The sequence below is a fragment of the Vicia villosa genome, linkage group LG3 (assembly GCF_029867415.1).
Source record: "Vicia villosa cultivar HV-30 ecotype Madison, WI linkage group LG3, Vvil1.0, whole genome shotgun sequence".
Classification (NCBI taxonomy): Eukaryota; Viridiplantae; Streptophyta; class Magnoliopsida; order Fabales; family Fabaceae; genus Vicia; species Vicia villosa.
The window spans coordinates 96,217,384-96,289,472 of NC_081182.1; the positions used below are offsets into that span (position 1 = coordinate 96,217,384).

At 37.1% G+C, this 72,089-nt stretch overlaps 3 protein-coding genes and 1 non-coding gene across 4 annotated transcripts; 2 read left to right on the forward strand and 2 right to left on the reverse strand.

Moving 5' to 3' along the window:
- Positions 1–31,577: 31,577 nt before the first annotated feature.
- On the reverse strand, positions 31,578–31,684 carry LOC131593727 (small nucleolar RNA R71). The gene has a single exon (XR_009281110.1). It is a non-coding gene; the product is annotated as a small nucleolar RNA R71 (small nucleolar RNA).
- Positions 31,685–51,793: 20,109 nt separating this feature from the next.
- Positions 51,794–53,965, forward strand: LOC131656379 (zinc finger CCCH domain-containing protein 66-like). The gene has a single exon (XM_058926112.1). The coding sequence runs from the start codon at positions 51,935–51,937 to the stop codon at positions 53,789–53,791; it is 1,857 nt and encodes a 618-aa protein (XP_058782095.1). The 5' UTR covers positions 51,794–51,934; the 3' UTR covers positions 53,792–53,965.
- A 209-nt stretch (positions 53,966–54,174) lies between these two features.
- On the reverse strand, positions 54,175–55,777 carry LOC131656380 (uncharacterized). Its single transcript, XM_058926113.1, has 2 exons — positions 54,842–55,777; positions 54,175–54,652 (listed from the first exon to the last, which is right to left on the reverse strand). Exons 1-2 carry the CDS (start codon positions 55,764–55,766, stop codon positions 54,315–54,317), a joined length of 1,263 nt encoding a protein of 420 aa, XP_058782096.1. The 5' UTR covers positions 55,767–55,777; the 3' UTR covers positions 54,175–54,314.
- Positions 55,778–58,672: 2,895 nt separating this feature from the next.
- On the forward strand, positions 58,673–59,278 carry LOC131658612 (uncharacterized). Its single transcript, XM_058927886.1, has one exon. It carries the CDS (start codon positions 58,673–58,675, stop codon positions 59,276–59,278), a length of 606 nt encoding a protein of 201 aa, XP_058783869.1.
- Positions 59,279–72,089: the final 12,811 nt, after the last annotated feature.

Here is a 72,089-nt window from a genome sequence, read left to right on the forward strand (position 1 = left end):
AAGGCACTCTTAACATCCATCTGATACAGAGTGATGTTATGTTGAGTGGAAAAAGAAATTAATAAGCGAATAGATTCTAACCTGGCCACTGGTGCAAAGGTTTCCATATAGTCAATACCTTCTTGCTGACTATAGCCCTGAGCAACCAGTCTGGCTTTGTTTCTTACAACTTCTCCTTTTTCGCTTAGCTTGTTTCTGAAGACCCACTTAGTTTCAATGATGTTAAATCCTTTTGGTCTTGGAACCAGATCCCGAACATCATTCCTTATAAACTGATTTAGTTCTTCTTGCATGGCAATTATCTAGTCAGCATCCTCCAGAGCTTGATCAACAGAAGTTGGCTCAATCAGAGATACTAGACCAAATTGACATTCTGCATTGTTCTTAAGGAAAGCTATTGTTCTGATAGGATCTTCTTTCTTCCCAATGATAACATCTTCTAAGTGAGCAGAGTTGAGTCTAGAAGATCTTCTGATAGTTGGCTCTTCAGAAATTCTGAGATTCTCTAGTGAAGCAGCAACTTGATCTTCTGACACTTTGCTTCTGGGATCTTCAGCTTTTGAGTTAGAGATTTCAATATCTGCAAAATTCTCAAACTACTTTGGCTTTTCAAGACCAAGCTTATCATCAAATCTGATATTGATTGATTCTTCAACAACCAATGTTTCAGTATTGTATACTCTGTAGCCTTTTGAGCATTCAGAATATCCAAGAAGGAAACACTTCTGAGCCTTAGAATCAAACTTATTCAGATGATCTTTAGTGTTCAGAATATAACATATACATCCAAATGGATGAAAATAAGAAATGTTAGGCTTTAGTCTTCACATCTTTAGTGTTCAGAATATAACATATACATCCAAGCTTATCATCAACTAGCATGGCCTAATCTTCTGTGCCAGACCCATTGCTCTTTGCTAACAGACATAAGACAAGTTACCTTCTGATTCTTAAGATCTTGAAGATCAATCTTGTAAATGTTTTTCTTTCTATTGCTTGTAAATAGGATTGAGCCATCCTTCTGACTTACAGCTTTGCAAGACTTTTGATTGAATATTATGTTATAACCATAGTCATTTAATTGACTTATAGACAATAAGTTATGAGCTAATCCATCTACAAGAAGTACATTAGTTATGGAAGGAGAGTTACCAATACTTATGGTTCCTGAGCCAATTATCTCGCCATTCTGATCTCCTCCAAACTTGACTTCACAAGCAGACTTAAGCACCAGGTCTTGGAACATAGACCTTTTTCCCGTCATGTGCCGCGAGCACCCAGAGTCCAGGTACCATGACATGTTTTGCTTTGTCTTCTTTGCTGCCAAGGATATCTGCAACAGAAATTATCTTCTCCTTAGGTACCCACATTTTCTTGGGTCCTTTCTTGTTAGTTCTCCTCATGTTCTAATTGAACTTGAGTTTAGCATGATAAACAACAGGAGGTACAACATGATATTCCTTAGTTTGAGCAAAATGATATTTTCTATTTTGTGTCACATGCTTCTTAGTGTGTGTAATGTGAAAACTCTTAGCATGTGATGTGAGCCTAATATCATGGGAGTGGACATACTTGAACTGATCATACAAGGGCTTGTATGTGATTTTTATATCATCTACAGGTTCAAGTTTGTATGGGGTATCACCCTCATAGCCTATGCCAACTCTCTTGTTTCCACTAACAGCATATATCATAGAGGCAAGTTGACTTCTTCCAATACCTCTAGATAAGAACTTTCTGAAACTCAAATCATATTCCTTGAGAAAATTGTTCAAGCTTGGAATAGACTTTTCTGAACCAGAAGATGACCCAGCATCTTTGGAGAGTTTTAAAACTTTTTCTTTGAGTTCAGAATTTTCTAATTCAAGCTTCTTAGTTTCATATGCAAAGAGCTTGAAGGATAGAAAAACACTTAGAAAGGGGGGTTTGAATAAGTGTACTTTAAAAACTCTTAAGATAAAAACAATTGCACAATGATTTTTATCCTGGTTCGATGTTAACGAAACTGCTCCAGTCCACCCCCTTAGAGTGATTTACCTCACCTGAGGATTTAATCCACTAATCAATCTTGATTACAATGGTTTTCCACTTAGATACCCTCTAAGTCTTCTAGAGTATTCTGATCACAACCGGATCACTCTAGGAACACAATGCTTATATACCCTCTAAGACTTTCTAGAGAATCCGATCACAACTTGATCTCCTCTAGTTCTTTACAAATGAATGTAAACAAATTCTTACAAGAGTTATAAAATGCTTCTTAAAAAGCTATAATCACAACTGTGATATTTCTCTTAAGTTTAAGCTTAATCTCACTAAGATATTACAACAGTAATGAAGTGAGGTTGAAGATGAAGTTAGAGAGCTTTTGAATTTGACAGCAATTCTGTATGTTTGCGCAAAGTGTTGTATTTAGCTTCTCATCAGAACTTCTATTTATAGGCGTTTGAGAAGATGACCGTTGGGAGCATTTAATGCGTTGCGTGATCCGTACAACACTGCATTTAATGTTTCACTCTTTTGTCAACTACCTCGAGTCTTGCTTTTCCTGCTTTAACTGACTTTGCCTTTAATAGCTTCTAACGTTCCTTTTGTCAGTCATCGTAGCCTGCCATCTTGTACTTGCTTCTGATCTGATCTTTGTAGATACAACGTTTGAATATATCAGAGTTATAACAGCTTGGTGCAGAGCATCTTCTTGTCTTCTGACCTTGAAGTGCTTCTAGCGTGATACCATGAGAACTTCAGTGCTTCTGCTTCGATCTCAAGTTCTTCTGATGCTTCAATAGACCATGTTCTGATTCTGCTTGACCATCTTCTGATGTCTTGCCAGAGCATGTTCTGATGTTGCATGCTGAACCTTCTGAGTCAGTGCTTCTTGCGCTGATTTTGTCCATACTCTTTATATATTTCCTGAAATGGAAATTGCATAGGATTAGAGTACCACATTGTCTCAAGCAAAATTCATATACATTGTTATCATCAAAACTAAGAATATTGATCAGAACAATTCTTGTTCTTATAATCTCCCCTTTTTTGATGATGACAAAAACATATATAAATGATATGAATTTGCAATCAGAATATCAGACGGCTAAAGACAATTACACACTTATAGCATAAGCATATAAACATAGTGTGTGAATATGTCTCCCCCTGAGATTAACAATCTCCCCCTGATATGAATAATCTCCCCCTAAAATAAATACTGGAAGAAATTTATAAACAAAGGACTTCCCTGAGTATTTTCCATTTCAATTGAGACGTTCACATATGCCTAGAACTTCAGAACATTCAGAGCTTCTGTTTCTTGCTTCCATAGGACAGCTTCAGAGCTTTGAATTTCTTCTAGGATCATTGCATGCTTGATTGTATCAGAACATTCTTGAATGTACCAGAGCATCATCAGAGCATCTTTACATCCTGAAATGTTTAAGAACAAACTAGACAATAAAAGTCAGAACATGAACGAATCAGAACATAAGATATGTATCAGAACATATAGTATGTATCAGAACACATAAAATGCATCAGAACGTATAAGGGATAAGAATGTGTTAGAGCATATTCTGCCATGAGAATATCAAAACATTCTTCCTTCTTGCTTCTAATCTTGAAGCTTCACAGTGCTAAGCTTGCTTCAAATTCCATGAGCATGTTTCTATATAGAATTACTTTTCCCCATGTCTTTGCTTCTCATGTTGAGCTTTTTTAGAATGTACTCAATCCTGCAAAAATCTCAAAGACATAGAACTTGCAAAATTTTTTAGAAATGTGGAGACTTACTCCCAGCAACTGATATAGTTAATCAAATCATTTATCACATTTTCTCCCCCTTTTTGTCATAACATCAAAAAGCATAAAAGATTCAGATGAAAAACAAACAAAATGAGAGAAGATAAAGATTCATTGATTGATCAAAACATATCAGAAGATACAGAAGATGCAAGAAAAACAGATGCAAAAACAAAATAAACAACAAAGACCAAAGGACTACGACTAGCCTAACTTAGAAATTAATCTGGCCAGAAGGTCTTGAATCTTAGAGATACTTTCAGACTGCTTCTTTATGAAGGATCTGAATTCCTCATGTGCTTCATCATGCTTATCCAGGTGAGAAGCTATAACATCTTGATTGTGTTGAAGGGCCTTGATAGCGTTCACCAGAACTGAGGGTTCAACAGAAGAAGATGCACAATTATCGTTCAGAGGGATAGCATGTCCAGCAGCAGCATCCAATGTGAGAACATCTTATTGATTTTCCTGAAAATGACTTTTCTCAGAAGGATGATTCTCAGCATCTTCCATCTCAACATCAGCTTCTGACACAAAAGCATCTTCAGCATATTCTGGATCAGGGATCTCAGAATCTTCATTCTCTAGAGCTTGAAGAATCTCAGCCAGATTCTTTGGAGGAATGGGAGAAGCAACTTCTGAAGGGTAGACAACTTCGGGAATGACCATGTTAGGGGCCTTCTTAGAAGGATTCTCCCTTAGCCAGTTGAATAACCACTGGAAATATCTAGTCAGAACAGGATACTTTGGCTTCTAAACAACCATAGTCAGGCATGGTTCATCTTCCAACTCATCCACAAACTTCTTCTCCTAAAGAGATCTCCAATTTCTGATAGGATGATAGTACTTACCATCATCAAGATCCAAGCAGTAACCAGAAGATCCAAATGCTTCAGCAACACATCTCTTCTGGATGTTCAGTGCATCATTCTGAAAATCCTTTCTAAAGCAATTCCATAAGCCTCGAGTAGCTACATGATCCAGCTTGGAGTCATGAGCAGCTCTCAAAATTTCCATCATGTTTCTGAACTTTATATTGAACAAAGCAAGGTCAATAGGAATGGTGGGTTCAGGAGGGTTAAAGGTGAAGCGATAGTCAGGGTACAGAAGGGAGTAAGGGTTGGATTTTCTGGATGGTAAAGAATGGTTTAAAGAAGGTGGAGATTCTATGGTGAGGGTAGATGAAGATGGAATATCAGAAGTTGTTGGGGGAAAGGCATTTAGTGGTTGGGGATTGAGGATAAGAGTAGAGGGAGGTGGATGGAAGGTGTTTGGGATAGAGAAAGAGTTATGGGGTTCAGAAGGAGGAGGCTTTTTCTGAGAGGAACTAGCAGCTCTTAAAGCACGGAAAGATTCCCTGATGCGCTTCCCTTGAAATTCTTTGGAATTTACCTTGAAAGGATCATAAGTGAAATTCTGCTTCTTAGCTTGCATAGCTTCTTCTTCTGAAGCTTTTATCTTCAATCTTGCTTCTTTCTTCTTCTGTTCTTTTCAACATCCTTCTCACCATCTGCTTTCTTAGACTTTCTCTTCTTCTTCTTTTTCTCAGAAGCTTCTTGTTCTATATTTTCAACTAAAACATCTTGATTATCTTCAGCAACAACTTCTTGATCTTCTTCAACTTCAGCTTCTTCCAAAACAACATTCTCATCACCTTCTACTACTTCTTCTTCTTGAATTTCCTTCTCCTTGATGACAGAAGGACGATCAAACTTGCGCCTTGTCATTCTTTCTTTGTTGACAACAACTTCTTGAGCAGCTTCTGAAACATCTTTTGAGACTGCAGGCCTGGAGGTAAAGACTTTCTTACGACTGACTCCAACAGGAGTATCATTGGCACCATCTTTCTTGAGAGTGTTAAGATATTGAACCTTAACTTCTGGCAGCTCACTTCTGAAAAACGTTTCGAACTCAGCAAGAACAGGACTTCTTCTGCTTCTTTCCCCAGGGAGAGGTTGAGGAACGTTTCTAACAGCTTGAATGAGATTCATCTTTCTCAAGGTGTTGGCGTTCAAGAAACTTCCTGTAGCAATAACAGGATCCTTGACAATTCCTTGGGTTTCCAAGTCTTCAATAGTCTTGGTATGAACCAGAAGATTGCTAATAATTCTTCCAAAAGGAATAATATTTCTTTTCTTCATTCTGAACACATTTCTGGAGTCCTTTACAGCACGCCACATATGATTGAAAATGATGTAAATGATATCAACCTTCTTCTGAGTACCAATGCAATACAGAATGTATTGTTGCTCTTTGTTGACAAAGTTAGGAGAATGGGTTGCTTTTCTGTGATAGAAACCCCCTTGAAGAATCTTGGTCCAGACTTTGTAAATGACCTTCATATCTTTGACATCTTTTGTTTTCTTCACATCTGTGTATAGTTCAGTCAGAACAGTATCCCAATCCGTTCTTTGATCAGATTCAAAGACACCAACAGGGTTTCTCAAATCGAACATCATTCTCAGTATATTCTCAGCGATGACAACCATTCTTCCATGAAAAAAAGATATAATTGCTTTAGGAGAAACAACAGCATGAACCCAAAATTCTTTTACCAGTTCTGGATAAACTAGTCCACAAAACTCAGAAAACAATGAAGTCCATCCTTGAAAGAGCATGTTATTCTTGAGACGGAACTCATGTTCTTCCAGACTGTTGAAATCAACAATTAACTCACAAATCACTTCTAACTCATTCCTCGGAATCGAGGAAGTGATTACCGAAACAATCTGTTGTTCTTCTCCTTGATGATGTTGCTTAGAAGAGGAACCAACGACTTGCAATGAGGAAGCAGCCATTTGAGCACAACTGAGATTATTGGATTTCTTCCTGGGTTTGTGTTTAGGGTTAGAAAAAGGGAGAACAAGTTACATAAATGCATGCAAGAAGAGAGAGAATGAGAGCGAAAACAAATAAATGTTATGATTTGAAATGAATATATAGAGGTGAATATGAAAAAGAATGTAATTAATTTAAGAGAATGAACAGTTACAGAATTAATTGAAATCAAATGCATTAAATGATGAGTGACGTGAGGTGAGAGAACGTGATATTTGAAATGATTCGCACAGTTACCTAGGGCGGCGTCCCATCAGTTTCACGTATGCTTTTACCTATCGTGTGAACACGTGTTCACCATCAGAAAGCGCTTGGTGAGAGCTGTTTTACATTGAATTTGCTTCTGATGAAAGGTAGAACTTCTCATCTTCTGATTCTGATCAAATATTTTGACTACCATTCTTTATAAAATATCTAGTTCTGATAGGATCATCCTTCTTTCCAAGAATGACATCTTCTGAGTGAGCATATGTGAGTCTAGAAGATCTTCTGACTTTTGGCTCTTCAGAAATTCTGAGATTCTCTAAAGATGCAACAACTTGATCTTTTGATCCTTTGCTTCTGAGATCTTCAGCTTTTGATACTTTGCTTCTTGGTTCTTCAGCTTCTGAGATTGAGATATCTATATCTGCAAAATTCTCAAACTGCTTTGGCTTTTCAAGACCAAGCTTATCATCAAATCTGATATTGATTGATTCTTTTACAACCAATGTTTCAGTATTGTATACTCTGTAGCCTTTAGAGCGTTCAGAATATCCAAGAAGGAAACACTTATGTGCCTTAGGATCAAACTTACCAAGATGATCTTTAGTATTTAGAATGAAACAGACACATCCAAAAGGATGAAAATATGAAGTGTTGGGCTTTCTGTTCTTCCACAATTCATAAGGATTCTTATTTAGAATAGGTCTTATAGAGATTCTATTCTGAGTATAACATGCAGTATTTATTGCTTCTGCCCAGAAATGCTTAGCCATATTGGTTTCATTGATCATGGTTCTAGCCATTTCTTGTAGAGTCCTATTTTATCGCTCTACAACTCCATTTTGCTGTGGAGTTCTAAGGCAAAAGAAATCATGGGCAATACCATTTTCTTTGAAGAACTCCTCAAAGAATCTGTTCTCAAATTCGCCACCATGATCACTTCTGACCTTTATGATTTTGCACTCCTTCTCAGATTGAATCTGAGTGCAGAATTCAAAGAACACTAAATGAGACTCATCCTTGTGTTTTAAGAACTTTACCCATGTCCAGCGGCTATAATCATCTACGATGACTAATCCATATTTCTTCCCTCTGACATATGCTGTTTTGACTGGTCCAAACATATCAATGTGCAGAAGTTCTAGCGGCCTAGAGGAAGAGACAACATTCTTAGATTTGAATACAGGTTTGGAGAACTTGCCCTTCTGACATGCTTCGCAAAGAGCATCTGATTTGTATTTCAGATTTGGGAATCCTCTGACCAGATTTAGTTTGTTAATCTGAGAAATCTTTCTCAAACTAGCATGGCCTAATCTTTTGTGCCAGACCCATTGCTCATCACTAGCAGACATAAGGCAAGTCACCTTCTGCTTCTCAAGATCAAAAAGATCAATCTTATAAATGTTGTTCTTTCTCTTGCCTGTAAATAGGATTGAGCTATCCTTCTGACTTACAACCTTGCAAGACTTTTGATTGAAGATTATGTCATAACCATAGTCACTTAATTGACTTATGGATAATAAGTTATGCGCTAATCCTTCTACAAGAAGTACATTAGATATGGAAGGAAAGTTACCAATACTTATGGTTCCAGAGCTAATAATCGTGCCCTTCTGATCTCCTCCAAACTTGACTTCTTCAACGGACTTAAGCACCAGGTCTTGGAACATAGACCTTTTTCCCGTCATGTGTTGCGAGCACCCAGAGTCCAGGTACCATGACATGTTGTGCTTTGTCTTCTTTGCTGCCAAGGATATCTGCAACAGAAACTATCTTCTCCTTAGGTACCCACAACTTCTTGGGTCCTTTCTTGTTAGTTTTCCTCAAGTTCTGATTGAACTTGGGTTTAGCATAATAAACAACAGGAGATACAGCATGATATTCCTTAGGTTTAGCAGCATGATATTTTTTAGGTTGTGTCACATGCTTCTTAGTGTGTGTAACATGAAAGCTTTGGTATGTGAAGTGAGCCTAATATCATGTGAGTGGCCATACTTGAACTGATCATACAATGGCTTGTATGTGATTTTCATATCATCTACAGGTTCAAATTTATGTGGGGTATCACCCTCATAGCCAATGCCAACTCTTTTGTTTCCAGAAACACCATATATCATAGAAGAAAGATGACTTTTGCCAATACTTCTAGATAAGAACTTTCTAAAGCTCGAGTCATATTCTTTCAGAATAAGATTGAGACTAGGAATGGATTTTTCTGAGTCAGAAGGAGATCCAATATCTTTGGATAATTTTAAAACTTTTTCCTTCAGTTCAGAATTTTCCACTTCCAGCTTCTTAGTTTCAGAATCAAATAGCTTTTTCAGCTTTTTGTATTTGATACTAAGATGAGCCTTGAGTTCTAGAAGTTTTGTTAAACTTGAAACTAACTCTTCTCTAGATAGTTCAAAAAATACCTCTTCAGAATCTGATTCTGATGTGGATTCTGATCCATCATCAGCTGTGGCCATCAGTGCAATGTTTGCCTGCTCGCCTTCAGAGTCTGATTCTGATTCTGAATCTGAATCATGCCACGTTGACATAAGACCTTTCTTCTTATGAAACTTCTTCTTAGGATTCTCCTTCTGAAGTTTTGACACTCATTCTTGTAGTGACCAGGCTCATTGCATTCATAGCATGTGACCTTCTTCTTGTCAGATCTTCTGCTTCCAGAAGATTCTCCCCGTTCAAGCTTCTTAGAACTTTTGAAGTTCTTGAACTTCCTATGATTGCTCTTCCAGAGTTGGTTTACCCTTCTGGAGATCATGGACAGTTCATCTTCTTCTTCTGATTCTGATTCTTCAGAATCTTCTTCTTCAGCCTGAAAAGCGTTAGTGCATTTTTTATAATTAGATTTTAATGCAATAGACTTACCTTTCTTCTGAGGTTCATTAGCATTCAGCTCTATTTCATGACTCCTCAGGGCGTTGATCAGCTCTTCCAAAGAGACTTCATTCAGATCCTTTGCTATCTTGAATGCAATCACCATTGGGCCCCATCTTCTGGGCAAGCTTCTGATGATCTTCTTGACATGATCAGCTTTAGCGTATCCCTTGTCAAGAACTCTTAATCCAGCAGTTAGCGTTTGAAATCTTGAGTACATTTTCTTAATGTTTTCATCATCCTCCATCTTGAAGGCTTCATATTTTTGGATCAAAGCAAGAGCTTTAGTCTCCTTGACTTGGGCATTTCCTTCATGAGTCATTTTCAATGATTCATATATGTTATAGGCAGTTTCCCTGTTAGATATCTTCTCATATTCAGCATGAGAGATAGCATTCAGCAAAACAGTCCTACACTTGTGATGATTTTTGAATTCTTTCTTTTGATCATCACTCATTTCTTATCTTGTAAGCTTTACTCCTCTAGCTTTCACTGGATGTTTGTAACCATCCACCAGAAGATCCCATAAGTCACCATCTAAACCAAGAAAGTAACTTTCAAGTTTATCTTTCCAATATTCAAAGTTTTCACCATCGAATACTGGTGGTCTAGTGTAACCATTGTTACCATTTCCATTGTGTTGCTCAGAAGAGCCAGTTGTAGATGCAAGTGGTGGAGTTTCAACCATCTTGACTTAGCGTTTTTCTCTTCCTGAATCTTTTCTAAACATGGTTAAGTGCTTGCACCTTAGAACCGGCGCTTTGATGCCAATTGAAGGATAGAAAAACACTTAGAAAGGGGAGGTTTAAATAAGTGTACTTTAAAAACTCTTAAGATAAAAACAATTGCACAATGATTTTTATCCTGGTTCGTTGTTAACGAAACTACTCCAGTCCACCCCTTAGAGTGATTTACCTCACCTGAGCATTTAATCCACTAATCAATCTTGATTACAATGGTTTTCCACTTAGATACCCTCTAAGTCTTCTAGAGTATTCTGATCACAACCTGATCACTCTAGGAACACAATGCTTAGATACCCTCTAAGAATTTCTAGAGAATCCGATCACAACTTGATCTCCTCTAGTTCTTTACAAATGAATGTAAACAAATTTTTACAAGAGTTATACAATGCTTCTTAAAAATCTATAATCACAACTTTGATATTTCTTTTAAGTTTAAGCTTAATCTCACTAAGATATTACAACAGTAATGAAGTGAGGTTGAAGATGAAGTTTGAGAGCTTTTGAATTTGACAGCGTTTCTGTATGTTTGCGCAAAGTGTTGTATTCAGCTTCTCATCAGAACTTCTATTTATAGGCGTTTGAGAAGATGACCGTTGGGAGCATTCAATGCGTTGCGTGATCCATACAACATTGCATTTAATGTTTCACTCTTTTGTCAACTACCTCGAGCCTTGCTTTTCCTGCTTTAACTGACTTTGCCTTTAATAGCTTCTAACGTTCCTTTTGTCAGTCAGCGTAGCCTGCCATCTTGTACTTGCTTCTGATCTGATCTTTGTAGATATAACATTTGAATATATCAGAGTCATAACGGCTTGGTGTAGAGCATCTTCTTGTCTTATGACCTTGAAGTGCTTCTAGCGTGATACCATGAGAACTTCAGTGCTTCTGCTTCTGATCTCAAGTTCTTCTGATGCTTCAATAGACCATGTTCTGATTCTGCTTGACCATCTTTTGATGTCTTGCTAGAGCATGTTCTGATGTTGCATGCTGAACCTTCTGAGTCAGTGCTTCTTGCGCTGATTTTGTGCATACTCTTTATATATATCCTGAAATGGAAATTGCATAGGATTAGAGTACCACATTGTCTCAAGCAAAATTCGTATACGTTGTTATCATCAAAACTAAGAATATTGATCAGAACAATTCTTGTTCTAACAGAGCTTTCTCAGAAAATACCTCTTCAGAGTCTGAGTCTGATTCTGATGTAGATTCTGATCCATCATCAATAGTGGCCATGAGCGTAATGTTTGCCTGCTCATCTTCAGAGTATGATTCCGATTCTGATGAATCTGAATCGTCCCAAGTTGCCATAAGGCCTTTCTTCTTTTGAAACTTTTTCTTGGGTTTCTCCCTATGAAGCTTTGGACACTCACTCTTGTAATGACCTGGCTCCTTGCATTCAAAGCACGTGACATTCTTTTTGTCAGATCTTCTGATTCCAAAAGATTCTCCTCTTTCAGGCTTTTTGGAACTTCTGAAGTTCTTGAACTTCCTTTGTTTTCTCTTCCAGAGTTGGTTTACCCTTCTAGAGATCACAGACAATTCATCATCTTCTTCTTATTCTGACTCTTCAGAATCTTCTTCTTCAGCCTGAAAAGCGTTAGTGCATTTTTTATTCAAAGATTTTAACGCAATGGACTTACCTTTCTTTTGGGGTTCATTAGCATCCAGCTCTATTTCATGACTCCTCAAAGCGCTGATCAGCTCTTCCAAAGAGACTTCATTCAGATTCTTTCTTATCTTGAATGTAGTTACCATTGGGCCTCATATTTTGGGAAAGCTTCTGATGATCTTCTTGACATGATCAACCTTTGTATATCCCTTGTCAAGCACTCTTAATCTAGCAGTTAGAGTTTGAAATCTTGAGAACATTGTTTCAATGTTTTCATCATCCTCCATCTTGAAGGCTTCATACTTCTGGATTAAAGCAAGAGCTTTAGTCACCTTGACTTGGGCATTTCCTTCGTGAGTCATCTTCAAGGATTCAAAGATGTCATGGGCAGTTTCTCTGTTTGATATATTCTCATATTCAGCATGAGAAATAGCATTAAGCAGAATAGTCCTAGACTTGTGATGATTTTTGAATTGTTTCTTTTGATCATCACTCATTTCTTGTCTTGACATCTTTGCTCCACTAGTATTTACTGGATGTTTGTAACCATCCACAAGCAAGTCCCACTCATTTCCAATCTATCTTTCCAGTATTCAAAATTTTCACCATCAAATACTGGTGGTCTAGAATATCCATTTCCATTTCCATTGTTGTGTTGATCATTTGAAGTAGATGTAGAAGTGGATGTAACAATATCAGCCATAGCGTTTTTCTCTTCCTGAATCTTTTTCTAACACGGTTAAGTGCTTGCACCTAGAACAGGCGCTCTGATGCCAATTTAAGGATAGAAAAACACTTAGAAAGGGGGGGTTTGAATAAGTGTGACTTTAAAAACTCTTAAGATTAACACAATTATTTTTATCCTGATTCGTTGTTAACGAAACTACTCCAGTCCACCCCCTTCGAGTGATTTACCTCAACTGAGGATTTAATCCACTAATCAATCTTGATTACAATGGTTATCCACTTAGAAACACTCTAAGTCTTCTAGAGTATACTGATCACACCTTGATCACTCTAGGAAATCACCACTTAGAAACTTCTAAGTCTTCTAGAGTCTACTGATCACACTGATCACTCCAGGAACCTTTTACAAATCAATGTAAAATAAATGTTTACAAGAGTATTCAAATGCTTCTTAGAAAGCTATAAACAAAACTTTGATATTTCTGTTAAGTTCTAAGCTTAACTCTCACTAAAATATTACAAGTGAAGTGAGGTTGAAGATGAAGTTCGTGAGTAATGAACTCAGCAGTGTTTTAGTATATTGCAAGAGTTGTTCATTTTGCTTCTGATCAGATGTTTGTAGATACAACCATTGGGAGCATTTAATGCGTTGCATGTTCCGTACAGCTCTGCATTTAATATTTCACTCTTTTCTCAACTACCTCGAGCCTTGCTTTTGCTGCTTTTACTGACTTTGCCTTTTGTAGCTTCTATTGTTCCTTTTGTCAGTCAGCGTAGCCTGTCATCTTGTACTTGCTTCTGATTCTGATGTTTGTAGATACAACGTTTGAGTAATCAGAGTCAAACAGCTTGGTGCAGAGCATCTTCTTGTCTTCTGACTTTGAAGTGCTTGAGCGTGATACCATAAGAACTTCAGTGCTTCTACTTCTGATCTCATGTTCTTCTGATGCTTCATAGACAATGTTCTGATTCTGCTTGACCATCTTCTGATGTCTTGCGAGAGCATGTTTTGATGTTACAATCTTGAACCTTCTGAGTCAGTGCTTCTAGTGCTGAATTGTGCACACTCTTTATATATTTTCTGAAATGGAAAATGTAAAGGATTAGAGTACCACATTATCTTATACAAAATTCATATACATTGTTATCATCAAAACAAGAATATTGATCAGAACAAATCTTGTTCTAACAAGTGAGTCCACATATCCTATGGGTCCACTCGGCTCTACAGGGTACATGCAACCAAAACCGAATCCACCATTGATCTGGGGTTTATCCTCATATCCGGTACAAGCACGGAGCAAACAAGTGGTTCATCCACCTTAGGATTCATCATATTGTAAGCATACTAATAATGCAAAGAAACACATATGTAGACTCATACTCATGTACGGGGAATCTAAAAGTAGTAACAACCGGTCTACCTAGGCTGCACCACACACCCTCGGTGAGTAACCAACTGTCTCCAAAGAGACTCGCACAAAACCATCGCTAGGTAAAACGGATGCATCCTACATGGAGTCCATCCGTGACGAGTTACAACTATGACATTACCTATGTAGCGTTATGGTCCCGTCATCACCCATACGCAATATGGTTTCCGCAAGTGCGAAGACGTCTAATTGACTGCACAAGCCCACCGGGCGAAAGCCTAATGATGTATCATACGTGGCATCATTAGAGGAGAGTTACTTAGTGCATCTCCTAATTTGCATCACTAATATAATATACCAATCACGCCAAGTTTGTACCGCCAAGTGAGACACGCCTCGAAGACTCTCACAAGCACACTGCAATGGTAGCTCAGGTGTGTGAGTCGTACCAAGAATACCGATATGTATCGCCAAGTGGGAGACACCGTTTATAGGACCTTGTCGCCCTCGGTTTTTTACCATACCTCTCGTGAGAGATATACGAACTGACTCTTCTTTTGCTTTTGTGTTTTTGAAAATCAGAGAGTCGCCACCGACTTTTATTTTATCCAATTAAGGAAAGGTTTATAAAAGAAACAGAAAAAAGACCTTTAAGAGATTTTGGGTAAGGGGGTAGGTTATACAAAGGGAAGGTGTTAGCACCCTTTGTATCCATGGTTATCGATGGGCTCTTAATTGCTTAGCTCACTTGTTTTGAATCATTTGTATTGCCTTGAAATGCTTGTATGTGGTTTTAAAATACCTTTGTAAATTAACTTTGTAATGATCCTTGTGCGGATGTATACAAAGTGTTTTACCTTTCGAAAGATGTTTTTGAAAAAAGAATGTTAACTTCGTAATGATCCTTGTTTGGATATATACCAAGTATTGTCTTTTTTGAAAGTTTTATTTTGAAAAACAATGATATATGAGACATTTGTTGTTTTGATTTGAGCAAGCAATTAGGAGATCTACCCTAAGTTTATAAGGTCTTTTCCTATTTCCTTTAGAAAATTCTCCTTTTACCGGATGTAAACAAAAGTTTGATTTTGCATTTGAAACAGTAGAATTTGATTTTGAAATGAGTAACAGAGGGATTACCCTAAGAGGTGCAAGTGTGATTGTGTTTTGATTCAAATATTTTTATCTTTGAAGTTAGTGATCTAACGCTTAAGTTTTTATCTTTGACATACACGCAGTTTTATATGTACAGAAATTAAAATGCGGAATGTAAAATGCGGAAAGTAAATCTACGCTATTACATCGATGGTGCGAGAAATGTAAACTACGATATTTACATGATTTTGACAACCTATACACTTTATCTAGGAATTTAAATTGCAATAAGATAAAAGAAATATTTTTGGATTTTTTGTATGGTTGATTTTGACAACCTAAAAATCAAGTTTAAAATATGTTCACATTGATTGTTAATTAATTTTAAAATAAAACTAATTTTTTTTATTTTTTGAAGTTGTTTTTGAAATCATTAAGTTAAATAACATATAATTATGCAAATAATTAAAACTTAAAGAGAAAATTATTCTAAATATGTACAAAATTAGTCTATAATATGTAAACTAAATTTAATAAAAAAGAACAAATTTTTTCTGATTTTTTGATTGGTTGAAATAATTAAAAAGCAAATATATAAATATATACTAATTAATTAAACAAAATATTTTAATTATTAAGAAAAATAAAATATTTTTATGTCAAAAAATAATAGATTATTTTATAAGCTTAAAAATATTTTTATTCTATTTTTTTGATTTTTTAAACTATTTTAAATTAATTTTGTAAAGAAAATAAAATAAAATGGAAAATATATAATTAATAATCTAGTGTGGTTGATAGGAAGGTCTATGGTAAGGATGAGCATATCATGAGCGTTGGATTGAGTGACAAGTTGATCTGATGGTGACTGGATTGAAGGCACATGGCACGTACAGGACCTGCAAGGCATAGGATCAGAAATTTTAAATTAAAAAAACGCGCGCGCGCTGGCCACTCAGGTGAGGACACCTCATCATCTTCAACCTCTCGCCACAACTTTTAACAGCGTTTTTGCCAAAAAACGCTGTAATAGGTGAGCTCAAACCTGCAAAATAGCGAATAGGGGTAAACTCATGCAAAAATCTTTCGCGACCTATGCAATCAACTAGCCTTGATCCACTGAGTTCAAATATGCCATTAGTTTTGTCTAATTTTGCCTCTAGCTAAAAACCCCAAAATAGAGTTCAAGAACCCTAAAATGGTATCTTCATGGATACGTGACCAAACTTCAATTAACTATCCAGAAACGATCAGAACAATAAACCAAACTCAAATATATGATTACATCGTGTTAAATATGCATGTATGATTATATTTTGGTAGGTTTATGTTTGAGCAAACCGTGAGCTTTAGATGCGTGTTTTTTGAGGTTTTGCTTGCTGAAAACGATTGGGATAGATTCAGGGATGTTTGAGGAACGTGTTTGAGTATTTAGTTTGGGATGAATTGAGCTTAAAATTAAAATTCGAATTTCAATTTTTTCCAATATTTCAAGTTGTTTACAAGAGTGATACAAGCAAGAGTATGGTTCTGATTTTGTGTCTCTTGATTAATGAAGTGATCTACTTCATTTATAGGCCATATAAGTACTTAAAAACTAAGCTACCAAGCATTGATGTTTCTTTGAATCTTTGAATTTTATAATAGATAAAGCTTTGAATTCAAGCAACCATGGTTTGATTTTCTTCACCCTCTTGCTCTAGGCCTGCTGTACCTTCATGCTGCAGAGCTTTGAATGATTCTTGGTGACTCATGCTTAAGATCAAAGCTACATAACATTATCCTTCACCATTTCTTTTTTCAATTTAATTTTAAATGAAATAAAATTAAACCAAAAAAAGAAATAAAATGTTATGGGCCTTAGGTTGGTCGTGGGAGGCCCTTAGCATTGTTAGAAGCATGTTTGGATCATGGAAACTTGGCCCCTTTTGAAAAAAAAAACACTTTTGATCAATGTTGATTTCATGCATTTTCCCAAAAAATAGCCAACTTCAACAAGGCATAAATCCCTCAATTTTTATCATATGAAGGAGTTCTTGTACTTTTTAGAAACCTCAAGATGTCCTCTACAAGCCACTTTGGGAACTTTTTTTCATTTGGAGAAGTTATCTTGATGTTATGGCTCTTAACAAAAAAACACTTTTTGTTGACTTTGAAAATGACCTGTAATGTCTGAGCTCATATTTTTCAAATGGTGAATCCAACGACCATGGTACCAATTGCATTTTAAAGATAATTGAATTTCCTTCAAAAAAAACTTTGGTTGGAATTTTATGAATGAACGAGGAGAGAGTTATGGCCGGTCAAAGTTCAGTTGACTTTTTAGGAGAAAACCCTAATTTTGAAACTTAGGGTTTTGTTGATTTTTGATCTTTCCTTGATGAATTATGATCAACCAATGATCAAATGATTAATCTTTTGACAAAATATGGATGTTGAGAAATAATTTCATTTTTGACTGTTTGTTGACTTTTCGGTCAAACTGGTCGTCTGTTGACTGTTTGAGTTGTTGACTGTGCGTCTGAGCGAATTGAAATTTGAAAATTTGTATGGTGGTACTTTGAGATATATGGAGGTCCATGAAATCCATTTGGGGTCTAAAAAAACTTGTTCTCCTGAAAAAACAAAAACCCTAGTTAGGGACTGTTCGCGTAGGAGACAATTAAGCGTACCTGGTTTTTGTGCAGTGCCGAGTCTCTGCTAATCATGTGATATTCAGAAGACTTCTAGAACAAAAATCTTGGAATTTTGAAATGCAAAAGATTGATTTGATTGATGGTACAAAACACGGAGAATTGCACTGTCAGCGGGTTTGACTGTCAACTGACTGTTCAGGCATTAACGTAGCAGTTAAAGTGAAAATCCAACAGTCAAAGTTAATTTTTTTCTTTTTGTTTTTTGTTGTGTTAATGGTGAAAATATATTTACGTGAGTTTCTAGAAAAACACAGACATAATAAATAAATAATATATACTGTACGCGAACGAAATTATCGATAATAACCCTGAAAAATATTTAATGCACATAAAAATAAATATTTAACTGGCAGAAAACACACAAAATATTATCTGGTTAATTAAACTACAGTACGACAAATAGTACGACATTTAATACTGACAGTACAAATATTACATAATATAATGAACAGTACGACGAATAAACGGTACATTATTTGAAAACAAAAAATACGACAAACTTTAAAAATGACGATTAATAACCCATGCTATAAATAATAACATATAGATGATTGGGAGTGTAAACAACCCAGGTCCGCATTTTTCAGGACTATGCAGACAGAAAAAGGACATGATTACCACCACAACGGTGATGACCATAAGAAAACACGTATCCATCCGCTTCGCCATTTTTGCCGGGGAAGAAGAGAGAATGAATATGAAGTAGAAATTTGAGAGATGAGTAGAAATTTGATGTGAGAATTTATGGAAACAATGAGAGGTATTTATAGAGTGAAAAGAAGGATAGAGACGTTGGGGGGAATGAAGTGATTCCGTACAAAAAAGGAAAATTTGAGTGGTAGTAGGATTTGAAAGAAAGTGTATGGTAGGGTTTGAAAAGAGAGATATATAGAATAAAGTTAAGATTTGATTTTGAAAGAAAGAGATTTGAAAAGAAAGGAAAAGATTTTGAAAATAATAGAATATAGTACAAAAATTAGTGGGAAACAAAAATTAATAATAATTTACTCTTTACCAGTACAGTCTGAATCCCCGGACTTTGCGCTTGCAAAAAATTTAATTCTGTACCAATTGCGTCAGTACTAGTTATTTGCAAATAAATCTCAAATAAACAGCGTGTGTGAAGTGATAAACAGTAATTGGCGTTTGTGTAAGAATAAATTCAACAGCGAGCCAAAGTACCGTATAATAAAAAATTCTAAAAACCGAGTATTCATAAAATCAGGATATTTATGGAATAAAATCCAAGATTATACGAAACTCCCAATTTTTAGACAGAAGTCTGTTGCCTTCTTTTTGAAAAAAGATGCGGGCAAATTTTGGGGTATAACAGACCTCAAAAGCATATTGCAATGGTACCTTTGGAAACAATTCCATCAACAATGGTGCCTTACCACCTAGTAGTTTGTCCTACTTCTATTCTAGCATACCTCATATCGTACATTCACAATAGTACACACAATCCAAACATTTAACCCGAACAAACGAAAGAAAACAATTCATTGATCATCCATGGTACTATATGTATCATACAAGCATACATAATTCTTAACCATAATCATACTTGCATTTCCATTATCATACCTTACATATGTACATTCTATCTCATAAAGCATTAGTCAAGCACACTAAGATAGTCACATATCCTAGATAAAATGTATCATTGACATGTGTTCATACACATACATAATTATGTAAGAACCAATCAGGATTATACTTAGCATTTAGCTCTCACACAACTCTTAGGCAGCCTGTATCAATTGAGGAGGAGTTTGATTCCTATCATGGAACGAAACTGCACTCAAGGGAAGCTGATATAAAATTCTGCACAGTAGAGCTCGCTTAGCGGGCCCCTAGTGCGCTTTCCCAGGCGCAAAACAGAAAGCTTCGCTTTCGAAATCTCGCTTAGCGGGCTCGCGATTTCTACAATTCACTAACATACCTCTCTTAACGGCCCGAGCTCACTTAGGGAGATCGCGGTTATGCAGAAAAAATGCAGAACGCACCAGTTCTACAAAGGGGTACTCTTACCCTTTCAAACCACCTGCATGTAGAGATTATTGGCACATACAATACGTTGTTATCACATACTACCAGCAATTAACACCAAAAACATGTTCGAGCATCAGATTACATTGATTATCACTCAAAATCCCTAAATCCCAAATATACCCAAACAAGTTAAACCCCAAGTTCTATCTATGAACTCACCTTAATTAAGATGTAGAAGCTAGAATCGAGCAAGAGAGACACAAAATCAAGGTTTGGAGGTTTTCTTGAGTGCATGCAACCTTGAATGGTGAAAATGGATTCTCTCCCTTTCCCTTCTATTTCCACGCTTCCTCCTTTCCTTCCTTCTATTTCCATTTTCTGATTTTTGCAAGGAATAAGAGTGAATAACACTAAACAAGTGCTTAGTCTCATTTAAAGGGTGAAAAGTCTATAATACCCTCTATTACCACTAATTGACTAATGACTCACAACAAGCACCTTAGTGTAATGTGTATTATATTCCTCCAATTTCTATATCAATGCAAATTAATATTATTATTGGATGGATATAACACCGGGTATTACATTCTCCCCCTCTTAAATAGAGTTTGTCCTCGAATTCAAACTTACCAAAACAAGTGAGGGTAGAATTCCCGTATCTCTAATTCAAATTCCCATGTAGCTTCCTTAGGACGCGATTCATCCCACAATACTTTCACAAGGGGTATCTCCTTACTCCATAGTGACTTGCTAGCATGCTCCAAGATACGGAAAGGTTATGGATCAAAAGAAAGATTTGGTTCTACTACGACAGAATCCGGAAGAATAAGATGAAAGCATCAGGCACGAACTTCCGAAGCTGAGATACATGAAACACGTCGTGTAGTCCGGATAGTGAAGGTGTTAAAGCTAGCTGGTAGGCCACTTCACCTACACGACTCACGATTTGATAAGGTCCCACGTATCTTGGACTGAGTTTATGCATTTTGAATGATCCTTCCAATCTCAATCTCGGGGTAACCTTCAAATGCACGTGATACCCTACCTCAAATTCCAAAGGTCGCCTTTGCTTGTCCGCATAATTCTTCTGTCGGTCTTGGGCTTTCTTAAGGTTATCTTGGATTACCTTGACCTTCTATGTAGACTCTTATATGATCTCCGATCCAAGAATTATTTTCTCACTTTTGACATGTCCTCTTTCTCCACATTCAAAGCATTTAACCTTCCTTGTTGATGCTTCCTCTTTAATGATCTCCTTTTTCCTTTCTTTTCTTAGAAATTTTTCAAACTTTTTGATAAACTCATTATCTTCTTCACTAGTGGATTCATCCTCTTGATTGTTATCATGATGTTTGACTCTTGTCTTTAAGGCAATGTCTTTTGAATCTTTTATTTGAATTTCATGCGTTTCAAGTCTTCCGAGTTCTGTTTCATATTCTTGAAGTTTACCGAACAAGGTTGCAGAAGTCATCTTTGATAGATTCTTTTTCTCGGATATCGTCGTTACTTTCGGTTGCCATTCTCTTGTTAAAGATCTAAGCACCTTTAGATTTTGTTCCTCGGTAGAGACTTTCTTTCCAAGAGCACTCAAATGATTTATTAAGTGAATGAATCTTTTTTGTAAATTAAGGATTGATTCTCTGGGCTGCATTCTGAATAATTCATATTCTTGACTTAAAGTATTTAAACGAGATCTCTTAACTTCAACAGTTCCTTCATGAGTTTCGACTAAAGTATCCCATATTTCTTTTATTGTTGTGCATGCCAAGACACGAAAGAATTCATCCATACTAAGTGCACCTTGAAGAAGATTGATTGTTTTTTTTATCATAGTGGACCTTTTTCTTATCATCATCATTCCATGAAACTTTAAACTTTGTTGATTCAACGCCATCGACAACAGTTGTAGGAACAAAGGGAGAATTTTGGACTGCTTCCCATACTTCTTCTCCTTGTGCTTCTAAGTGAGCCTTCACTCGGATTTTCCAAAAGTCAAAGTATTCACCACAAAACAATGGAGGCTTGTTGTTACTACCACCATCTTTGAAAACATGATTTTGATTTGCGGAAGCCATTTTGGATCTTTAGGAACAAGTTACCTATAACTTGCTCTAATGCCAATTGTAAGTTTAAGAGTGCGCCTAAGAGGGGGAGTGAATTAGGACTTTGAATGTTTATCAGTTTTTAGAAACAAGTTGTTCTTATTTTTATTTTTTTTGGTTTGGTGCAAGAGTTTAGAAATGTGTTACTTTCTTTTCTAGTTATGATTTGGAAAGCGGTAAATACGGAAAATTAAGGAACACAATAATGTATACTGGTTCCCCTCACAACTCGAGAGTACTCCAGTCCCCTTTCAACACGAAAGAGATTTCACTATTGTTAGATATTTGTACAAGCCTAATTCCAAGACTTATCCTACAATCTTCTAACACCCAAACCACCAAGAACGATCATCTTGGATTTATCAAGTTGAAATGAGAACAATCCTCTCACTTTCAACTTTTTGTTTCCAACAATCTTGAAAACAAGGAATATACTTCACACAATCTTAATTCCAACAATCCTGGAAAAATAAGATGTGATACAAACAAGAATGTTTTAATAAATAAATTTTTAGTATATAAATCCTATGAAGGATTTATTCTCTTTCAAATATAAAACTCAAGAACAATATACTCTCTTAAGTGCTCAAGATACTTTATGAATATGATATGAAAAATATGACTCAAAAGTATCACTTGATGAAATTTTTGTTATGTGAAAATATGCAGAGAGTTTTTCTGTTAAATTGTTTGAAAAAGGTTATTTTAATATATGAAAACCAAAACAATTTATAGTGGAGTGATACCTTTTCAAATATCATGGCAAAGGTTGGAGAAAAATTGAGTAATTAAATACAAGTGTTGCCATGAAAAGATGTTTCTCAAAAGGTGCATGAAAATACTAATTTTTAAAATACTGAAGGCATGCAATCGATTGCACTAAAGCTACAATCGATTTCAGCTATGCAACGTTAAAAAAAAATTGAAAAATATAACTATGTCAATCAATTGACATAAAGATGCAATCGATTGCATCATTTCCAGAAGCTATTTCTTGCATATTTTCAAAGGGTTACAATCGATTGTTAAAATGAATCAACCGATTGCATCAATGTAAAAAAGTGAAAATATGTGCTGGCTTAGTGTGCTGCAATCGATTGCTCATATATGCAATGGATTGCACTTTTGAAAACTTTGAAATCTTTCTAAGTTAAAATCATGAATCATGCAAGTCTTCAACTTTTTAACCAAGACTATCAATCTAATTTCAAAATATATTTTTCACATGTTATATGCATGAATTAAAATGATTGAGCACTAAGATTGTATGTGTTAAGAATTTCATATACCTTGAAACTTGATCATAAAGCTTGAACAAATTCATGCATCTTTTTTCCTTCTTCTTTGATATATGTGCATGGTCTTGAGAGTTTTAAAGTTGTCTTCATCAAAACACAATGTTGGAGAAGTTTGACTTCACACTTAATATTCACATGGTATCCAAGCCCACTCATGACCTATTTCTCTCTCATATATACACTCCATAAGATCGGAATAAGGGGAGGACGAAAATTAGTTAAGAACATTAGGGCTTCAAGGTTGAAAAGTTTCAAGAAACTAGGGCGCAAGAGAACTTCTTCCATAGCAAGTTTCAGCCATCCACAACCATCCAAATCTCTTCCTGAGACCTCAAAGAGTGAGTACTGACTGAGAAACAAGCGCTGCAATACCCGAAACTTAGCATATCACGATTATCTTAATCATTCATATTGAATTTTTATATGTTTATTGTTGTTGCGTTTTAACAAGATTTGATGATTCTAACGTGTTCCTGAGAGTAATTAGTACAGGTTTAACGCACCACATGTGAGTTTAAGGACGTAAACCATGACCTACCATTGATGGGGTTCAAGGTCATGAAGTCTCAAGATCCCTTGCTACAATGCGTTTCAAACCAAGAGGATGATGCCGTTGAACTCGTAGCATTCCAATTAGTGGATTTGGGTTATTTTCTTGTTCGTTTTGGTTCGATTTTGCAGGTTTTCGAAAAAACCTCTCGCCAGAGAAGTTGAAGATCTGCCGGCGCTGGGAAATTTAGGGCGGAATGTGAAAATATATTAAGACCGGTGCGTATTATTAACACCAATTGCAGCCATCACAGTTGGCAAAAGGCGAGTTATGACTAAGTGCAAGGGCCTGGGTTTGAACCCTACCCTTGACACTTTATTTTTTTAACAATTGATTGTTGTATCTTGTTCACAGATCTGACGCATTCATCTCACGTATGACTATGATGCGCCCTCGATCCTGGCCCTTGGTTCTCCGTTGAAGATAGGTCGGAAGGATTACACGCGTGCCTACCATGGGACGTTGGAGCTCCACTACACCAGATCACACGCGCTGACTTGGTTTGAAATTCAAAAATGAAACATGGGTTGCAACATAGTCTGATGGTTGCGAATGAATGACGGCTAGTTCTCCCAGCGCAGATGGCCAACGCATTTCTTGCAACCTTCAGGTCCTCAGTTCAAGCCTGGTTGGGACCTTTTTTGCTTTACTTCCTGATTTTCCACATGTTTTCACTTTTTTAACTTATTTTCTCTTATTTTCTTTCAATAATTAATTAATTAGTTAATAGTTATTAGGTTAATCACATAACTTAAAATAGTTAGCATAATTAATTAGATTAATAACCTTAGAAATTAGGATTAATTATTTAATCAGCCTAATTCTTGTTTTCTTAATTTAATTAGTTAATTTAAGAATAAATAATTTAGGTTTAGTTTTAATTTAACTTTAATTTCCATTAATTAATTAACATGAGAATTAGGATTTCTCGATTCACCCGACTTTAGACTAACTTATACTTAATTAATTTGATTTTCACACTTTCCCCTAACATCTTTTCTAATTCTTCCAACTATTGACTTTTATCCCGATTTTTTACTTTCGCGCTTATAATTTTGTAACTGTTTACTGGTTGTAACCTAATTTCCCGCACATTTACATTTCGCACTCCCCCGGTTTTTTGGTTATTTACCCCCCATCCGAAGCCTTGTAGTAGCATAGATTTATTTTCTCGCACTTTACTTTTTCAGCAATTTATTTTCTGTAAATATATTAACTGCTAGTAATTAGGATTGTATGTCAAGACTAACAATTGAACGCTAGCCCACTAATTCAAGATTAAAATAATCGAATTTAACACACTGCGCACACACTCACCTTTAGGGTAACTCCTCTTGTTGCCTTCGGTTAAATGGTCAAGTCCCTCGAACGTGAGGGTACTTTAGCAAATGATGCCTACGATTTAAATCATCATCGTCCCTCCGATAAAAGATCATAGTCCCTTCGAGTTACCTACAATTAAAATGATCTTGTCCCTCGAAGTTGCCTTCAATTAAATGATGATCGTCCCTTCGAAATGCTAAGGTATCCTTACATGTTGCCTTCGATGACCATACGATGTCCCTTAACGTCCAATGAAAGGACTTCCCACTAACTAATGGTGTGGATAGTCTCTTTCCCTTAACAAAAGAAAAAGAACAAGAAAGACCAACTTAGGGTAGGTAACTCTTAAGTGCTTTCTCACATCAAATTCAAACAAAATACTTTTCACACCTAGATTTTCAAAATAAATCTTTCAAGACAAATACTTTGTATATATTCGAATGATGAATCGTTACAAAGTCAAGTTCTTTACAAACTGTTTTTCTAAACACACACGACACTTTTCAAACAATTCAAATAAAAAGTGAGCTAAGAAATTAAGAGCCCATGGATAACCATGGATACAAAGGGTGATTACACCTTGCCTTTGTATAACCTACCCCCCGAACTCAATATCTTTCAAAAAGGTCTTTCCTGTTCTTTTTGCCTTTCCAAAATTGGATAAAATAAAAGTCGGTGGCGGCTCTTGCTCACCGTAACATTGTTTGCGATATAACAAAACAAAAGTCAGTTTTTCCACCGTATTACAACTTCATACGATCAATTTGGATCTGGAATTAGCAACACAGGTGCAGAAGTCAACTTCTTCTTAAGCTTCTGGAAACTTTGTTCACACTCGGGGTTCCATTCAAAAGCAACTTCCTTCCGGGTAAGTTTCGTCAATGGTAATGCCAATTTAGAAAATACCATGATGAACCTTCGGTAGTAACCAGCCAGTCCCAAGAAACTTTAGACTTTTGTTACGTTCTTCGGTCGGTCCCAATTGACTAATGCTTCTACCTTTGAAGGGTCTACCGTTACACCTCCCCCATAAATGACGTGACCAAGGAAACTTAGTTCCGATAGCCAAAACTCACATTTGTTGAACTTTGCGTACAACTGTTTCTCTCGAAGTATAGTCAACACAATATGGAAATGCTCTTCGTTTTCTTCGGAAGTTCGAGAATAAATCAGAATGTCATCGATGAATATCACCAAAAACTGATCCAGATACTATCAGAATATTCGGTTCATGTAGTCCAAAAAGACAGCCAGAACATTAGTCACCCCGAACGGCATAACTAAAAACTCATAATGACCATACTGGGTTCTGAATGCAGTCTTGGGTACATCTGAGATCTTTACCCGAATCTGATGATATCCTAACCTGAGATCAATCTTCAAGAACACATTGCCTCCTTTCAACTGATCTAGGAGGTCATTGATCCGCGGAAAAGGATATTTTTTCTTTATGGTAACCTTATTTAGCTGACGGTAATCAATGCACAACCGCATACTTCCGTCTTTCTTCTTCACCAAAAGAACATGAGCTCCCCACGGAGAAACGCTGGGTTGAATGAAATGCTTAGCTAATAGTTCCTCTAGTTGGCTTTTCAATTCCCTAAGCTCGATCAGAGACATTCTATACGGAGTTATGGAAACTGGAGCGGTACCGGGGATAAGATCAATCGAGAATTCCGCTTCTCTTTCTGGAGGAAGAGAAGTGATATCCTCAAGAAACACGTTGGGGAAATCACACACTACATGAATATCGGACATATCCATCCTTACGTAAGGTTCCTTGGAGAGAACCAAAAGAAAGGATCTTTCGTATGCAAAGAAATAATTAACCATGCTAACCGTATCTTCAATCAACTTGGCAATTGCATCATTGGGAGCAGTCTCTACTGCAGGAATGAATATAGCCTTTTATTTGCATCCGATGTATACTGAATTAGGAGACAACCAGACCATCCCAAGAATTATATCAATCCTCTTGAAGGATAAACAAATCAGGTCAATCGGAAAGTCACAACCATTAAAAGATGCAAAACAGACTTTACAAACTAGCCGAGCTTCTACCGTATCATCCGTAGCCGAGGAAATGACCATAAGACTGGGTAATGGAGTAGCTTCTAAACCAAGTCGGTAAACACACTCGGTAGAGATAAAATAATGCGTAGCTCCGCAATCAACTAAAACGCAAAAAGGCTGATTGTTTACTTAACACGTACCCGCTATAAGATTGTTGTTTCATTTCGCCATCTTTGCATCCAAGGTATAGACACGACCTGCGAGCTTCTCAAGAGCTTTCTTCTTTGGACAATTCCTAGCCACGTGACCCACTTCACCACATTCAAAACAAGCAGTTGAAAACGGCTTACAATCACCATAGTGTCTTCTCTTACACTTATCACACTAAGGAGGTAGAGATGATTGGTCACCATAACCCTGCTTCTTGACGGAGAGTTACAGGGCTTCAGATATTGACCTGATCTCCCTAAATTCTGCTCTGTTCTGGTTCCTCTCTTCTTGAACCCTCTTCAGATTGTTCTCGACAACATAACATTGCCTTAAACATTCAGCATATATGGTGAACTCTCTCTGTGATACGCTGTGAGAAATGTCAGCCCTCAAACCCATCAAGAACTGATCAATCTTCCATAGTTCATCAGGAACGCAAATAGCCTGTCGTGAGTAATCAGCCATATCCTCAAATTTTTCCGCATACTCTAAAACTAACATGTTACCCTGCTTGAAATTATGAAACTCTCGTTCCCTCTGGGACCAAACACTGTTAGGGAAATATTTCTCCAAAAAGACCGCCTTAAAGTGTTGCTAGTCCTTAGGAATCTCTTGTATAGTGAAATATGTAGATGTCGTATTCCACCACTTAGAATTCGGTCCTTTCATCTTCTGAGTGGCAAAGATCACCTTCTCTTCTTCAGTACATTGGATGGCCTGAAACACTCTTTTCATACCAGCCAACCAATCACGAGCCAACATTGGGTCGAGAACACCCGCAAACTCCGGAGGATCCATTTGGAAAAAGGTACAAAAATATGGTCCAGTCGCAATCTGTGGGACGGGAGTAGGAGCATCAGGTTGTTTTCCTTGCATACCTTGCATCATATTTTGCAACATTTTCACGTTTACTTTTCCATTTTTCTGTTACTAACGTTTGTGGTTATTTTTAGAATTGTTATTTTGCATAAACTAATATATTTTACATCTATAAATTAAAACAATATTTGTTGGGGATGGTTGATTTTGTAACAAATTTAGCAGAATCTCTCTCTTTTATTTCCCTTTCTGATTCTTTACTATTTTTTTGTGGATTCAACTGAAATCTTTTTAACTAACTTTTCTATTCTTTAAATATGTTAAAACCTCTCTGCTCTAGTATCATTCGTTTTAACATTTTCTCTTTTCATTTTGTAGATTCTGTATCACCAATGGTAACCGGAAAAGTGACTCGTCCTGGATCACTTTCTTTTCTTGGTAAGGTACTTTGAATAATTTCACTACACTTCGCATCAAGGATGACAGTTTCAAGCTCTGTGTACTTTTTCTTTTTTTTAAGAATATGTTTTATGAACTTTGTGTACTTCGGCATTTGCTCCAAAGCTTCAGAAAAAGGAATGTTAATTTGCAATTGGCGAAATATTTCCATGAATCGAGTATAGAGCCTTTCATTGTCCTTCCTTGTAGGAGCGTGAGGATACGGTAAGTTACAAACCAGTGGGCTTACTCCTTTCTTCTTCCCTTCTTGATTTTTTTTCTTCTTTCTCCTCATTTTTTTCTATCATTGGCTCTTCTTTTTCAACTTTATCCTTTTCAAATAAAACTTCCTCATTTTTCTTTTTTTCTACTTCATTCTCCTTTTCTATCCTATCCTTCTCATTATCAACATCCTTTTCAACTTCATTCTCAACTACTCTCCCACTCCTTGTCACAATTGCTTTTCAGTGCTCCTTCATATTCGATTGAGTGTTTTGATAACACGATTTTATATCGTATATTTAGCCTAAAATCCATAGATATTTATAGCATTTTCCGTTTATTATGTTAATTTATTATGATATTACGCGTGTATTTGCTTTATTTCAGGTTTTACACTTCAATTACGACTATTTGCGAAAAGGAAAGAAAATTGAGCTTAAATGACAAATATTTATGCCTAAAAGATGAAAAGAGAGTGCTGAAGTGAAAGAAGGGTGCAATTAGGACCCAAAGGCCCAAAAGAGACGAACCAGCCCACAAAGGAACAAAAATGCGTAGCCCAAACCATGCAACAAGTGGAGACGCACGTCTCCACGTTCTCTTCTGCCACGTCACCAAGAGGAGACGCCCGTCTCCAACTGCCCCTATTTTTCCTCCACTTGAGACGCACGTCTCAAGTCAGTCAAGAGCACTTCCTGAAGAAGCGGAGACGCACGTCTCCAGGTCCCAGTCAGAAAAAGGTCCCTCAATTCACGGATTCCAACTGCAAATCCCCTCCTATAAATAGGACCTGCTATCTCACTTCAATCTGTCCGATTTCCTGCCAACGAAGTGCTGCCGAAATTGTACCGCGTACTGCTTTTCCTTATTCTGTTTTCATTTAACTGTCTATTTTCTCACAACGATTTCTACACTGGAAATTGTTGTGAACTTTTCATAGATCTAGCCTTACGTTAGATTTATCGCTTTATTTTCCTTGTTTTTATTTTCTGCCATTTAAATTCCGAAGAACGATCCAGCCAACCTGTGGTGGAAGTTCGAGTACTTCAAGATTCAATTCAATCCAGATTTATTTTAATTCAGGTTTTTTTTATTTACCGCCTTATTTATATTAATTATCTGCATGATATATTATATGCCATTTAATATGCTTATTATTATGAACTGAACCAATATATGTATGTTTAATCGTATTAATATGTCTGGCTAAAATACTAAAGGTGTCGGTATGTAAAGTAAGTTAACCGTAGGGATCCGAAATAAATTGGCTTAAATTATGTTTATTAATTATCACTTATTTTTGGTTTATATGTCTAGTTTAATTAGTAAGTCTTAAAACCAATAGAGCGAAAGTTTGAGGGATTAGGACGGTCAAAGGTTAAAATCAATAGAGCGAAAGTTTGAGATCTTTAACTGGATAGTAGACATAGGACATTAGTTTTAAGGACGGCGAAAGCGTATTAAAACTAATTGGAACTTATTTATTTTCAAAAATTGTTTTTACACTCGAGCGGGATGGCGAAAGCGTACGTTAGGGATATTAGCATGTTCCGAGTCAACAGAGCGAAAGTTTGAGATTAGGAGATTTAAATAGATAACAACCTCGTAAAATAGGCATTTTATTAATTACATTGTTTCCAAAAAGCTCTTCTAAAATCTAATGGGATGACGAAAGCGTACATTAGGATTAGGATAGTAGTCTGAATCAACAGAGCGAAAGTTTGAGACGAGGATTTTTAATCAATTGGAATTAGTAAAGATTTTTAATTTAATTATGCAAAAGCCAATGAACCTTCGGATTTCCTTTAGTTAAACGAAATACATACTGATACCTGCCTTTTATTATTATTCTTTATTTTCTCACAATCACTTTCCCTTAGGAACAATCGAAATTTTAGTACTCCTAGCTTTACATAGTAACCTTAGATAACGGTAGATCGATTCATAGTCCCTGTGGATTCGATATCTTTTAAAACTACACGACACGACTGTGCACTTGCAGTTATCAGATTTATAGACACGTAAAGTCGCGATCAAGTTTTTGGCGCCGTTGCCGGGGACTATTTAAGTCGATATCGTAACTCACTGTTGCACCGTAGAGACTAGGAAAATTCTTCCCTTTCTTTTTGAACGATTGTATGCCAAATACTCGTTCACAAGGAGGAGACTTAATACAACGAATTAACGAGATCGAACGTTTCATTAACGTTAAACGTCGAGCTCGCAACCTTCCCGAAGTAGCAGAAATTCCGATTAATCAGGAATTGAATTTTACTGATCAAATCAATCAAATCACCCCGAAGTTAGAGATGGCTGCTATTCGTCCTCTTAGAGACTATGCCGCTCCTTCGCGCGCTGAACCGCATTCGAGTATCGCACCACCTGCGATTGAGGCAAACAATTTCGAACTGAAACCTTCACTGGTCCAAGCTGTTCAACAGAATCAATTCTCTGGAAGCCCTGTAGACGACCCCAATCTCCATTTATCCGTGTTCGTGCAATACGCCGACACTATCAAAGCCAACAACGTTAGTTCCAAAGCTATTCGATTACGCCTTTTCCCTTTCTCCTTGAGAGATAGAGCGAGAGCGTGGCTTCAATCCCTGCCTTCCAATTCCATAACTACGTGGGACGAATTGAAGAGAGTATTCTTAGCAAGATACTTTCCGCCTAGCAAGACTGCTATGCTTAGAGGTCAAATCAACGGATTTACCCAGAAAGATAACGAATCGCTTTTCGAAGCTTGGGAACGTTACAAGGACATGCTTAGAATATGCCCTCATCATGGACTCGAACCATGGCTGATCATCCATACCTTTTATGGTGGTCTCTTATATAACACTAAAATGACTATAGATGCCGCTGCTGGCGGAGCATTAATGGACAAACCCCATGATGAAGCATACAAACTCATAGAGAACATGGCACAAAACCATTACCAATGGGGAGGAGAACGCGCCGCTCTAGAGAAAGCCCAAACCAAAGGAGGAATGTACGAAATTAGTGGTATAGACCGCGTTAACGCTAAAGTAGACGCTTTAACTCAAAAGATCGAGAATTTAACCATCACTCCTTCAGCCACCGCTGCCGCTGTAGCACCTAACTGCGAGATTTGTGGATTGACTGGGCATGTAGTTGCTGAATGCCAACTCTTGACTGGAGTCCCATCTGATCAAGTAAATTACGCTCAAGGAAACCCTTATTCTAACACGTACAACCCTGGATGGAAAAACCACCCGAACTTTTCTTATAAGAACAACAATGCGTTGTACGCGCCTGGACAAGCACCTGCTGTACCACCTGGCTACCAAAAAGCGCCTGTAGCTGCTCAAAACACCCCTAGGAAGTCAAACCTAGAAATCATGATGGAGAACTTTATAGCTTCCCAACAACAAACCAATAAAGACTTCCTGAATCAAAACATCCACAATAGCGAGCAACTAAAACAACTATCGAACAAAGTAGATGCTTTAGCTACGCATAACAAAATGTTAGAAACTCAAATCTCACAAGTAGCTCAACAACAAGCACCTACTGCTGCCCCTGCTGGCACGTTTCCTGCTCAACCACAACCTAATCCTAAAGGACATGCGAACGCGATAACACTACGAAGTGGAACTAATTACGATGGACCCATAGATCCTAGAACCCAAAACGTACCCATGTCACAACAAGAGCCAAAGGAAACCCAAAAGAAAACAACCGACGAACAAACTGCTAAGACTAAAGAGAACAATAACGAAGTGGAACCCGAAAAAGAGAAACCTTATGTTCCACCCCCACCTTATAAGCCACCAATTCCTTACCCTCAAAGATTAGCCAAATCAAAAACCGAAGCGCAATTTAAAAGATTTGTAGAACTTCTGAAGCAATTAAACATAACCATACCATTCACAGAAGCCATAACTGAGATGCCTTCGTACGCTAAGTTCTTAAAAGAAATCTTATCAAACAAAAAGAAACTCGAGGATAACGAAACTATAACGCTTACCGCTGAATGTAGCGCTATCATCCAAAACAACATGCCTCCAAAACTGAAAGACCCTGGTAGTTTCTCTATACCCTGCGTAATTGGAAAAACCATCATAGAGAAAGCCTTGTGCGATTTAGGAGCTAGTGTTAGTTTGATGCCTCTTTCGACTTGTAAGAAACTCAATCTAGGTGAGCTTAAAGCAACAAGAATGTCTCTTCAACTAGCAGACCGTTCAGTTAAATATCCTGTAGGAATGTTAGAGAATATCCCTGTTCGTGTAGGTCAATTCTACATCCCGACTGACTTCATCATTATGGATATCCAAGAAGATTCTAACATCCCGATCATTTTAGGAAGACCATTTTTAGCGACCGCTGGTGCAATTATAGATGTAAAGCGAGGAAAGCTTACTTTCGAAGTAGGAGAAGAGAAAATAGAATTTATCCTTTCCCAATTCCTAAAAGCACCTTCTATAATTGACACATGCTGTTCTGCTGACATAATCGACGAGTGTGTCAAGGAAATAAAATCCGAACCAAATAAGGAAACCGAAACCCTAAGAATTCCTATGCCGCCAATTTTTGAAGATGACAACTGGCGTGAGGAATATCAAGATAACCACCTGAGTGAATGCTTAGCTTTAACCCCTGATCCTATACCTGGACCAAAGAAGCCTGCTATAGAGCTGAAGACACTCCCTACCGATCTTAGATACGAATTTCTAGACGAAGAACTAAACCGACCAGTTATAGTGAATGCCAACTTAGGACGAACCGAGACTGAAAAATTACTTAATGTCCTAAGAAAATACCCTACCGCTTTAGGATACAACATATCAGATCTGAAAGGTATAAGCCCTTCTCTGTGTATGCACCGTATTATGCTCGAAGACGATAGTAAAACCTCTAGGGAACATCAAAGGCGAATAAATCCTATTATGAGCGATGTGGTTAAAAAGGAAATCCAAAAACTGCTAGAAGCTGGAATAATATATCCTATATCCGATAGTAAATGGGTTAGCCCCGTTCACGTCGTACCAAAGAAAGGAGGAGTCACTGTAATCACTAACGCAAAAGGAGAATCTGTAGCACAACGTACCCAAACTGGATGGAGAATGTGCATTGACTATAGGAAGCTAAATAAAGCTACCCGAAAAGACCATTTCCCTTTACCTTTCATAGATCAAATGCTCGAACGCTTAGCTAAACACTCACATTTTTGTTATCTGGATGGATACTCCGGATTTTTCCAAATTCCTATCCACCCTGACGACCAAGAGAAGACCACATTCACCTGTCCTTATGGTACATTCGCTTATAGACGAATGCCTTTTGGACTCTGCAATGCACCCGCGACCTTCCAAAGATGCATGATGGCAATATTTGCCGACTTCCTAGATGGAATAATGGAGGTCTTTATGGACGACTTCTCTGTCTGCGGAGGAAGTTTTGAAACATGTTTAGAAAACCTTGAAATGGTGCTTAGACGATGCGTAAGCGTAAACCTAGTCCTTAATTGGGAAAAATGCCATTTCATGGTTCGACAAGGAATTGTACTTGGACACATCGTATCCGATAGAGGAATCGAAGTTGATAAAGCAAAAATCGAAATTATCGAAAACCTTCAACCTCCCAAAACCGTTAGAGAAATAAGAAGTTTTCTGGAACATGCTGGTTTTTACCGACGCTTCATTAAGGATTTCTCTAAAATAACCAAACCCTTAACTGAACTACTCATGAAAGACGCCGAATTTATTTTCACCGATAAATGCACTGAAGCATTTCAAACGCTTAAACAAGCATTGATCTCTGCGCCAATCATGCAACCTCCCGACTGGAATGAGCCTTTCGAAATAATGTGTGACGCAAGTGATTATGCTGTAGGAGCCGTTCTAGGACAAAGAAAGGATAAGAAACTACATGTCATATATTATGCGAGTAGAACCCTAGACGAAGCTCAGATGAATTATGCCACGACAGAAAAAGAATTATTAGCTGTCGTATTCGCATTAGACAAATTCCGTTCTTACCTGGTAGGAGCCAAAATAATCATATACACTGACCACGCCGCCATTAGGTACCTCCTAACCAAAAAGGACGCTAAACCAAGACTTTTGAGATGGATCTTGTTACTGCAAGAATTCGACCTGGAAATTAAAGATAAGAAAGGCACTGAAAATGTCGTAGCAGATCACCTCTCTCGATTGGAAAATCTGAAACCCGAACAAGTACCAATTGACGATGATTTCCCTTATGAAAGACTCATCGCCCAATTAGAAGCAAATGAATTCGAACCATACCGTCCAAACTCTGAAACCGAGAAATTAGCTGAAATAGCTTTAGCCCGATCTGACGCACCTTGGTATGCAGATTTCGTAAATTACCTAGCTGCTGGTGTGCTTCCTCCTGATCTAAGCTACCAACAGAAGAAGAAATTCTTCCATGACCTAAAACATTACTATTGGGACGACCCACTCCTTTTCAAAAGAGGCCCCGATGGAATCTTTAGACGTTGTGTACCCGAGGAAGAGATAAGAAGCATAATAACACATTGTCATTCTGCACCGTGTGGAGGACACCATAGCACATCTAGAACCTGCGCCAAAATCATTCAATCTGGACTTTTCTGGCCCAACCTGTGGAAAGACGTCCATTTTGCTATACTAAGCTGTGATAGATGCCAACGAACTGGAAACATTTCAAGACGCGATGAAATGCCTCAAAAAGGCATTCTAGAAGTAGAAATATTTGACGTCTGGGGAATAGACTTCATGGGACCGTTTCCGTCATCGTTTGGAAATCAATATATACTCGTAGCCGTCGATTACGTTTCAAAATGGATAGAAGCTATTGCTTCCCCTACGAACGATACACGAGTAGTTATTAAACTTTTCAAAAACGTCATTTTTCCTAGGTTCGGTGTGCCAAGATTGGTAATTAGCGATGGTGGTTCCCATTTCATTTCAAGAATACTGGAGAAACTCCTTCGAAAATATGGAGTAAATCATCGAATAGCCACACCATACCATCCACAAACAAGCGGTCAAGTAGAAGTATCTAACCGCGAAATAAAACAAATATTGGAGAAAACTGTTGCTATATCTAGGAAAGATTGGTCAACCAAGCTAAATGAAGCTTTATGGGCTTATAGAACAGCTTTCAAAACTCCAATAGGAACTACCCCATTCAAACTCGTTTATGGAAAATCATGCCACCTACCAGTAGAGTTAGAACATAAAGCCTATTGGGCCATTAAGAACTTAAACCTAAACTACACTGCCGCTGGTGAGAAACGACTTCTAGACATAAACGAATTAGAAGAACTTAGACAAGACGCTTACGAAAACGCCAAAATCTATAAAGAGCGAACGAAAAAATGGCACGACAAGCGTATATCTAGGAAAAATTTTAGCATAGGCGATAAAGTGCTCTTATTTAATTCTAGACTAAAATTATTTCCTGGTAAGTTACGATCTAGATGGTCTGGCCCTTTCGAAATAACTAACATATTTCCGAGTGGAGCGATAGAAATCAAAGGAGAAACCGTCAAACCTTTTGTCGTAAATGGGCAACGTCTTAAGTATTACCATCATCTCGAATACGATGAAAACATCGAAGTTTTTAAACTTGACGAACTGCCCGCTCTTTCGAAAAAATAGTTTTCTATTTTTAAATCGTCGAGCTTACGACATTAAACAAAGCGCTTGGTGGGAGACAACCCACATTTATTTATTCTTCTATTTTTTTTATTAAAACTTTAATTTTTCTAATTTTTTATTTTTATTTTTCATTTTTAAAACTTTATTCTATTTTTAATTTTAATTTTAATCATTTTTGATTTTTCATACATCTTATAATAATTATTATAATTATAACTACTATCTATGAATTGAGAAAATATTCCCGTTATAATTATATTTATTATTATAACTTGTTACCTAAGCTTAATTTTAACTTTTTATTTTATTTTAAATAAACACTAGCCTAATTCTAACTTATCCTAATATTTTCAACTTCTAGGTTTTTCAATTAACTACTAACTACGATGGAAGGAGTTGATAATATGGAAGTTGTGTTCCGTGGTAGAGGACAAGAAGCAAGATTCAACAAGCTGGCTGAAAGACAAATAGATCTGACTTGCTACCCTGACCAATCGACTATGATACGACTTGGCATCCAAGAAAGCGTTTTGCACCTGCTTAACCAAGTCGGTTGGACTGGTTACCACTTGTTCCGCAAGTTTAATACCTACCGGAAACTCACTTTGGAATTTTTGAGCTCACTGACCTATCTTCCAAACAGTGGACAAGGACTGAAGAAAGGAGTCATCCTTTTTCGACTCTTTGGAATGGAATTTAACTTTTGCATGGGAGACTTTGCTAAAATGTTAGAACTACCTCATGGACCCGATGCATATGCCAAAGTAGCTGAAGAAAACCTTCCATACTGGGAGCTGGAAAAATTCTGGGGGAAAATCACTGGAAATGATAACCCTGAAGAGAATGAATTTCACTCTGAGAACATCCACAATCCTGCTTTCCGCTACTTTCACAAAATCCTTGCTCACTACATTTTTGGAAAGCCTGATAATGTCACTGAAGTTACTAGAGAAGAGTTATTCATCATGTTCTGCTCCTCTCAGAATCGCCCGGTCAATGCCATCGCATTCATGCTAACAAACTTCGAGCGCATCACGCAAGATGAAGTTTCACCCATTAGGATTGGCGGATTCGTCACTATGATTGCTAATGCCATAGGAATGAGAGTACCTTTGCTTAGATTGACACCTTTTGGTACCCATACCTCTATGGACATCAATTTCTGCTTTAATCGAGGTATCATCGGTAATCTTGGACCTCATCGGTTTGAATTGCTCATTGATAACAAAGTTTGGTATCAATTCACCTTACCGAATCCTAGGACAAGTGTGCACAACCCTGCCAACTGGCTTTACTATGGTCAGATTCCTGAGAGAGAGCCCTCACCTGAAACTCCTCAAGCTTATGAACATTTTGATGAGGAAATGCCTGCATCCGAATCTGAACCTGAAACACCTCCTGGATACTATGAACCTTTACCTGAAGATGAACCGATTCCTGAATATGAACCTTTATCAGAAGACGAGCCTATACCCGAGTACGAGCCTGAGACACCTTCTGAAGATTCTGCTGATGAATACACTGTTGACATGACTGATGTCGAACTCGAGCCACAACAACCCGCTACGTCCACCGCATCGGTAAATCAAAGGATGCCCAATCTGAACACGCACGAACAAGCAATCAATGCACTACAACAAGATGTACAACATGTGCGCAACGAGCTTCACACTTTGCAAATGCATTTCTTCGATTTCATCGACACCGTCAATGCTCAGTTCGATGAAGTTTTCAAACACATTCAGTCTAATCAAAACAACAATAGACGTGGCTAGATGTTACCGTATTAGATTATTAGATTTTTATTTCTAGTTTTAGTAATTTCTATTCCTAGTTTAGATTTACATTTTTCTGCACTTTTGCTTTCTGCTTCTGTTAACACTCAGTACTGGTTTAATTTTAAATGCAATATTCTATTTATTACTGCTACTGTGTTTTACTACATCACTATTAAACTGCTATGCATTCCTGTATACCATATTTTTGCCGTTTATAGTATGATACAATGACACTGTACTGAGCTGGTATTCTGTATTATTGCTACTGTCAGAATTGGTCCACACCTGCACGTGTGGAAACCACTTACCTGAGCTAGGAGACGCACGTCTCCATTCATGTGGGACCAGCAGTCTGCATGCATAGGACAGGAGACGCCCGTCTCCATGCCTGTCCCCCAGCAGACTGGCTGCCTGAGACGCGCGCCTTCCCAAGGCCAGCAGTCTGTGCTGCCTTTTTGACCACGCAGAAGACCACATTTATCCCATTTTTGAATTTTGAATTTGAATTTCAAAATTCATTCTCCTCATTCTTCCCCTATTTATTCCATTTAAACTCCATTAACCTCATTCGTCCTCCATCATTCACCTCTTAAACTCCATTCATTTCCCATTCTTCTATTCTATTCAAACTTCAACCACCACCATTAATCCATTTTAATTCTCCATTAACCACCCCATTTTCAAACCTCACTATAAAACCACACCACCACCACTCTTTTTCCTCACAACTATCATACCATTCTCTACTCTTCTACACTACATTTTTTATTTTTCATTTCCATACTCACCATGCCTCCACGTTCATTAATCCGTAGTGAGCGTCCCGAGCGACCACCTCCCGACCTTTCAAACATTATCTTCCGAGATGATGCTCAACGAACAAAATATGTTGCTTTCTACGAACGTTCGGTTGTTCCCACAAAATTTGTGAACACCGAGTGTCTAGAAACTTTGGGTCTCATTGATGGTGTCACCCGTTTGCTCACTAAATCTAGCCTCCACCATCTTTGTACCGAACCCGTACCTACTTATGAGCCGCTCGTCTTAGAATTTTTGAGTTCCTTCAACTACGACACTCCCTCTACTCAACCATTCTCAACCGGTAGCATCCAATTCCGGATGTTCAACCGTGAATATGCTCTAGATCAAGATGTCGTAGCTTCATATTTGCATTTTAATCATGCTCCAATTGCTCACCGCTCAATCTTTCAAGAACTCAATGGTCGATCCTGGGAGGATCTCGCTTTTGAATTTTGGTTCCATCTCACTGGAGAAAATCCTACCGGTTGGAGAGCTCTTCATGCTTCTCACATTCAAAACCCCGCTATACGTTATTTTCAACGTGTCTTGGGGCATATTATTTTTGCAAGATCCAACAACCACAAGGTAAACCAAAATGAATTATTTTTCCTTTACTGTGCGCTTAACAATATCCGTTTCAATGCCGCACCGTTTATGTTCCAACACATCCAAGGTTTAGTTAACGCCCCCGCTACAAATCCATTCTTGCTTGGAGGCATTATTACTACCTTGGCCTGTGCTTTAGGTCTTGGTGACGAGCTCCTATCACTCTCTCATCTCATGAAGCCTGCTCAGTCACTCGATCTCACTTACTGCCGCGATTCCCACTTGGTTTCACCCCGCCATGATGGCCGATACACTTTGGTCGTCAACAAAGTTCCTATTCCTTATGTCATCCTTCCATGCCCTGAAAGAATCAACATCCGTTATGTTCAACGTTGGAGGCTTATTGAAGACAACCCTCAAGATGACCAACAAGAACATCCTAATGAACCTATGGATGCAAATGAAGAAGAACTCAACCAAGGGCAAGCTGATGTCAACCAACCTCCTCCAAACAACCCTCCGCCTATCACTCTTGAAGCCATGTATGCTGCTATTCAACGCCAAGATCAACTCGTTCAAGCTATGCAGACAAACCAAACTGAAACAATTAGGCTCATCCGAGAGATGCAACAGGAGCACCGTGACTATGCTATTAGGAACGAAAGTCAATACGCTGAAATTGCCACATATTTGCATGATCTTGACATTCGTGTTAATGACTCTCCTGATAGACGTCGCCGTGTTCGTACAAGAGGCGCGAGCAGTTCTCGAAACCGCAACAATGAGGAGTAGTTCTTATGCACTGAGGACATTGCATCATCTAAGTCTGGGGGAGTCGTATTATTTCTATTTCCTATTTCCTTTAGTTTTATTTTCCCCTTCAGTTATTTCCCTTCCTTGTAATGTTTTTCTAATTCAATAAAGAATATTTATGGAATTTAAGTCTTATATGTATAATTCCGTAGTTATTTCAATTTCTTCCATTTTCTTGAGCCAAAAAAAAAAAATTTTTATTTTGCTCCTAAACGATAAACGCAAACCCCACACGTTCAAGAAATACGAAGCCACTCAATCACTCAACGCACCGAAACTGAATTAGTCAATATCCTTATTGTCGCAACACTCTAAAACCCCCGAGTATACATAACCGATTTGAATACCCGTTATACCAAAACCATCGACTTTAAGTTTTGAAATAACCCTTAGTAGTTTATTCTAGCAGTCGGCACCGTCTTAGATACAAACTACGCAGAGAGTCGATGAATATAAGTGTATGATCCTCATAATAATTATGTGTTCAGCTATAAGAAGAAATGTGCCTACTAAGTAAGGTGATCCTCACAAGATCATTTAACCTAACGGTCGCAAATCTCATATACAAAGAATTTAAAAACTCACTGTCGATTGGTTCAGAAGTCATCTGGTAATGAACTTGGTAGGAAGGACTATTGTCCGATTCCCCACAATCTACAAGTGAATGCTAAGGAGTATACCACATATTGTGCCAGAACTCCATGAGAAGGATCATAGTCACTAACCGACTACTCTGCTATGTGCGTGTCAAGATAATGGGCTTAATGTGATTGCGCGCGAATGAAAAGGGTGAAACATGATGACAAGTCAAATAGGTCGAGCTATAATGGCATGATTCGGATTGGTATGCATACTGGGAGTTGTTTAGTGTTGTTACTATAGGTTTATTGCTAAGATTCGTTACTTCCGAATAAGAACACTATGTAGCTAAGTATGACTGAACGACGTGGTGGAAGTGTGTTTCATTTATCTTTATCTTCTTATTTTGCTTGAGGACAAGCAAAGGTTCAAGTCTGGGGGAATTTGATAACACGATTTTATATCGTATATTTAGCCTAAAATCCATAGATATTTATAGCATTTTCCGTTTATTATGTTAATTTATTATGATATTACGCGTGTATTTGCTTTATTTCAGGTTTTACACTTCAATTACGACTATTTGCGAAAAGGAAAGAAAATTGAGCTTAAATGACAAATATTTATGCCTAAAAGATGAAAAGAGAGTGCTGAAGTGAAAGAAGGGTGCAATTAGGACCCAAAGGCCCAAAAGAGACGAACCAGCCCACAAAGGAACAAAAATGCGTAGCCCAAACCATGCAACAAGTGGAGACGCACGTCTCCACGTTCTCTTCTGCCACGTCACCAAGAGGAGACGCCCGTCTCCAACTGCCCCTATTTTTCCTCCACTTGAGACGCACGTCTCAAGTCAGTCAAGAGCACTTCCTGAAGAAGCGGAGACGCACGTCTCCAGGTCCCAGTCAGAAAAAGGTCCCTCAATTCACGGATTCCAACTGCAAATCCCCTCCTATAAATAGGACCTGCTATCTCACTTCAATCTGTCCGATTTCCTGCCAACGAAGTGCTGCCGAAATTGTACCGCGTACTGCTTTTCCTTATTCTGTTTTCATTTAACTGTCTATTTTCTCACAACGATTTCTACACTGGAAATTGTTGTGAACTTTTCATAGATCTAGCCTTACGTTAGATTTATCGCTTTATTTTCCTTGTTTTTATTTTCTGCCATTTAAATTCCGAAGAACGATCCAGCCAACCTGTGGTGGAAGTTCGAGTACTTCAAGATTCAATTCAATCCAGATTTATTTTAATTCAGGTTTTTTTTATTTACCGCCTTATTTATATTAATTATCTGCATGATATATTATATGCCATTTAATATGCTTATTATTATGAACCGAACCAATATATGTATGTTTAATCGTATTAATATGTCTGGCTAAAATACTAAAGGTGTCGGTATGTAAAGTAAGTTAACCGTAGGGATCCGAAATAAATTGGCTTAAATTATGTTTATTAATTATCACTTATTTTTGGTTTATATGTCTAGTTTAATTAGTAAGTCTTAAAACCAATAGAGCGAAAGTTTGAGGGATTAGGACGGTCAAAGGTTAAAATCAATAGAGCGAAAGTTTGAGATCTTTAACTGGATAGTAGACATAGGACATTAGTTTTAAGGACGGCGAAAGCGTATTAAAACTAATTGGAACTTATTTATTTTCAAAAATTGTTTTTACACTCGAGCGGGATGGCGAAAGCGTACGTTAGGGATATTAGCATGTTCCGAGTCAACAGAGCGAAAGTTTGAGATTAGGAGATTTAAATAGATAACAACCTCGTAAAATAGGCATTTTATTAATTACATTGTTTCCAAAAAGCTCTTCTAAAATCTAATGGGATGGCGAAAGCGTACATTAGGATTAGGATAGTAGTCTGAATCAACAGAGCGAAAGTTTGAGACGAGGATTTTTAATCAATTGGAATTAGTAAAGATTTTTAATTTAATTATGCAAAAGCCAATGAACCTTCGGATTGCCTTTAGTTAAACGAAATACATACTGATACCTGCCTTTTATTATTATTCTTTATTTTCTCACAATCACTTTCCCTTAGGAACAATCGAAATTTTAGTACTCCTAGCTTTACATAGTAACCTTAGATAACGGTAGATCGATTCATAGTCCCTGTGGATTCGATATCTTTTAAAACTACACGACACGACTGTGCACTTGCAGTTATCAGATTTATAGACACGTAAAGTCGCGATCATGTTTGCTGAAAATGATGGTCTAGTTTCTTTTCAACCAATTACTTGGCTAATTGGCCCATTTGAGTCTTTAGATTCTTAATCGTCTCTTCATTACTCTTTTGGTTCGCCATTGAAGCTTCCATAAATTGATTCAATGTTTCCTCTAACTTTGAAGGCTTCTCTTGAGGATGTGGTTGTTGAGAAGGATTTTGTCTATTGAAATTCCCCGGTCTCCACCCATGGTCATATGGTTGTGCATTTTGCCTTTGTTAATACCCCCTGGTTTTGATAAGGAGCTTGCCGCTGAGGGTAGCCTCCTTGGTTTTAATTTCCCATGTAATTCACCTCTGCATTAATTGGTGGACAATATCCAATAGGGTGTTCTCCACTACAAAGTTAACATAGAGCAACTTGTTTGTTTTTGTTGGGAAGTTCTTGTAACTCTTTAAGTTATTGGGGAAACCTTGCCATTTGCTTTGTAATCTCCTCCACTTATTGAAAGAGTAGCTTACTTTGAGCAAGCATTGCATCGTTGGTACCAAGCTCAATAATACCAGTCTTCCTTTATGGAGTCCCCCGGTTGTGTTGAACCTGATGATCATTTCTGGCCATTTTTTCAATTATTTCTATTTCTTCCTCTGTTGTCTTTGTCATCAAAGAACCTCCAGCAGTCACATTTAACAAATGCTTGGGTTGTGGTTGTAGGCCATTACGAAAAATATAAATCTAAGTAAGTTCATCAAATCCATGACTAGGACACTTCCTCAACATTGACATATACCTTTACCATGCTTCATTGAGATATTCGTTGATACCTTGAGAGAACACTGAGATAGTTGTTTTGGCTTCCAACAACCTTGATTGAGGGAAAAATCTGTCAAGAAACTTCTCTTCCAACTCATTCCAGTTTGTCATAATTTGGGGGGTTGGTCAAGATACCAATCCTTAGCTTTTCCGATTAACGAATGAGGGAACAACCTCTTAAAAACCTGCTCTTCCTCCTGTTCAGGAGCTCCGACCGCATCAGCAATTTTATAGAACTTTGTCAGGTGAGTGTACGGGTCTTCATGATCAAGGCTTGAAAAAGGACTAGCATATAATAGCGGAAGAATGTCAGTCTTCATTTCTAAATTTATTTTATTGTTATCATTTCTTGCAAATTGAGTCGCTCTCCTCGGAATATTTGCACACGGTGGTTTTGGGTTTGGTTGTGGTGGTGGTGGATTGCCTTCTCCCTCCATCCCTTCTTCAATAACTTGAGAAGTTGACGAAGTACTAGCTTCTTATCTTAACCTTCTTTCTTTGGCTAGTTTCCTCCTTCTTGTTTTGTTATTAAGTCTACGTGCAGTCCATTCAATCTCGGGATTAAATAGGAGTTGGTCTGCAAGTATACTTCCTCGCATAAACAAAAGCTAAAACACTAACCAAACAAGTGAGCCAAAACTAGGAAATAATTTTTAAGTTTAGTAATATAAGTAATACTCAAAACATAAAAACTATTGCAATGCTTGTAATATCTAAACGCCAATCCCCGGCAACAGCGCCATTTTGTTAAAAGGGAAAGTATTTCCTTTATCGTTTCCACAGGGATTAGTGCGATACTACCGCCGTATCCTCTCGTTAGCTTAATTCATATATACTCGATTAACCATGCATATGAACTTATTAATGATTAATATATCCTCTCGATACCGTTTATCTCTAAAGCAATATCGTGAATATTATCATATTAACCATTAGATGATCTCTCATGCCAACAATCAACATGATAATCTTAAAAGCTTGATACAAGTGATTATCAACTCACAAATCTATCTCTAGAGTTTTTTGATTGATAGATGAATATCTTTTAGGTTAAGGTTTGAAATACATCTTTCAATAGTGATTCAAAACAACAAATAGAACATGAATAACAAGATATTCACCATATATTAATCATCAACCAAGTTCAAACACAAAAGATTAAAATAAATACATATTTACAAACTAACTACCTCTAATCTTGACACAAAAAGGGATTTAGCTCTCCATAGCCATGGAAGCTTTAACAACAAGGAACATGAAAAAATTTACTAGCATCAAACTCAAAGGAGATGAAGAAGGATGCTTGGAAAATCTTGAGTTTCTTCTTGAACTTAGTTTTTTTTCTTCACTTTTCTCTTGCCCTAGGTTGTTGTTATCTAAAGTATGGTGGAAAAGAGGATAAGATCCCCAAAATATCTTCCAAGTGCCTAAAATTACAAGTACCCAAAAAGTAATCTCGCTTAGCGAGATTGGCTCGCTAAGCGAACTAACAAAATATTTACATTCTTCACAGACCTCGCTTAGTGAGATGAGTTCGCTAAGCGAGCTTCAAAAGTTGGTCCGGTTGTGGATTTAGTTCGTGGGAACACACTGCAGGCTCGCTAAGCGAACCTGCTGAAACTTCACTTCTTTATTTTGCTGCCAGGCCTCTTCCAAACCATTTGCTTCACCAAAATGCCTTCCATCCTTGCCCTAACTATAAGTACCTATAAAAAAATAGGAAAAAGTTAAGAAACATACTATTTACCATCAAAACTAAATTTTATTTAATTACATAAGTATTATGAACAATTAAGTGACAATTTAGGACAAGAGTTGCATAATACCACAAAAGTTATGAACAAATATGGGTACCATTTGGTTTCTATCACATATCTTGACATATGATCTTTGAAGCATCAATTTGTATCTGATGTAGACTTTGTTTTCTAATCTTGAGATACTTGAGACTTTTGAAGCAACAGCTCGTTGAAAAGTACACAAGAGATCCTTTTTCTGATTAACATTCAGCATTCCATAGAACTACTCATGTTTCTTCAAAAGTAAAGTATAGAAGTCTTTTTGACGACACCATATATGATGATTCTTTAGACAACATTCCTAAATCATACAGAGTTTCTGATCTGCACACTCAAGAAAACATTAGAAATAAAATTATTTACATATAAAGTATATGTGTTGTTATCATCAAAACTTAGAGATAAAGTGCATAACCAAATCTTGTTCAAAAATAACTTTCACTACAAGAAAAAAGACATTTGAAAACTACTTTCTTGCAGCGTCTTTTGTAACACCCCAATTCTACCAGAATATTTAATCGAAAATCAGAGTATAATAATTCCAAAATAAACAACAGGGATATCACATTTTGTTTTTTAAATCATTTACGGCCTACACGCCTTCACATAGATACATAGCACATATAATCAAAATGGGCAATCATAAAAATTAATTTAATCCTCCAAATCACTTCATCAAATAAAATAAACCTCGCGGCGGAATCCACAAAACTTCACCAAAATCCAGTTTAATCATCATAGCATCTTCACAAATTAAATTTAAGTTACAAACCAAAACAAAACGTCACTAAAAATTCAGCAAACAAATAATTAAAGAAAACACGCGTTTCCCCCCGAGTGCTACGTATCAAAGCGACAACCGACTAAACTCATGGCAGCTAATCTTCACTCACTGCCATCACCTGCGCGTTGCCAATATAAAGGCAACAGAACAAGTAAAGGGTGAGATATCAAACAATATAAATGAAGTTATGATAAATAGTATATTATGATTCAAGTTATAACATATGTCAATTCTCAATTTCCCCAAAAACGGTTTAAAATTCAAATTCACACAATGTCACAGACAATTCAAATGAATGAGACACGACAAATGCAAATGCATGTGGTACCTAGGGCTTCAACCCCCATCGCCAATTGCCAATAAATAGAGACATTCCAACAGGCATAAGTTTTCGTCACTGTTCGCCAAATTCAGGCCGTCAACAACATATGCAAGTCATGCGACACAGATGAAATGCAACAATCACAAATACATCGTCAAATTTCGTCACAAAGGCATTTGCCTATATCACCAAAATCACCAATAATCATTGATAAATTATCTTCGCTTCATGTCCGAGCAATTCACAAACTTCACTATATCTCATAATATTTCATCGCATTCAGCACATCGCCAAAACGTCACAAAATCGCGGATACCGGATTATTCCCAAACAAGCCTAATTTATTCTACTTGATTAAATTAGTTCTGGTCTACTTATTTCTGCTCGCTAATTATTTCATTTTCTATTACTGTTATACCTGCCAAATATATAGTGGTACTGCTCCTCAATTATTCTACTAACTAGTATATTACAGCTGCTGCTACTTTAAAAGATTTATTCTGACATGCTATTATTGTTTCCCCTTTCATTACTATTTCATTCGTCTGCTAATTGTTGCTAATTTAATTTAATGTGGCTAATTGATTCCAAGGTAAGTCTACTAAAATTTATTTTATAAGTGGTAATTAAAATTGCTAACTTAAGATACTCAGTACCTAACACACTAAAGGCTACTCCACTTCTAATTTATTAAATGAGAATTTACAAAAATTTATATAGGACACTCGTCCCACTTGGAGCAACCGTCCCATAAGGGGCTCCCCCACATCACCAAGAGTGTCCGCCCCATGTTAAGGGCCGTCCGTCCCACTCTATATGTGGGACCCTAGTCCCACTCTTCCTCTAAAGAGACACCCGCCCCTAAGTCATGGCACCCACCCCTTAGCTTTCCCTTCCTCTTTCCAGACTTATATTTTTACCGGTCTCAGGGTTAAACCAACACAACATCACTTACATCACAAATCCATTTCTCAATATAGAAATATTTATCGATTATAATTCCAATCATTCCCAATAATCACAGACATCACAATAAAACAAATAAGGTTCATATAGCAGCAATTAGTTTTACATAAAAATTCTAGAACAATAGCACAACAATACTCCACATATCAGAGAAATCAATTGAAACACAGAGACAATATTAATCCCTTGAACCCCACATACAAATTGTCATACCCTCATTTATAGAGAAAGAACCACACCCTTACCTTTGGATCGAAGGTCACTCTACTTTTCGTTCTGGTCGAAATCTCCAAAATCATTCTGCTAAGTTATCGATCGTATCTCCTCTTCTCCTATTTCTCTCCTTCTCTGCTACTCTGCTATTTTCAATTGCCTCCCAAAAATTATGTTTCTGAGTTTTCAAAACCTAAGGGACACTACCTCACTTCTATTCCAATTTGGGCCACTCAATTGCAGTATAACTCCATAAGCCCACTTGCTTAATACAGTATACCCCCTAACTACTCTATGTCATATTTAACCGGTTAATTTAATTAATCAGAAAATTCCCAAAACGCTCAATATTATTCTAATACTAAAAATATGAAAAGTCACGATTAACTCTCGACCCGCTATCCCGTAATAATACCGACTAAATCGCTCAAAATACGCCAAAAATTAATAAATACTAAAATAATCTAAATTAAACGATAAATCGAAATACGGGTGTTACATCTTTCATTTTGTTGACAATAACATGCATATAACAACGACTAATTTAAGTTGCTGGAATAAGTTATATTTTTCTTGACAATCTCATTATCGTTGGGAAAAGTGACTTATCGCAACAATAATTATTGTCGCTGGAAATAATAGACTTTTTAATATGCATACTACAACGGCTAATATAAGGGTTAATATAAGTTGTTGTAATACCATCTCTCTCGCTCGCAAATTTCACACTATTTTTTGATAAAGAGACTTATCACAACAACAACTATTATCGTTGAAAAAATATATAACTATCATCAACTAATTTAAGTCGTTGTAATAAATTATTTTTTACAACAATTTCATTACAGTTAAAATATTTTACTTATTTTTAAAAATAACTCTAACAATATTTAAAAAATTATTGATTTTATAAAAGTACTTCTTTTACACATTTGTCTTTAGTATAAGTGAAAAAGTTTATGATTTTTTAAAGAGTAATCTGTTTGAATTTATTTAGTAACTTATGTATTTAGTCTAATATATACACCAAATATAATATTTATTCAATAATTTTTTTTAAATATAGTGACTACATAGAACTATATTAATTTAAATAAAATTTTTATTTATTGAAAAATAAAAAAATTTGTTTATTCATTTTCCATATTTATTAAAAAAAAGATGAATTAGGAGAAAACAAATCTCCCTCACTCGTATTGTTTTGTTTGTTCCTCGTTAAGTTCTTCTCACCGTATTTCGTTACGCTCTGTTCGCCGCCCTTCGTTGGCTCACTGCCTTCTGTATTTTTTTTTTGTCATTTGAAGGATTAACTTTTCTCTTAATATCTATTTATTCTTTGAATACATATGTATTTTGTGAAGTTATCCACAACAGTTAAATAATAACAATAACCATTTATTGATTTTGTATAGGAAGGTCCCCAGACATCTAAGTGCATAATCTCAAGCTTCTATTGTAACTTCATTGGCAAGTTGTGTTTGAATGACTTCCTCGTCTGCTTGGCTATGTAACGTTCTTCACAGAGCTGCTTCGGCATTAATTCCAATCTTTGAAAGTCCATACACCATCTTCTTCTTGTGCATCAAGCTAAGACTACAGAAATTGAGATGGTCATACCTCTCGTGCCAAACCAAATTTTAATTTTTAGTTGTGGTTGATGGAAGACATTAATGATCAAACATATTGATAATAATTTTGAATGTTCTATTGGTTGACAAAGGTGCCTTCAAATTTAGTATTGATATTTCATTAAACGCCTTGAGTTCCCATCCTCCCAGACTCATTGTCTAGTTCTTATCAAGTAATTAACCCAAACTTGTCCAATTATTTGTCATTGAAGGAACATACAAGACATTACTGATGATTGCTTCATGTTCATCCTTCTTCTTCACCATAATATTGCCCATTTCTTCTAATGTCACTATGTTGTTGTCATCAAATTGAATTGATCTTTTAATTGATTCATCCTACTTAGTAAACCATACCTATCATATGATTGTTGCAGCCTGTGTCAAGGTACTAAACACTTCCTTTATCTTAAGGAAAATGTGTTGCAGCCAACAAAATGACCTTTTTAGCATCACTACTACCAGCATGAGCAAGTTAAGCCACACTCTTGTCATCACCATTGTCTTTGTTGAAGTAGACGTCTCGAGCACAATGACAAAACTTCTTGCATCAATAGTATTAATAGCATTAGACCTCCTTCATGTCAATCTTCATCTTGACTTTTTGATTATGAATTGCACCATTTCTTGAAAGCTTACCACCGTGAACTCGTGCGCTTCAAGAGATGCTTGCACTTCTTCAACCTTCATCTCTGACAAATCTTTGGAATCTTTAATGGCCTTAACAGTGATCAAACTTGGCAAAGAGATCTCATCACCTTCCCCCATATTTTGCAATTCAGAGATCTTTTCTCCACATGATTTCATCTGATTTGTCAAAGAAACCATCTCAGAGAAGAACTTAACAATAGTTTCATCATCATTCATCTGAAAATTCTCATATTGCTTTCTTAAAGATTGTAGCTTTACTTTCTTTAATTTCTCATCTCCACCATACAACTTCTTGAGAGTGTCCCAACCCTCCTTTGTTTCTTGTTCGATAATCTTCTCAAAGTTATTTGAATTTACACGCTGATGGATCAAGAGCAAGCATTTCCCATCTTTCTTGCTCATTTAATGATGATCAATTATTTGTGTCTTAGTAGCATTTGTCTCTAGTGCCAAGAAGCCACCATTCATGATTTCAAACACATCATAGAATCTAAATAATACTTTCATCTGTGCACACCATCTATCATAATTTTCTCCCATGAAAACCGGTGATTGGCTGGGAATTTGGTTGGAGGCAGTGCTTCCATTTACTATAGTTAGAGATTGAGGAACGAACCTATGCTCTCTTGATACCAATCTGTTGGGTAACTTGTGCCTCAAGTTAATAATGGAGAGAATTATATAGTGATTTAGAGAGAGAAGAGTATATTATTGGAACGAAATTGAGGGAATTAAAATTTTACAAATATGTGTTACATCTTTTATAACTATCAGTAATCACATGTAGAAGTATCAGTACCCACGTGTAGAAAACTGAAATACACATATAACATAAAAATGGTTTATGTGGCTTAACCATTTTTAATGAAATTGAATAAGAAATCAAAAAGTAAAAAAAAGCACAATGCAAGAGGAGGTGGTAATGAGTGACTGGTGAATCAGCTTTTTAATGTTTCCTTCCTCATGTAAGTTCTTCTTTTTCTGATTCCCCATGCATGCGTCATTGAATTTCAGCTAAACATTTAATCTTCTTTTAAACTATTTCAAATACAATGTTCTTACTTAGTAGCTAAGAAAATTCATGAAAAGTGTATAGTTTGTATTTGTTTCTTAAGATTGTTGATGTTGATGGAAAAAACATATGCTTTCTCTTTCACTCGGAAAAAGACAGGTTAGTTAGTTTTGCTATTTGGTTATTAAGGTTTTGCAACATTTTCACGTTTACTTTTTCATTTTTCTGTTACTAAAGTTTGTGGTTATTTTTAGAATTGTTGTTTTGCATAAACTAATATATTTAACATTTATAAATTAAAACAATATTTGTTGGGGATGGCTGATTTTGTAACAAATTTAGCAGAATCTCTCTCTGTTTTTTGTTTTTTGTGTATTCAACTCAAGTCTTTTTAACTAACTTTTCTATGCTTTAAATATGTAAATGTCTCTCAGCTCAAGTATCATTCATATTAAACATTTTCTCTTTTCATTTTGCAAATTCTGTATAATAATAATAAGGAAGACAAATAAACTGTCATAAAGCCATGTGCAACGGTTCGAGTAGAAAACCCTCTCAAACTGGTTTGCTTAGGGACCATGAATATGGAAGACAAGAAGAACTGCATCATAAGATGTCTGATTTGCTTCTGTTTTCAGCCACAGATGATGTAATTGCTTTCAAAGAGGCCGTTGAAAAAAGCAATCATGATGTCGACGAAGTAGGGTTGTGGTATGGAAGGAGGATTGGCTCAAAGGAAACGGGATATGAAGAGAGGACACCTCTTATGATTGCTTCTTTATTTGGATGCAAGGCTGTATTGTCTTATATACTTCAAACTGGTCGTGTCGATGTTAACAAAGCGTGTGGGTCGGATAGGGCTACTGCTCTTCATTGTGCTGTTTCTGGTTGCTCTGCTGCTTCTGCTGAGGTTATCAAGCTTTTGCTTGATGCATCTGCAGATGTTGGTTCTGTTGATGCCTACGGTAACCGGTGCAGTGACTTGATTGTCAAGATGCCTAATAGTGTCTCCAGTTCAAGGAAGAGGCAACTACACACCATACTAGAAGGTACTGATAATATTGATGATGACGATGATTTCCTTAAGGAAGTAGGTTTCCAAATGGAGAAGCAGCAACAAGATATCGGTACACCTCGAATCGAGAAAAAAGATTATCCAATTGATCTATCCTTGGCCGACATAAATAATGGAATATATAGTACAGATGAGTTTAGGATGTATATATTCAAAGTGAAGCCTTGTTCAAGGGCTTATTCTCATGATTGGACCGAGTGTCCCTTTGTTCATCCGGGGGAAAACGCAAGGCGCCGTGATCCGACAATATATCAATACACTTGTGTCCCTTGTCCCGAGTTTCGGAAGGGATCATGCAATAAAGGGGATGTTTGTGAATATGCACATGGTATTTTTGAGTGCTGGCTTCATCCTGCTCAATACAGAACAAGGATTTGCAAGGATGAGACCCAATGCACCCGAAGAGTCTGCTTTTTCGCTCATAAACCCGAGGAGCTTCGCCCATTGTATGCTTCTACTGGTTCTGCTTTGCCTTCACCTATATCATATTCAAATTCACCTACTGCTTCCTCAATGGATTCTTTCACGTTGAGCTCTCCGTCCAGTTCGATACACTCCATGTCGACATCGCCTTTGACTCCATCTGCAGCGTCTTCTCCTGCAGGTGGAACCATGTGGCCGACTCAGTCTCACGCCGCAGTCCCTACACTTCAGATGCCGAGAAGCAGAATGAAAGCTACATTAAACGCTAGAGATAATACTGAATTTCTTGAACTTGAAAATCGTCTTATGCAGAAGCTAATGATCGAAGAGATGACAGGTCTTTCATTCCCTTCAAATAAGCTTGCAGGTGTGAATTCTGCTAACCTCGAAGACGTTCTCGATTCTCAGATACAATTTCCAACATCAACTCAGGTGCATCCGAATGTGACTCAGCAACTTTGGGGCTTTTCTTCTGACCTTACCAATTCAAATGTGATCGGTTCACCACCGGTCACTCTTGATTCGTCTTTGAATTCGAAAATTGATGCCTTGGCACAGCGGTGCCAGAGCTTTATCGAACGCAGCAGCATGGAGAGCTTTAGTTCTAAGCTTCCTTCTGCTACCTCAGTTTCTATGGAGCCATATACTAACTTCTCGGGTTGGAGCTCCCCTGATGGAAAATTAGACTGGTCCATCCGTGGCAATGAACTGAATAAGATGAAAAAGTCTTATTCTTTCGGCTTTCGAAACCAACTTAGCAATTCAACAATGGTTGCACAAAATGATGATGATCAAAATATATTAATAAGCCAGGAATCATGGGTTAATTCACTTGTGAAGGATGCACCAACAGTACAATTAGATCCATATTGTGTTGAAGTGTAAGATCAACTGCAATGCCATAATCCAGATGAAGTTCTGTCTTGGCCAGAACAATTGTACATGGAGCATGAGCAGATAGATGGTGGTGTGAGTCTAATGTTAACTCTTACATTGGATTCTATGAGCATCCCTAGACTAACTTATGTATTAAATGATTATTATACTTTTTTGATTTTATAGATATTCACTATGTATAGGCGACATTTTGTAGAAAATATGGTAAAATGTCTATAATACAGAAGTTGGACAGAATGCAAATATTTTGCATCAGTACCAACTTATATTTTCCACTTTTTCTTAGTTTTTAATTTTCCCTTAATTTTCCAGCAACTAAGAGAATGATGATTAATGCAGTGATACTGGTGAAGAGAATCAGAATTCCTTGATATGTGCGCAAGTATAAAACAGTGTGCCATAGCATACAAACTAGTAAAAACTGGAAATGTAAATTGAAATGTTCTCCAATCTTTATACATATCTTCTAATTTTTTTACAAAATTTTGAAGTTACTAACTTCTAAGTGGTGTTACCCAACAAGTTCACTTACCACTTCATTCAACATTTGATCAAAAATTTCTGACTCAAAATCAGCACATTGTTCTTTCATCCATGCATCAACTTGATTCTTCGAACCACCCAATTCATCTTCAACTAGCTTGCATGCTTCACCCCAAATATCTACATACTCCTTCATCTTCTTCACTTTCTTCTCTGATTCTTCACATTTGTTCTTCTCAATTTCCTTATCTTTCTTCTCATCAATCATCAAATTATCATCGGAACGCATAATAACAGGCTTCCCCTTTTCAAGCTCTGGTGTTAACTTTCTTCTCGAATTCAAACCAACCGCAACAGAATCTACGCCTGCAAAAAAAATTGAAACTTAACTAAATTTCTTGAATTCACACATGACTTTGCAAGACTCGAAGTCAGTTCCAGCGTAAACTAAAATGAAGGATCACGCGACATGAATGAAATTGTAGTTTAAAAACTTGGTAAGACTAGCATTCATAGAGGAAAGTTGAACTCGTCGAATTAGCATAAGAAACAAACCTGCTGCGCAAGATTTGCGGTCGAATTCAAGAACAGAAACAGGACTCGTATCTTCTGATTTAATGCATTCAGTTTCTATCTTCTTTTCTGCACAACAATTTGTTCTCTTCTTCCTAATCCTCTTCCTCTTCTGCAACTTCTCGCCAACCACGGCTTCGTTATAGTTCCTCGGCTTCAACAATTCAACTGCTTCTGAATCAAAACTCTTCTTTTCGGACAAAGCCTTGAACTGACGCGAAGTGTTAGTGATTTCTTGAAGTTTATTCGACACCCTTTTGCTCGTTTTCTCTTTCTCAATCAAATTCCTCTCATCATAAACATTTTCCTTCTTGTTCTTCTTCTCCTTCAGTTCATTTCTCTCTGTTGCTGCCACTTTCTGCTTCGATTCCGAACAACCCGTTTGCTTTTTTCTCCCATTGGATTTCAATGCTTTAGCATTCTCACCTTCATTTTCAAAGCTAAGCACAAAAAAGTTATCATTTTCACTTAATCGAAAAGTCGGAGGTTCCCTAAATGACAGTGTTGAGTTAACCCTCTTGTGATTTAGACTCAGAACTTTTCCATCACTTTCTCCCAAATAGTCCATAGAGTTCAACGATTTGCTACGCGAAAGTGAACCCGGTTTCAACGCGTAAGGTATCATTGATTCCAAACCCATCAACCTTGCCACTAATGGAGGAGGAGGAGTAACAGCAGCAGCAGCAGCCATATAATTCTCCTCAGCAGCACTCAGAACGGAGTTTGTTGAATCAAATTCTGTAATTTGATTCGACGAATCTTTCGGAAGATTTCCAGAACAGAGAATCTTGTGCATGATGGCTGTGAGACAACCTGTAGAGGTCCTTTTGGAGCTACACATTGGTGTGTTGGATGAAGTTGAGGGAGATACATTTGAACAAGATGTAGTTGGAGTTGAGAGTTTCATAATTTGAATGATCTAAGAAAAGAAACACATAAAGAGAAAATAAAAAAAAAACTATATGATAAAATAACTATACAAAATCAAAAAGTGAAATTTGTTATTTTGTTTGGTTCCTAATCTCCCATTTAGTCCATGTCCATGTCATGTTAAGATTTTACACTAACACGTATTATTCATCAAACATACATTTAATTTGAAGTGATGGATTCAAAGTTGCATTAGTTGTCAAATCATGCATTCACGTAGTCAAATAATTATGAATGTTTCCGATTAAAATGTCAAGTAGACAATCTAGTGATTTCAGAAGATCAACAATCTAATAAAAATTTTTAAATTTGGCCAAAATGATGTGAAATATAGATATGTATTTTTCATACTAAGTCATCAAATAATCATCATGCATCAGACAAATAATTATGAATGGATTAAAATTGGACAATGGATCAATCTTAAAAATTATTAAATAGAAATATGCCTGACCTGTTCAATGACAAAGGAATGTTTACCAATCATGTAACACAAACACCTATGAAAAGAAAAGTGTCAAGTGAAACTAATACTAGATATGATTCTCAGACATCTCGTTACTCAACGATTTTAAAAAATGAATTGAACATAATCAATCGCTCAACAATTTTAAAAAATAAATTGAACATGGCCAATCACATGTGTGTGATGTGTCATGTCCATGTCCATGTCATGTTAAGATTTTACACTAACACGTATTATTCATCAAACATACATTTAATTTGAAGTGGCGATGGATTCAAAGTTGCATTAGTTGTCAAATCATGCATTCACGTAGTCAAATAATTATGAATGTCCGATTAAAATTGGACAATCGTGATTTAAGATCAATCTTAAAAATTATTAAATAGAAATATAATATGTTTTTCCTAATCATATAATCAAGATCAGACGGTAAATATTAACTTGCCTGCATGCAAAAATTAATTGTAGTGAATTTAGATTCCTTTTCCACATAGTTATATTAACTGTGTCATCTTGATAGTATGATCATTAAAAAAGCAAATTTTATTTCTATTTCTATTTTATAATTTAAAAAAACGACCTTAAATTAAGATCGTCCAATCTTAAATCACGTATTCACGCATTCTGATAATCTTAAATACTTTATAATCTAAAAGAGACACAAACATCATATACAATGATATTGGCATGATTGATTTGAAGTGTGGATATGATGTAGGTTTTGAAATGAATAAAAAAAATAAAAGCAAATGGGAACAATGAAAAGTGGGATTTGAATTTTGCTACAAGAGGGGACAAAGAGTGGCGGGCTTTAAATTTGAATGTTGGAAAGAAAGAACAAAGCCAGAAATGAGGTGGAACTTGGAAGTGTTACTTTCTTCTTTTTAACACATTGACAATTTAACATAGTACAGTGTACAATGTTTCCACGCGCATAGTAAAGTCCTACTTTTATGCTTAAATTGTGTGAATTGTTTTCTCATTTTGAGCAGACAAATAAGCACGCTCTTGGGGCGCGTTAAGATGGAAGTTTTACTATATTGGTTTAACTTCAAAGTTTCAAAGCTAGAAAAGGAAAAAGTGCTAGAGCTTGAAAGATGGAGATTGGAACCAAGGAGAAGTACTGTTTGTGTTACTTGTCATTTTGTAGCACTGCCAATATTGTTGTCAGTGTTTTGAAGAAGTTCTTTTGGTTCTGACTTTTGGTTATGGTTGTTCCAACAACTTGTAACTACTTTGATGGTTTTGTTTCTTTGTACTTACTACTCATATAACCTTGGTTTTGACAAACACAGAATCATATTAAAAGTAACAAAAGTAATGAGGCAAATCTGATGAATGCAAAGTAATGTGGTATTTAATATGATAAAGATGTAGGTGAAAAATAATGGGGTAACAAAAGTTATGATAAGATAGAATAGTGTTTGTTAAGTAGGTGAAAAATTGCAAAATCATTAATAAAATCAAAAGAATTATTAAAAGAAGTAATGTGAAGTTCTAACTTTACAAAAGTATCTTATGCTTGCTCGCTTCACGAAAGACAGAGGAGTATTATCATGAATAGGTAGTGGATCAAGTGGCCTAATAGGTAGTGGATAAAGTATATCATAAATAGAATCTAATACTATATTTGAATTTTATATTCTATATACCAGTCTTTATAAAATCGATTTGCAAAGTAAGAGGTGTCTCCTACTAACACAAATTTTGAGGTGCAAGTAAGTTTTTTTTTTTTTTTGACAATGAGGTGCTAGTAAGTTAAGTGTAAGTAATTAGACTCACAATTAGGCTCTCTCTCACGTGTTTTCTAGAGAGACGTTAGACTCTCTCTCTCTCTAAAACTTATCGTGCTCCCTCCCTCCAAACTTTAGGGTTTGTGGTGGCTTTTTCACCGGCTTCTCTGGTTCGTGCCCCCAGTGTTTCCTGGTTCCCTTCCCACCGTCTGTGGGTTTCTTTCCTATCCTTGGCCTGCTTAAGGGTGGTTGGCTTTGTGTCGGTTTGAGTAAGTCTCAATGGATCAATGGAAAAACATAGCTTTTTCCAAGGAGGAAGAGGAAGGTGTGGTGGTGGCGGAGGAAGAAGTGTGCGAGGAAGAAACATTTCAGACGACTCTGGCGGGAAGACTCTGGATGGATAGTAGTTACAACGTGAGAGCTTTTAAGAGCACTATGGTTAATGCTTGGAGATTGAAGAACCATGTGGAAATCCAAGATCTCAGCAAAAACCTCTTCTTATTCAAGTTTGCTTCGAAGAGGGATTTGGAGTCAGTTCTAAAGAATGGGCCTTGGAGTTTTGATATAGCTCTGTTAGTCTTGAACAGGGTCTCAGGTGAAGAGCAGCCGTCAGATCTGAATATGCATTTTAGCCCTTTCTAGGTTAGAATCTATGAACTCCCGTTGATGCTCCGATTTGAAGCCATGGCTAGGAAGATTGCGTCTATTATCGGTACTTTCGAAGAGATGGATACAAGAGAAGCATGTAAGAATGGGCGCTTTCTGAGAATCAAGGTTATGGTGGACCTAAAATCTCCACTGAAGAGAGGAATAGTGGTAAAATTCAAAGAGAAGAACCTGCGGGTGCATTTCAAATATGAGAGGTTACCGACTTTTTGTTTCGTCTGTGGGAGGATCGGGCACCAACTGAAAGACTGTGAGTCCCTTGAAGAGCTAACTGAAGAAGGTTTTGAGGAGCTGGAGGAACAGGATTTATCCTATGGGCAATGGTTAAGAGCTTCACCGTTACCCAAGATGAGTGAGCAAGTTAGGAAGAAGGAGTCCAGTTCTGGTACGTGTAGTAAGAACTTGTTCAATGCCCCTTCTAGTCGGAGTAGATGTGATCCGAAGGAGAAAGGCTTGATGGAGGAAAATGAAGTGCAACAAGTTCATGAGGGTGGAGATCCAAGGGTGCTTGTTTCAGAAAACTCAAAGGCAAAACTAGATGGGTTAGACATTGAGACAGTAGCTGAATCTTTGGGCGCTGTGGATCTGTCCGTAGCAGAACCGGTGGAAACCATGAAGAGGTAGGTGGTAGCTCAACAAAAGAAATGGGTGAGGAAGAAAGGAGAAAGAAAAGGCGGTGTATCTCAAAGAAGAGCGAAAGGAAGGGAAAACTCAAAAAGGCAACTAATTGATGTTATGATAACTGAAGGATCTATTGATGATTGTGGAAGTGGGAAAAAAAAGAGGAAAGCTGTTATTGGAGAAGGAACTGTAAAAAACTTTTCACCAGAGGTGGTGTTGGATATCCAACACCGCCTACCCCAATGAAAATCTTGAGTTGGAACTGCAGAGGTTTGGGGCATCCTCGGGCAGTTTGAGCCTTGTCAAGGCTCATCAAATTAGAAAACCCCTCTGTGGTCTTCTTGATGGAGACTAAATTGAAGGTTGATGAAATGGGAAAGATATCTCTTAAGCTTGGTTACAAGTTTTCGCAGTCTGTGGATTGTAGAGGGAGTGGTAGATATAGGGCTGGGGGTTTGTGTCTGCTTTGGAAAGATCCGATTGTGATTCAGGTTCAGTCTTTCTCTCAAAATCACGTGGGGGGCTCTTGTGAGATGGAGGAAGAAGAAGGCCCTTGGTCCTTCACGGGCTTTTATGGTTTCCCGGAGGAGATGCGTAAACGAGATTCGTGGCTTTTGGTGGAAGAATTTTCAAGGAATCTGGGAGGTAAATTTCTGATTTTTGGAGACTTTAATGATACAGTCTGTAATACGGTGAACTGACTTTTTATCGATCGAAAATGTTGCGGTAAGCAAGAGTCGCCACCGACTTTTATTTTATCCAAACAAATTCAGAAAGGCAAAAAGAAACAGAAAAAAACCTTTTAAAGAAATCTAAGTTCGGGGGGTAATTTATGCAAAGGGAAGGTGTAAGGCACCCTTTGCATCCATGGTTTTACATGGGCTCTTAATTGCTTTGCTTGCTCGTTTTCAGAAAATGTAGATGAAAAAGGAAAAATGGACTTTAGCTCGTAAATGAGCGTAGCCAGTTTTTTGAAGAATTTTGAGAAAGAATATAGAAAATAGAGCATGGCAAGGCAATTAGGGGCAATTACCTTAAACTCAGATGATAGGTCTCTTTTTTGCCTTTCAGAATGAAAGGGTCAATCCTTGCCATAAGAGGGCAGGAAGCCTTTCGTTTGGAGGTAGAAGGGTCGTCGAGTTATCGTTCGCCCAAAGACTGACCCATGCCATAGAAGGGCAGGTAGTCTAAGAGGAAGGATCAGAATAGCCTTTGTTTGTAGGCAACCAGAAGATACCTCAGCCTTATTCGTGGGCAACTTCCGAGGGTCGGGGTCATGTTAGTGTATCGAAGGCAGCATCATTTTAGGGTCTCATGACCTTTTATCGAGGCAACATGGCTGAGGTATCCTCGTATTCGAGGGACTGGCTATTCTGCACAAAATACAAGGCAACAAGGCAACAGGCAACAGGCAACAGAGAGGGTTACCCAAAAGCGTGCGTGTGTGCACCAATCACGTGATTATATTCAATTATATTATCTTGTAAATTAGCGATTCTAAATTCAATTCATGGTTGCCACTCCCTATTTTACTAACCATGCAGTATATAAAGCAATAAAGGGGAAGGGAAATTGTAACCAGCGGAGGAGAGGGGAATTGTAACCAGCGGATATAAAAATAAAAGGTCTAACATAAGTAATAATTGAGATAGAGTTTTAGGGTTACCAACGTTCGTAGCTTTGGCAATTTGACAAACCCTGAAAAGGCGGAAAAAGAAGAGACAGAAAACAGATAGTGAGTGCATTATCGGTTCGAAGGCGAACTTTATTAACCATAAAAGTAAAAAGAATAATGAAATTAAAAGTAAAATAGAGAAAGGACACTTAGCTTCGAATTTGATCTGATATGGTTGGCGGGAAGCCTCGGGGTAACCCTGAAAAAGGCAAGGCAGAAACAGTGAAGGCAAGACAAACCCCTGATTTTAAAAGAAAATAAAATATGCTTTAAAGATAAGGTACTTAGCTTTGGGTTTTTGATCAGGCGCGTTGTCGGAGTGAACCATGTCGATAACCCTGAAAAGGCATAAACAGAAAAGAAAATTTTTCAGTGTATATGAATGTTCGTCCTAAACCCTGATTAGGGTATAATTTAAATAAGAAATACCAACGATTTAATTAATTATTGGTCTCACGACCTAATTAATTAAATCGGGATCAGAAAATTAAATCTAAAATAAAAAAAATAATCTTTATGAAATTTTTAGAATTTAAATAAAATAATTATGGATTTTAAAGATATATACATGGCTAAGTATAATAAAAAATAAATATTAAATAAAAAGAGAATATGAATTTAATCATTTAAATAAATAAATAAATTAAATAATGAACAAATCAAATAGCAAATTAAATTCTTAATAATAGTTTATTATTTCTAAGAAACAAAGAATTGAAATAATATACATATACATATATATATATATATATATATATATATATATATATATATATATATATATATATATATATATATATATATATATATATATATATATATATATATATAAATAAAATAAGCTATGTAATTAAAAATAAAAAAAATTGCAAAATACTTAGCTTTCGTTCCAGTGTGGCAGATACGTGCGTGACCATGATAGACTCGCGCCTTGTGGAACGTCAGACTGGAGGAGCCTAAGATCCAGTGGCTGTGGTGACGAGCGCGTATGCCATGTGTGAGGCCGCGGAGCACCGGATCCAAAGCTGAGAGAAAGGAATGCGCGCGCAGAAGGAATTCAAATCAACCAACCACATGATGACACCTCGTCATCTTCTCCACCCAGACCTGCAACAAAACCTTTTACACCGGTCTTTGCACATACGCTGCAATAGACCCTAGCTTTTTACACCTGTGAAAACCAAAAAGGGGCATAAAAGAAACGAAAATTCATCGCGACCGTCCAGACGCGATCGTCCAAGGGTCCTGAACACGATGATGGATTCAATTTGGCCTAATTTCTCCTGTGAAGAAAACCCCTAAAACGAAAACCTAAATCACGTCTATGGCATACTTTGATTCAGATGCCCAAACATCAAACTAAATGCCCAGAATCGATCAGAACCTCATAACAATCAATAATATGCAATCAAAATGTATTTAGATGCAATGATTCAATGAAAACAAACGGATTTTAAAACTTGCAAACCGTGAGTGTTCTAAGGTCGATTCTGGACTTGCTTCTCAAGTGTAACGATATGGATTGCTTCCAAATGCTTCCAGGGACGTGTTGGGATCGATGAAAGGCCTTGGATTCGCTTCAAACTCCGAATCCAACTTTTGAGTTTCTTGGAATTTTTTCACTCGGGTTTATGATTCTTGAGGCAGAATTTTCGTCCCCTTGTACCTTGGACTTGTTATGTATTTATAGGAGAGTGATTAGGGTAACAAAACTGAACCAAATCCCTTGTGAATCTTTGATTTGCAATTGAGAAAATTTGATTGAGAATTAGTTATGAAACTTGCTAATTTTGGCTAAAATTGATTCAATCTCCTCTCAATCACTTATGCACGAATTTGATTTGAATTTGGAGAATATATGATGATTAATGATGGTTGAAATTATATCTTTTTTTGTAAAATATTTGATTTTTCTAATTTATATGATTTTAATTCTTTTTTAATTAGAATAAAAATCAAAATAAATCACATAAATCATATATTTTCGTGGGAAGAGAGATCTTGGGATTTGGATAACTTGTGAATAAGGATTGAATCAAAATCTCTTGGGCCCATTTGCAAAATAGTTCAAGTTTCTTCACATTTTTCCTTCCAAAATAGGCCAACTTTGACAAGGTGTATCTCCCTCAATTTTTGAGGTATGGAAGTGTTCTAGGACTTCTTAGGAACCTCAGAGAGTCCTCTAACCAGTGTCCTTGGTCTCACATCAAAATTCTTCTCCATTCTCATTTTATGTCCTTTTGAAAAAAGTGTCTTTTTGTTGATTTTGAAAAGGACCTATAATGTTTTGGTCCATATCTCTCAAATGAAGCATTTTTTGGACTTGGCATGTGAGAGACAATTTTGTAGAGAATCAAATTTCCTTCAAAATGAGCTTTGGATGGAAAATTTTGGATGTTCCATGTGAGAGTTATAGCTGGTCAAAGTTCAGTTGACTTTTCCTATGCAACACCCTAATTTAGAAACTTCTTGATTTATTGATTTTTGTTCTTTCCTTGATGAACCATGATCAATTCTTGATCAAATGGTGAATGATACTTCAATATGAGGATCTTGACAAAAAGTCAGGAGTTTTGACTTTATTTTGACCACAGTTGACCTTTTATGTCAACCAGTCGACTGTTGACTTTCTGAACTTTTGAGTAACCAGAGCTTTGAGATAGGCCTTGATATTTGTCATGGAAGTAATTTGGGATACATTGAGCCATATGAGATGTCTTGGAGCCATTGATCCAGTGATTTTCCTTTGAAAGAACCAAACCCTAGTTCAGAGCCTTTGTGTAGGGGAAAGTGTCTGGAAGCTTTGTGTGTTGATATGAATTTGTGTAAGAGAAATTGTGTGGGCAAATTTTGGGGTATGACAGCTGCCCCTGTTCAATTATCTTAAACCTGAAGATGTAGAGTGGTTTGTATGCCAGTCGGTATCTGAAGGTGAGAGATGATTGAACACTAGAATACCTAGGAATTTGCCCTAGCTGAAATAGGGACTTTTGTCGGAGATGGGCTTAAAGATGCCATCCAGATGTTGAGACTGAAGTGTTTGAGAAGTAGTTGTTTAGAGATGGGCTTAAAGATGCCATCTGACTTGATAAGCTCGAGAGTTAGAATGTGTCATACGTTAGACTGTTTCTAGTTTGCATCCGTAGATGTCTGGAAGGTCGTGCGTTAGGCTGAAGATAAATTGTGCGTTAGACTAATCTTGATTGCATCCTCAGATGTCTGGGAAAACCGTGAGTTAGGTCGGAGAATAAGTCGTGCGTCAGACTATTCAGATTGCATCCGTAGATGTCTGGAAAACCGTGCGTTAGGTCGAAGAATAAATCGTGCGTTAGACTATCTTCAATTGCATCCTCAGATGTCTGGAAAACCGTGTGTTAGGTTGATGGATAAGTCGTGCGTTAGACTACCCAATTTGCATCCGTAGATGTCTGGAAGACCATGTGTTAGGTCGAAGAATAAATCGTGCGTTAGACTATTCTCAGTTGCATCCTCAGATGTCTGGAAAACCGTGCGCTAGGTTGATGGATAAGTCGTGCGTTAAACTACCCAATTTGCATCCGTAGATGTCTGGAAGACCGTGCGTTAGGTCGAAGAATAAATCGTGCGTTAGACTATTCTCAGTTGCATCCTCAGATGTCTGGAAAACCGTGCGTTAGGTTGATGGATAAGTCGTGCGTTAGACTACCCAATTTGCATCCGTAGATGCCTGGAGTGTCGTGCGTTAGGCTTTGAATAAGATTCGAATCTTTGTAATGTACCTGACAGATAATATTCACTTGGTAACAATGTCAGTTTTATGCAATGTTTATGATGTATGTAATGAATGAGATGGAGTTCTCAAAAATAAATGGGGCGCTTTGTATGTTATGTATGAATTATAAATGCATGCAAGGCATGAATATGCATGTGATGTATATGATGTATGGATATGATTTATGTTGCTCGAAGCATCTTGATTGAGAAGATAAATCTCTGTGTCATTGTGAGTTTGATGTTTTGATCTTTTCTTGGAGATGCTCAGCTGGGGATTTATGATTTCTTGCTTGGGGATGATCAGTAACTTGATGTACCCTGTTTGGGGATTTAGAGATATTAATAAACCATGTTTGGAGAAAAGAGGAAGGACGGGGAATCAGTATTGTTGAAGATGTAAACTCTGTTGGGGAGTCATGTCTTTGTCGGGACGAGAACGTTTGAAGATGTCTTCTTAATGATTACTCTGCGGGGAGGTGGTTTTGTGAACCTGGCTCTGTGGGGAGACATGGGTGTCTTGAAAGTTGCCCCCAGTATTGTAGTAAATTACTACTCGATTCAGGACACGCCACTGAGTATTGATCAAGATGTTGAACTGGACTTGCATAGATTTGCCCCAGTTAGCAGGAACTTTGGAAAGATTCGCCTCGAGAGGATTTTATGAGATGTGCACTATGGGCGACATGCCCCTAGTACTTAGCATGATGCCCCTGACTGATCGGGACATAGCTTGAAACCCACTTGGGATGCACGCCTTTGGCTGTTTGGCATTTTGGGAGACTCTCGGAGTCTTGACTTGATTGCCCCAGATTGATCGGGAACAGCGTGCCATGCCCCTTGTATACATAGAGACATTGCTTCTCGGAGTAATCTTGTCTGTCGGGATAACTTTCAGTCATTAGTTGTACCCTGTGCAAGTTCTTTCTGATGCTAACATTTGAAATTATGTAGCAGAATGCGTTTAATAATGAATTCATGAGATGCAATGCATACGTTTGTCTTGATTTTTTTGTTGAAAAACATTAAAACAGGAGATGCAAAAGTGTGATGTTTGTAAAAACGTGATATTTGTAACAATGTGATGTTTGTAAAAACTTGATATCAACTCAGCATTAGTGGTAAACCTTAAGGAGTCGGGATACCTTTGTTGTGTCAGTATGCTTTCGAACTAACCATGCTTCAATTAGGACTTTCAAGGGTTGTAACGTGGCTTGGTTCACGGTTTAAGAAACAAAAGATAAAGGCTCAAAATTTATTTGTACCCATCCCAATCTTCGTGATGTTCTACGATCCTATGCTCAGTTAATTTGACTTATGCATTCATGTTCCAAGAGACTTTTGGATTTGCACCTTCGATAATGACGATAGTTCGCAAGCAATGAGAACTTTTGAGATGACAGTCACTTCTTCCTTTTGGTAGTCACCACTTTGAGTCGTTCCAGAATTTATTGACTTCTCTTTTTTCATCTTTTTGATATCCCTAACTTTTGCCTGAACTGTCTTTTTTGATCTTACAGTCAGCGGGATGCCTTGATTTTTGCCTAAGTCATCTTTTGATTTTTGACTATCGCACGCTCGCGAAAAATGAACAGAGTCGCCACCAATATATTTATCCCATAAGGGAAAGGAATATCAGAAAACCTAACAAAGGAAGGAACAAGGTCTTGCGACCAGAGAATCAAGGTACGGGAGTCGGTTACGCAAGGGGAAGGTGTTAGCACCCCTCACGGCCATCGTACTCGATGGTATCCCCCTATGTCTGTTTCTATCTAAAGGGTGTATACTATGTCTAAACCTAAATGCGAATGAATGCAGAATGTAGGGAAAATAAAGAATTGTACTCGCACGGGCCCTACCCCGCTGCCTACGTATCCTTTTCAGGAATCAGAGTTACCGTAGCTCGGCTCAAGATTTTCTGTTTGTTTTGTGTTTTTTAGGTGGGCGGAGTTAACGCTCGCGCTCTTGCATAAGGGGACAGCCTAGGATGCAATGGAGCGGAGATAACAATGCCCTTAAGAAAAGAGGGAAGAGAGAGAGAATTGGTTTGTATCTTTTAAGGGTAATTCCATGATGACGAAGACCCACTACAAGGCTTCGCATCACTTCCTTACTTTGTTTTAAATCTGACCGTTTATTAGTGTTTTGAAGTGTTTTTGGTTAGGTGTTTTTTAAGGGGATTTAATTTTGTGACTTAGATCATACCAAAAGGATTTTGTTTGTTCTTTGAATATTTAGAGAATGCACATCGAGGTCTACACCACAATCGATTCTTTAAATGACGGATAAGAAATACATCGAAATCTACATTCCAATCATTTCTTTTCCGTTTAGTAGAAAAGAACGTACATCGGGGCCTACGCCCCAATCATTTCTTTTCTACTACGTGGGGAAGAACGTACATCGGGGCCTACGCCCCAATCATTTCTCTCCCACCATATATCAGAAGTGTGACAGTATGATCTTTGTCAGGTTTTTATTAAGTATTTTAAAAGTTGAAAAGAAAAAGAGAATGAGAAGGGAACTATTCCTAAATTCTAGTCTAAGTTGTCTATACAAGTCTAAATCCTAATGTTAACATGGGACTAAATTCTAAAAGGAGCAATAAAATGATATTAACAAAATAGGCCAAAATATGGCCAAAAGCTAAGTAACAAAATCACACAACAATTATACAAAAATAAAATGAAAATGATACGAAAACATAAAGAAAACGATTCAAGTATTAGTGCAAAATTAACCTAAAAAATACTACTATTTTTATGGCATTTTATGTGTCAAAATTTATCAATTAAAAAGGACAAAAATGATTCCTAAAAATGTGATCTAAAAATCTAACAAGTTTCATTGATTATATGTTTTTTAGAACCTAAAAATAATGGGAAAAAAAAACCTAGAGGAAAAAGAGGCCTAATTCTAGTTAAAAACTATGTGAATCAGGGGTGAAAATCAGGATTCAGTGGTGTGAAAAGCAAAGGGGGCGCAGGCCCGGGCAGACCTGGCCCAATGGTTGTTTTTTTGTTTATTCAGATTTTCTGTTGTTAAAAAAATGCATGGGCCTAAGGGGAGGTGGATGAATTTCTCAAGGCCCAAGGGTTATGAGTCAAAAATCCAAATTCTTAATTGATTTAATTTCCTTAATCAGACTTATAATACACTATTCACCTAAATCACCAATTAATACCAATTAAACTTTATGGAAACAAATTAATTCAGACCTATTCATACTAATCTCACATTAATCTATAAACTTAATTCAGACTTTATATTAATGTTAATGTTAAATCAAATTAATACAAAAATTGAAAGAGGGATTTAGGGTTACTCGTTTTGTGGCTGATGGAGTTCTTCAGAACTCAACCTTCCTCCCTCTCACGACGGCGACGGCGACGGCGACGGAACCCGCTACCTCTCCTCCGTGAATCAACGCACAACAACATACCCTCACCTATCACCGTACACTCGTTCTTGCTCAGCCTCTCATCTCTCTCGATTTCATAGAATCAGAGACGGCATCGCTGATCTCTCGAGCTCAACTCTCTTCTCCGATTCGATATGACGTCTCACTCTCTCGCTCTCAGCTTCTCTCCCTCGATTCATCTCCATTCATCACTCCGATTTAGTTTCTCTTGTTCACCTCAGATTCTCCGTTTTTCTTTTCTTGATCTCAGATTGTCTCGTAACCATTGTTGTTGCAGATGAAATCGCGATGTTACTGTTGATTAGTTGCGACGAAGAACGAATCGCAATGATGATATTGATTCGGTAACAAGACGGCTACGCGGAGAAGATTGTTGATACATGAGGATGATGATGAACTTGCGTGAAGATGAAAATGATGCGATAAGGATTGTTGTCGATAACGAGCTATGGCGTTGGCACGATGTCGGTGATGTTGCGATATGATGATGAAGCTCGTGGTGAGAATGAAGGTGATGCGATAAGGATCGTTGCCGGTAATGAGAAATTCAAGTAAGAGCGCCTTAATCTTTTGATCTTGTTTTCTAATTCACACTTCTTCTTCTATTCTTTCTTCTTCTTTTTCGTTCTGTAGTTCTCCTCTGAACTGTTATCGAGTGGTGTATGAACTCAGTGGCGGAGCCAGAAATTTTATGGAGCCCGGGCAAAAAATTTATATCTTGTTTTTACAAATTTTACAACCTATTTCTACTAATTTTAACCTTAATTTTGTCTAAAAATTTTGCCCTTAATTTTGTCCAAAACTTTTACACCCTATTTTTACTAATTTTGCCCTTAATTTTGTCTAAAAATTACTAATTTTGCCCCTAGTGTTGTCTAAAAAACCAACTATTATGTAGGGAGTATACAACGAAAAGAGAGGTTGAGCCCGGGCGCATGCCCGGGCTCGCTGGGCTATAGCTCCGCCCCTGTATGAACTGATTGTTTGTTCTTGAAGATGCAGTGATTGAAGGAGTTCGTTGAATGGTTATTGATGATGGTGAACAGCGATGATGATGATTGAAGAGGTCGAGAGAGAGATTGAATTGTCAGAATGATGAAGGATGGAGAGTATTGGAGAGTGAATGAGTTTGAGGGAGATGAAAATGGTGGTGAAGTTGAAGTGGAGTGAGAAGAATGATGAAGATGAATGGTGAGTGAAGATGTTATGTGATGAATGAATCGAGAGAGAGAAAAGATCTGAAGGAGGAGATGGCTCAGCTTATATAGAATTGCAGGGAGAGGATTCAACTCTAAGGTTAGTTGCAAATCTATTGAGTTCTGTTTTCTGTTCTGATTCTGTTAGAGATCCTTAGGTAGGTTGTAACTGATTTTGGAAGTTAGTTACGGACGGATGGTTACATTCTGTTACGTGCTGTTTCAGTTAGTTATGGACTGTTATGAGCTAGAGATGTTAGGAAGTTAGGAGCAAGGATATTAGTTAGGTTGTTGAAATCAGTTAGGGAATTGGTTGAGTTTGTAACAAACTGTTAGGAAAGTTAGGTTTTTTGTGAAGTTAGTTATCGGATTGTGAGGGTAGTTATAACTGTCATAGGAGTTAGTTGCTAAGTTAGTTACAAATAAAAAACAGTTAGGAGGGTTATTTATAGGGAAGGTTAATGACTGGCTGCTGCTAGAAATTAAAGAATTCCTTTCTTCTGATTTTCTTTGGTTGGACTGTTTTTTGGTTTCATATTGATGTAAAGCTGATTTGTGTTGATTGTCTTTTGAGTGATCCATGAACTGATTCAATATGGTAGACTATTTGGTTATGAATTGATGTAGGTGCAGCAGGTCCGATGAAGCCTGGAGGGAAATTAATGACGACACGGTTTGAGTGCAGAGCAGTATTGGATTTCTGTTTGGGTAATGGCAGCAGATTTATGGTTCAATTGGCTGCAGCTTTTCGGTCCAAAGTGGCTAGTTTGTGGTATGCAGAGGAGTCTGTGCTATGGTGGTGCAAGTAGTTTGTTCCTCCACAGAATCAAATTCATATTTTTTAGCCTTTATATATTGAATAAGACCATAAAATGCCGGCATTCAATCTGAACCTTTGTTGTGTTTTGTAATGGAGTTTATTTTTGTATGGACTTTGAAATTGATTGTATCTCATAGATGGATTTGAACAATGCTGTAACTTGAATTAAGTGTTGAAGGAAGTTTGAAAATGAGACTTTGTGAAGGTTACGGATGACCTTTGAATGAATCGAAATTGTATTGAATATATTTTGAATCCCACTTATGAACTTGTCCTAATAACAATTCATCCATTTTGCCATGTCAAAAATTTAAATTCAATACCAAGAATCATGTATCACTTTGGTTAAAAACCCAACTTCCCAAAGTAGACTTTCACCAAGGTCAATGATCAAATGGTACTTTTGAATCCACATTTATATGATATCTCCCACCTTCATGAGAAGTTGACTTGAAATCCACTTGTGCAAAGTTCTTGCATCAATTATTCCTACTGCCTTGTACCTTAAGGCAAAATCCAATAAAACTCACGCTAAACGCAAGTGTCTCGAGCAATGAATAGATGAGTTTGCCTTCCCTTTCCTTTTCAAAATCCAAAAGCTAAATCTCATAGCTCAAGCAAATACATGAATCTTTTTAACTTATGAAAAATAATCTCAATAGCATCTCAGTGCACTATGTGACCATTCTTGTCAAAATCCTACCCCAATTGATGGGTACAAAACATAGTAGTACACAACTTATATCACATATCACAAAGGAATCCTCAATTCTCAAATCTAATCCTTGAGCCCAATGCGAAGTTATTGGTTAATGAATGCATGAGTTAGGTTAATGTCCTAATGGAGATATGCACATGAATGAAAAGCCTAAGCCAGATGAAAATAAAAGGGTAGGACAAATTTGGGGTATGACAGCTGCCCCTATTTAATCGTCTTAAACCTAAAGGTGAGATTGGCGCTAGCCTTTCGAACATTCAAGGTAGAAGAAGATTAAATATCAAGACCTGAAATTTGTCCTGAAGAGAAGATGGTGTAAGTGTTATCCTTATTTTTTGTTTTAATATCTGCTGGGGAAAGAGAATTTTGTTTTTCTGATGGAAATATTTACAGTGAGTCATTGGATGAATGGTGAGAGCTTGTAACGTAGCCCAAGGTGCCAATACAAGGTTCTCAAAGGAAATGTTTACTACATGGAAGTGGTCGGAGCAGAAGTATGTCTGGTGGGAAGGTAAGATAGACAAGTGTTTTAAAGGAGATACAGACGAGTATCGACAGAATGACACATACGAGCATCAAAAGGAGATACAGACGAGTATCGACAGAATGACACATACGAGCATCAAAAGGAGATACAGACGAGTATCGAAAGAATGACACATACGAGCATCAAAAGGAGATACAGACGAGTATCGAAAGAATGACACATACGAGCATCAAAAGGAGATACAGACGAGTATCGAAAGAATGACACATACGAGCATCAAAAGGAGATACAGACGAGTATCGAAAGAATGACACATACGAGCATCAAAAGGAGATACAGACGAGTATCGAAAGAATGACACATACGAGCATCAAAAGGAGATACAGACGAGTATCGAAAGAATGACACATACGAGCATCAAAAGGAGATACAGACGAGTATCGAAAGAATGACACATACGAGCATCAAAAGGAGATACAGACGAGTATCGAAAGAATGACACATACGAGCATCAAAAGGAGATACAGACGAGTATCGAAAGGATGACACATACGAGCATCAAAAGGAGGATACAGACGAGTATCGAAAGAATGACACATACGAGCATCAAAAAGAATAACACAAACGAGCGTTTGGATCAATACAGACGAGTATCGACAGAAGATACAGACGAGTACCAAAGGAATGACACAGACGAGTGTTTGAATCAATACAGACGAGCATCGAGAGAATATACAGACGAGCATC

Bases quoted from the DNA above. Each gene is read 5' to 3' on its own strand.
- LOC131658612 (XM_058927886.1), top strand. From the start codon at position 58,673: ATGGCTAGGAAGATTGCGTCTATTATCGGTACTTTCGAAGAGATGGAT.
- LOC131656380 (XM_058926113.1), bottom strand. From the start codon at position 55,766: ATGAAACTCTCAACTCCAACTACATCTTGTTCAAATGTATCTCCCTCA. The intron at 54,653-54,841 runs GTTTGTTTCTTA...TTTTTTTTGCAG, and splicing joins CCGCAAATCTTGCGCAGCAG to GCGTAGATTCTGTTGCGGTT.
- LOC131656379 (XM_058926112.1), top strand. From the start codon at position 51,935: ATGTGCAACGGTTCGAGTAGAAAACCCTCTCAAACTGGTTTGCTTAGG.